The 60,948-nt window shown below is 44.0% G+C and overlaps 2 protein-coding genes across 2 annotated transcripts; one reads left to right on the top strand and one right to left on the bottom strand.

The window, feature by feature from the left end:
• Positions 1-4,374: 4,374 nt before the first annotated feature.
• CLRN2 (clarin 2) lies at positions 4,375-14,511 on the bottom strand. Its single transcript, XM_045550429.1, has 3 exons — positions 14,157-14,511; positions 7,109-7,288; positions 4,375-4,659 (listed from the first exon to the last, which is right to left on the bottom strand). Exons 1-3 carry the CDS (start codon positions 14,407-14,409, stop codon positions 4,394-4,396), a joined length of 699 nt encoding a protein of 232 aa, XP_045406385.1. The 5' UTR covers positions 14,410-14,511; the 3' UTR covers positions 4,375-4,393.
• Positions 14,512-18,279: 3,768 nt separating this feature from the next.
• On the top strand, positions 18,280-39,059 carry QDPR (quinoid dihydropteridine reductase). Its single transcript, XM_045550428.1, has 7 exons — positions 18,280-18,540; positions 19,414-19,506; positions 23,512-23,608; positions 25,307-25,447; positions 34,207-34,315; positions 35,750-35,833; positions 38,375-39,059. The coding sequence occupies exons 1-7, from the start codon at positions 18,439-18,441 to the stop codon at positions 38,478-38,480; spliced, it is 732 nt and encodes a 243-aa protein (XP_045406384.1). The 5' UTR covers positions 18,280-18,438; the 3' UTR covers positions 38,481-39,059.
• The last annotated feature ends 21,889 nt before the right edge of the window (positions 39,060-60,948 follow it).

The following is a 60,948-nucleotide window of genomic DNA, read 5'->3' as shown; positions in this document are numbered from 1 at the left end:
TAAGTACATGAGTATGTACTACTTGGGATGGGGGATGCTATAATGACATACAAAAGTTAAAATGTTGGGATATCATGCTACAATGTGGATAAACCTTGAAAACATTACGCTAAGTGAAAGAAATCAGTCATAAAAGACTACATATTGTATAATTCCATTTGTATGAAATGTCTAGCATAGGCAAATCCATAGAGACAGAAAGTAGAATAGTGGTTGCCTAGGGCTGGGTGGAGAGGAGAATGACTAATAATGGACATAGGATTTCTTTTTGGGGTAATGAAAATGTTCTAAAAATGTGATGATGTTGTGCAATTCTATAAATATGCGCAATGATTTTTAGCATATTGAGTTGTACATTTTAAATGGCTGAAGTTTATGGTGTGGAAATTCTATCTGAATAAAACTGTTAAAAATGTTGGAGCATTAGGATGAGAGGATTCTTTATTTAAAAATTGTCTTAATTCACCATGATATAATTTATTACATCATATTTTCAATAAACAATACAAAACTTATTGTCATAGTAAAAATCTGGGAAGAATACCAATGATAATGAATGTTTATTTTTAAAAGACCCAGATGACATGTTTCTGATAAATCTCAAAACTGAAGACTTTTCAAAATTAGGTGCAATCTGCTAAGTGCTTGACAATTAAACACCTAATATGGAATATGTTTGGTTTCTAGCAGGTACCGCAGCGGCCTGCTGATGCCAACTTCTCTCTTTCCTCTGTTGCTTTGTCAAGCATGAGTTTGGCAAGAGACCTCCTCCTGCTTGTCGTTCCTCCAGGGTGGGTGAACGGTAGTCCCTAATCTCAAATGGTTAGAGTGGTCTCTCCCCAAATCACCACAACAGCCCAGTCATCGTTTCAATGGTATTTCCCTTACAGTTTTGTCTGATAGCAAAACGCTGTGGAGCCCAGGAGTCTGAGGCTGCAATGAACTCCGAGGATGCCACTGTGCTCCAGCCTAGGAGACAGAGTGAGACTTTGTCTCAAAAAACAAAACTGAAAACAAAAACAAAAGATGGCAGCCTCTGAGAGGAAAAAACTCAAACTGTGTCTTTGCTCTGCAATCACACTACACTCAACAATAACAATCAACACAGACAGAAGACTTCTGTGACCCAGTGTAGGGGATTCCTCCGCACTAACAAGCAATCAATCAAATCAGTCACCGGCTCGGTGTCCTCAAATTCAATTCGTACTCTATGGTTTAATTCCTACTTCTACGGTTTCAAACTTTTAAGGTGTTATACTGGTGGTGGCTCACACCTGTAATCCTAGCACTCTGGGAGGCTGAGGCGGGAGGATAGTTTGAGGTCAGAAGTTCGAGACTAGCTTGAGCAGGATCGAGACCCCATCTCTACTAAAGATAGAAAAATTAGCCAGGTGTGGTGGCCGGTGCCTGTAGTCCCAGCCACTCAGGAGGCTGAGGCAGAAGGATTGCTTGAGCCCAGGAGTTTCGGGTTGCTGTGAGCTAGGCTGGCGTCATGGCACCCTAGCCTGGGTGACAGAGCAAGACTCTGACTCAAAACAAACAAACAAACAAAAAAACTTAAAAAAAAACTTTTAAGTGTTATAGATGCTTCTGAAACTCTTTTGAAATCTATGGACTTTTGCACACATGTACAGAAGCCTGCACTTTGATTCTTTAGAACACATCCATCCTATTTAAGGTCAACCCTAATTCTACTCTTAGAAGCAAAACTGAGTTCATTCTGTCCCCTTCTTCACATGACAGTCTGCACATGCCTGAAGCCAGTGGGCAGGTGAAAGGCTAAGGCCCTGCAAACTTTTTGCATGGCTACATCATAAGCTGTCTCAGTATGAATCACTCCCAGCTGCTCAGAGAATGAAATATCTGGAGGGCAGGAATTTTTGTCTGTGTGTTCACTGGTCTACTTCCAGCACCTAGATCAGTATCAATACTCGTTGAATGAATAAATGTACCAAGATCCTCAGATAGTTATCATATAAACTGTTGACAGATTCTTCTGTATTTATGTTGTTTTTTTAAGAACCCGTCACTAGGATGTTGTGTTCAAACTTCATATGATATTGACACTTCCTCTTGTTTTTAAGACACCATGGCAGTCTGTCACTATCTTATGAATCCATCTCCTATCACATTTACTGTCTCTTCTAGCCATGTGCCACCTGCATCTTTAATGAGTAACATCAGTCCACTAAATAGTAATGATACTATGCTTGGGATAGGAATAGGGGCTACAAGGGACAGATGGACCCAGCAAGGAATCATAATCATAAGCATTTATAAGAGAGAGATACAGTGATCACTTCCTGGTCACCAAATCGGGTGTCATTTAGATGGAGTTCATTTGAGGAATTAGATAACTTTTGTTTGGCATAAAGATAAGAGACCTGGGAAAAGATTTATCCCAGCTAGCATCATGAGAAAATGAGTTAATAGGGTTGTGCACCTGTGTTAGTCAGGGTTCTCCAGAGAAAAAGAGCCAATAGGATGTGTGTGTCTGTGTGTGTTTAGTATGTCTGTGTGTATGCATGTGTGTGTGTGCACACACACATGCACACACATACAGAGAGACTGATTTTTTAGGAATTGGCTCACATGATAGTGGAGGCTGGCAAGTCCAAAATCTGCAGGGTAGGCTGGCAGGGTGGAAACCCAGGAAAGAGTTGCAGTTCCAGGCCAAAGGTGGTCTGCTGGCAGAATTTCCTCTTCCTTAGGGGAAGTCAGTCTTTTTCTTTAAGGCCTTCAACTGATTAGATAAGGCCCAACCATATTATGGAAGGTGATCTATTCTACTCGAAATCTGTAAATTTAACTGTTAATCTCACCAAAAAAGTATTCACAAAAACATCTAGAATAGTGTTTGACCAAATGTTTGGGTATCCTGGCCTAGCCAAGTTGACACATAAAATTAACCATTGCAGTGCTTAAGAAAAACCAGCACAAACAGCTGGGTTTCTCCAGCAGGCCGATGAGAGCAGCATTCCCATCTCGCTGGGTGGTCACATGCTTCTAAGCCTCCTTGTAATTTCATGCCCTGTGCCTCCCCTCCTCACTGACTCAATCTCGAATGCCCTTCTCCAACCTTGCTTCCTTTACCACTGGAAAAAGTCTACTCATCTTTCAAAGCTCAGATCAAATGCTAACTCTGTGATACTTTCTTTAATACAACATTCCAATCTGAATATTTAATTCCTTCTTTTATGCCTATACTATTATAAGACTTATCACTTTGCATTGCAATTGCTTGTACATCAAACAACAGATTAGCAAAGTGGTTAAAAGTATAGACTGTGGTTCCAGGCTTTGTAGATTTAATTCCTGATCTCAGCAAGTTACCCAACCACTCTATGCCTTAGGTTTTTTTTTTTTTTTTTTTTGAGACAGAGTCTCACTCTGTTGTTCCCTGGGCTAGAGTGAGTGCCGTGGCGTCAGCCTAGCTCACAGCAACCTCACACTCCTGGGCTCAAACGATCCTACTGCCTCAGCTTCCTGAGTAACTGAGACTACAGGCATGCATCACCATGCCCGGCTAATTTTTCTACATATATTTTTAGCTGTCCATATAATTTCTTTCTATTTTTAGTAGAGACAGGGTCTCGCTCTTGCTCAGGCTGGTCTCGAACTCCTGAGCTCAAACAATCCTCCTGCCTTGGCCTCCCAGAGTGCTAGGATTACAGGCGTGAGCCACTGAGCCTGGCCCTGCCTTAGGTTCTTCATCTGTAAAATGGCACTAAAATAGTACCTAATACCTTAGTTTGTAGGGAGGACCTAATGAGTTAATGTATGCAAAATTATTAGAACAGTATCCAGCAGATAGTAACCACTCAAAAAAATGGTATTCATTCTCATTCTTAGTGTTATTGTTGCTGTTGGATTCTTGTGTCACGTGGAAAGATTAGGTGCTTCTGGATGGCAGAGACATTATTATATACTTCTTTGTACCCTCCTCAATATTGTGTGGAATAGACCAGGGGTCTATAGACATTTATTGGAGTATATAGAACCTTATATTTGTTGAGTGCTCTGCAGTATACAAAAGCTGGCAACATCATCGACTGTTCAAACTTCACAACAGAAGTTTATTATGCCCATTTTACAGATGAGGAAACTGAGAAGTACACATTAGGTGAATTGTCTAATGTCACATGCAGCTGGCAAGTGGCAGAGTCTCCAACTCCAAGTCCAACTCTAACTCCAAGGTCACGAGAGAGAAGTGCAGGGATGCAGGGATTGGGGGAAGTTTTCCTTTTCTGGTCCAGGCACCAGCCTTGGTCCTTCCCCACTCTTCTTACTCCCAAGAACAGGGCTATTATGGAGTGGGAAGGCTGCAAATAAATGAGGCCTCCATTCACACCACAGGACTGATTTAGGGAAGCGTGTGAGCAGGTGAAGGCCATTAATACAAGATATCCTCGGCCGTGACCGTGGCCTCTTCGATTTTGGTCTTGATCTCGGGGAGGGGAATTTGACTGATCGCCACCACAACCAAGTTTGCCGCGTGGGCCGAAGCGCTGGCCACACAGATCCAAAATGACTCTTCGTACTGTTCTTCCACCACAACAAACCGAAAGAGCCTCTCCTGGAAGTTGGCGATTTGTTCGGTCAGGTCATGAAACTTCACCGCGGCCATGAAGCTGGCGATGGCCAACGCCACGACCCCACCTGAAACCCAGAAAAGTCACCCTCATTCACAGCTCCTTTTTCCAGTTGTGACGGCTCCACGTGAGTTGGCATTTCTGAGACATGTGTGACAAACTCATTTTGAGTTTAAAAAATTATGAGGGTGACACAAATTTTAATTTGCTTTTAAAAGCAGCATATAATCCACACAGTGTAAGTGGGAAAGGCAGGGTTGAAGGGAAAAGAGAATAAGTTGTATATCACATTGGCTTTAAATCCCAATCCCCCCATGTTTTTTCCCCTTACCCACTACCATCCTTCCTAGGGGATCCACATTCAGAGAAGTATAATCTTTAAATATCTTGGGATTTCTATGTGGATTATGAGGGCTTTTTGTGGCAAGATGAAAGAAGACTGTATTGTACAGGTTGGGGTTTCACCCTAGGGCTAGACTGTCGCTGTCCTCTTTAATTATCCTCTTTCCATGTTTAAGGATAAAAAGAAGACATAAGAGAAGGAAGGAAGGGAAAGCAGAGAGTGGAAAACTGGAAGAATTCCAAACTATGTTTACTCTCCTATCTGTTGCTTAAAACTTTTAACTTGGTGGTGGTGCGGGGTGCTCAAGTGTGCGTGTGCTCTTTCTCTCTCTCTCCCCTGCTTGGATTTTAATTAATATTTAAAAAGCCACATTTATTATGCTTTGCTTTTTTAGATTATTATATCTTCACTGAAGAAAATTTGGACACCAGAGAAAATCATAGACATGAAAATGCAAATTTACTTTTATCCTAAAAGCCAGGTTTGATCATTTTAGTACATTTCTTCACATTTCTTTGTCTTTAGTAAAATGAGTATTATAGTGCTCTTACTTTGATTTTAAATTTGATTGTTTTTCCCTCACTGGATCATTTTCCATGTTGTCAAATAGTCTGTTATAGTATGACTTCAAACGGGGGCATAATATTTTACTCTGGCACACACTATGATTGACTTAAGTATGGCCTTACTTCTAACTTTTTGATATTATAAAGTGCTACAGTGAATACCATTTTATGTACATCTTGTGCTCTTGTCCAGTTATTTCCTTAGCATAAATCCGTATGTGGAATTGTTCAGTCGAAGGATATTCATATTTTTATGCCTTTTGGCACTCAAGTTTTGTCAAAAAGGATAAAAAAAATGTTTTGCCTGTTTTTAACACACTCATTAGTAGAATTTGAGAGTATTATCTCTCTGAGGAAGGAAATCCACAGAGATAAGCATTTATTTGATAAGCAGGATTGAGCAATTTTTACATGCCGGCCACTGTGAGGTTTCCTGCAGAGATAAACAAGACACCTGTAGTCTAGACAATGGTGAGCCATGTATATAAATAATTTTACAGAGTGGCCACTATCTGCAAACAAAGGCGATTATGTAATAATTGATTTCTTGATATTACATTATAATACATGATAAAATAATATTACCTGTTTTTTTACTTTACGGTCACTTTACGTAAGGTAAATGTTGTGAGGGATTATTTCAAATGGCACCTTGACCGTTTAACCTGGCTTTCTGAGATAGCCCTCATTTCATGGGATTTTGTTATTTTCATTACAGATGATTAGTGCATAATTAAATGCAAATTAATTTCCATGTATCAATATACTCTCAGATCAACATACATTTTTTGGTCTTAGTTTTTGGCTTGGCAAATAGGTCACGATTGGCATAAATGAGACCGTGGATCAATGAAAAGAAAAGGGCTTAGAATTAATTTGATTTGGGTTGGAATGCCACTTCTGCTACTCATTGCTGTGTGCCCTTTTAACTTCTCTGAGCCTCAGGCTCTTTGTCTGTAAACATGGGTCTAATAATACCTCCGTGTAGGGAGATGGTGAGGTTTAAATGAAGTGAGGCATGCAAAATCCCCAGGTCCGTGCCTAGACCTCAGTGGACGCTCCGTCAGTAGCATCTAGTAGAAGTGAAGGTGTTTGGAAAGGTGAGAGGAGGGAGAGCTCCATCAGCCAATGAGCCCTGTCTGCATCCATATGACCGGGGACTCCAAAGACATTGGCCATTAGGTGGCACTCATTTCCCCCCTCAACCTGGAGCCCGGACACAGCAGCCTTTCGCAGACCCTCTCCCGCTCACACCACCCACCCTTCCCTTCTGTCCCTAGTGGAGTTCCTCCCACCCTCAGCTCCATCTCCTCTCCCCACCCCCAGGGTCCCCACGTCTCCCTACCGCCAGCTCTGTCTTCCGCCTTCTCCTCTCACCCCGACCTCTCTTGGCTGCTCTAAGTCCTCAGCCACAAACGTGCCCTAAGAACATGGTTCTTTACTGCAACAGACTCTGCAGCTTCTAGTAAAGAGGACGTTCATGCCAATCGAGAAGACCCAGGGAAGTCAAGGCTGAGGGGGGCTAAAATTTTAGTTCCTTCGTACCTTCTGCTCAACTACTTGGTGAGGGTGTGGACACGAGCTTCTCTCCCGAGGGGACTTCTTACCTGCGAGGACATTCCACAGGCAGATGCCCCCGGGGCCGTTGACTGCCCGGTATGGCACCTGGACCATGTTGAGAACGGCAAAGCCCGTGCTGACCAGAGCCAGGGCCAAGGCCAGGAGCAGGAGCAGCAGGATGGTGACGTGAAGGCCTGCGTTGAGCTCCCTCACCAGGTGTGGGAAGACTGGGGAGAGAGGACACAGCCGTCATCTCCATGTCAGAGCCTGGATCGCTGTCATAGGGCCCGAGCTTGCTTACCACGAAGGCTCTGATAGACAGGGATGAGGACAAGGCAGCACGCTTGGGTTTTCCCACAGCGGGAGGCTTCCTGCGCTGGACTCATGGCCCCCAGAGTTGCCACTTGTCACTTGACCAACACTCCTCTCTTCCTTGGAGGGGACACAAAATCAAAATGTGCCCCAGCTGTCAATTTAAGTTGCATCGACCCTGCAGCTCCGGGATCTGATGTGAACTGATATACACAAGCCCCGGGTGGTGACTCAACAAGGCAGACGTGTCACCCCCACGTGTGAAGGACATGTCCTTCTCATGTTGCACAAGGCTTCATGAAAATATTAATTTGCCATATGAATGTGGCAGAATAAGTTAGGGAAATATTAATTTGTATTTGTTGTCTCTGTCTGTGCACCAGTACTAGCTGTGGAGATGAAATGACACACTAGAGTCCTTCGAATACTGCCTGGGAAAGAGTCAGTTCTCAGAAATGGTGGCTGTGGTTATTGCTGTTAACATTTTGACTCTCTGACTTGGGAAAGTCATGTGACTTCACAAGCCTCAGTTTCTCCATCAGTACAATGGAGAGAGTAATAGCTACATATGAATCGAGGGTAATCGACATTTACTGAGCACAGTCATGGGCTGAGCATCTTATGTATCTATCGCCTTATTCAAGATGCAAGGTAGATTTTATCAGCTCCCTTTACCCACGGGCTTGGAGACATTAAATCCCTTGTGTTTGGCCAAGGCAATCCTAAATTCCATATGGGATTGTAGTCCTGTATACTGTATGGTATAAAGAGTTTCGAGTCACTATTTTTAGTAGTTATAAGTGAAGGATTTAAAATTATGAAAGCTAAAGAACCCCTGAGCATAGCTATTCCTCTGCAGCTGCTCCACGGTTTTTGCTGAATACCTCCTGGGTGAATCTGGGCCCATCTCCTGGGCACCAACCTCCCTTCTGTGTCATCTGGTACCACTGACCAGCCCCTCATATGTCTCCGGGACCCAAAGCTTTCCTGGTTCTCCCCTTCCTCCTCCAACTCTTCTCCGCTCTGCTTCCTTTCCTGGCTCACCTGCCTCTCTCATTTCCCTGCGTCTCTCCACCCTGACAGCTACAGTTTTTGTCCATCGTCTTGTAAGGTGTCCGTCCCACTCACAAGTTTCCAGGCACTCCCTGTTTACGTCCTTAGTTCCCATCTAACTTTCTTTCCAGTTCTGTATTTCCATTTATTTTTTATCTCCCTATGGTTATCTCATCGGCACTGGAAACTTTACCCTGGAAGACGAGCTCCTTTCCAGGGTGTTTGTCTTCCTTCCCTGTGCTTCCTTCCCATCTCAATGTCTTTTAGCTTTTATTTTCTCTTTTCAAATCCACAGCTCCTTTTTATTCCAAACATGGTAGCATATGCCCGATTTTTTAGGGTGTTTCATTATCCCCTTTCTTGACCGAGCAATCTTTAGAACACATGACTAGCATAGTAATGCTCACCAAACCTTTAAAATAGAAAATAGCCACTTATGTGATTGGCAAAGATCAAAGTGTTTGCTAATCACTGTGTTGACGTTAGTGTCGGGGGAGGCACTCTCCAATCTTGTAGGGATATTAATTCATACAACCTTGTTAGAGGGCAATTTGGCAACATCTAGCAAAGCAAATTAACTTCTAGGAATTTATTTTCCAGAAGCACTCCCATGTGTGCTCAAAGCTGGGATCAAATATTGAATGTTCATTACAATAACAAAAGGTTGGAGAAAAACCAACATGTGAATCAATAAGGGATAGACTTAATAAATTAAGGTACCAATAATGCACACAATTCAGCTTTTAAAAAGAAATAATCATACCCACATAATGATATGAACCCATATCCAGATTTGATTTAATAAAAAATTTGAGAAATAACCATGTTCGGATGATGGGCAAGAGGGAATTTTGGACACATGGAGTGATATAGAGAAGGTGGTAAAGAGTGCCCAGTCCTCAGCTTCCATAGTAAGAAGTGAATTAACTGTATTAAAAAAAATCTTTATTGGCAAAGGGTGAATCTCATTCAACCCCCACGTTCATGTGCCATACCCCAGGACTCAGGATCTCCCAGTTGATTGAGATCTTATTAATTTTCATATATGTCATTATTGGAAATTTGAATCTTTCCTTAGGGGCTCTGGGGTCTTGCTCTGTCACCCAGGCTGGAGGGCAGTGGCTTGACCATAGCTCAGTGTGGCCTCAAACTCCTGGGCTCAAGTGATCCTTCTGCCTCACCCTCCCTAGTAGCTGGGACCACAGGTGTGTGCCACTATGACTGGCTAATTTTTTATTTTTTGTAGAGACAGGGTCTTGCTATGTTGCCCAGGTTGGTCTCAAACTCCTGACCTCAAGCAATTCTCCTGCCTCATCCTCCCAAAGCACTGAGATTACAGGTGTGAGCCACTGTGCCCTGACCCATTTACTTTTTGAGAAGTGACTCTGCATTTGGTCCTATCCCACAATGCTGCCCCAGGAAAACTGAGGCCCACTCACCTTTCATATTTGTACCCAATTTCCAAGAGGTTTAGATGTCTCTGACTTAAGAATTAAATTTAAGTTTCCAGCTTAAAATCCACAACCATAAAAGCACATGATCCATGGTGATAAATAACAACAGCTGCCTATATTGGGTGCAGACTCTGTGCCAGGCACTTCTGCGCACTCCTTCTCTTCCTGCTCATGGGCACTCTCTCTCACTCTTACACTGGAGAAAACTGAAGCTCAGAGGAGTGAAATAGCTTGGCCAAGGTCCTACAACCAGAAAGTGTCGGCTTAACTACTCTGTTACACGACCTATAGTAGGAGAATTAGAAAATTTAGATAAGCAGAGGTTTAAAATTCTAATTGTAGTGTCACTTGAATTCTAGAGTTCTTATTTTGATTTTGAATAAATATTCTTATTTTGTATGCATTAGAGCTACTTACTTGAATATCAGAATTGATTAATCATTCTATCAGCATCCAAAAGCATTGGATAATTTGCTTGCTCCTGATCCCAGACAATCCTGGCAGTTCTTTTTGTCCTAACAAGGACAATGAGAAAACAGGACATGTGAAGTCAAAGCCAGGTCCTGGCGATCGGAGGAATACTTGGGGTAGGAACTAGGGAGGGAACCAGAGAACAAAACACTGCAAGGCAACCTACTATGTTAGGTGCTTTTACAGAAATTCTTTCAGGTATTTATATCTCTGATCCCCAATTTCCTCATCAGTAAAATGGGCATAATAACATTTCTCCTCTAACATAGTAAAAACAGAAGGAAATGAACTATGAAAGGTGGCTTCAGATAGTAATGTGTCCTGTGCCTAGTACACGTTTACCCACTTCTTTACCAGATGGTGAGCTTCTCCAGGGCAGGCACTGGTCTGCTTTGTTCATACCTGTTTTCCTAATAATACCCGGCCTGTAAATACTCAGTAGTACAGTTGAATGTGTGGACATCCCTAAATTAATGTTCATCTCTTTCTTTCTCCGGCCACCCAAACAGCTAGGTTGACTTGTTTTTATTTCATAAGGTCTCGGTATAAAAAAGGACCTTAATCATCTGTGATGAATAGTTCTTTGGCTTTCTCCATGACTGGTGTGGGAATTGATTGCCTTCGGTGACTCTATGGAACAGCTCTGGGATGAGAAAACAGGGTGTTTGTAAATGAGACCCAATAAAAACTCCCTATTCCACAGTTTACAAAGTGCTCTCGCATCCCCATCTCTGCTGATCTGCACATTCCCCGCAAGCAGGGATTTTTTTTTTTTTCTACAGACCAACAATAAGTGGCAGAAGTAGGTAAACCACGACCATTTTGTGGGTGGGAGGCTGTGACACACCCTATAGCTGCCTTGAGGTTACACTGTGCTGCAATTAAAGGTGGTAAATCTAAAGGAGACTCGCTTGGAACTAGAGAATCTCAGATGCACGTAGGGTCCCCAAACTGCAGTGTCAAGCCAGCCAAACACGGGAGGAACCTGGCCCCAGGCTCCTAGGAAAAGGTTTCAAAAGGAATCGCATGCAAGGTACTGTGAATGGCTGTTCATATACCCTCCTCTGGGACAGCCCCTGGGCAGTAGGAAACAAAACCTTCTCAAATACTATCCTCCTCAGGTCTAATAATAAAACAGTCTTCATGCATCTCACACAGTTCAGATGCTTCAGAGACCAGACTGCGCTAGGTGAAGCCAGGGGGATGTTCCCATGGCTGTATTTAGAAGGAAGAGGGAGGAGGGCAAGGAATGTGTACTGAGTTCCTCCGGTGGGCACACATTTGCTCATTTGCTTATGGCTTCCAACTAGAGGCAGCTGGGAATGGCAGGGGTCTTATCGTTAGGCTAACCCTGGTAGGTGACTGCTGTTTAATCCTCTCACCCCATTCAAGTTTCACCAACTGTCCTGTTGGGGCTCAGAAACCAAAAGCCCAAAGTATGGCGCTTTGACATGCTGAACTGAGCAAGAGGCCTCACGGTCTCTCTGAGTGTCCCCCCTCTTGTCTCTCAATGCTTTGTCTCTCCCAAAGCACAGGACGAAATTGTTCTCTGAAGTTCCCTTATCTGCCCTAAGTTCGAAGCCCTCAAAGAACAAAACAATGACATCTGGTCCCTTCCCTAAGTTTTCATTAACTGAACTCATATCGTGGGAAGAAAGATTGAAGTCTGTCAACACACCTAGACAGACTTTTGTCACAAACTATTGTCTGCTCTGTGGGCCCAACAGACTTTGTATGTTTTTCAAATCCATTGAATTTCTCTAAAAATCATTTACTACTCCCTTAAAATCATCCACACTTTCCCATTTTCCTTTTCCCTGAGAAGACGAGTATTTAACCATCTGTACCCCATTGGGATATGGAGCCATTATTCTGGGAGGTACCTTGCCCCCCCACCTCCCACCGCTGCGCACACTAGTAAAATTTGTATGCCATTTCTCCCATTAACCTGCCTTTGTCAGTGAACCTTCAGAGGGCAAAGAGGGAGTTTTCCCTTGGCCCCTACAGTCCCAATAGCATCCTTTACAGCAAAGAGATCCAGTTCAGAATCAAGTACTGCATATAGTTGTCATGGTTCCTTTTTAGTATTGCTTTTATTTTTATTGATTTTTTTGTTTATATGTGTGTATTTTCAACTTTTATGCTATTTTTTTTTTTTAAAGACAGAGTCTTGCTCCATTGCCCAGACTAGAGTGCTGTGGTGTCAGCCTAGCTCACAGCAACCTCAAACTTCTGGGCTCAAGTGAGCCTCCTGCCTCAGTCTCCTGAGTAGCTGGGACTATAGGCGTGCACCACCACACCTGGCTAATTTTTTATTTTTTCCATTTTTGGTTGCCTGACTAATTTTTTCTATTTTTAGTAGAGATGGGGTCTCACTCTTTTTTTTTCTGTCTCTCCCTTCTTTTTTTATTTATTTGATTATTTCAGCATATTATGGGCGTACATAAGTTTAGGTTATGTGTAATACCTTTGCCCCCCCCACTCCCCTGAGTCAGAGCTTCAAGCGTGTGGGGTCTCACTCTTGCTCAGGCTGGTCTTGAACTCCTGAGCTCAAGCAATCCTCCCTCCTCGGCCTCTCAGGGTGCTAGGATTACAGGCGTCAGCCACTGGGCCGGTCCCTATGCTATATTTTTAATGAAGCTATTTTTCCAATATTCAAGATACAATTTAAATAAATATGCCCAGGGTTTTTTTTTCTTGAATATACATAACATATATATATATTCTTCATGTATATAAATGATGACAATTTGTATTATATTTATCAATGGTTCCAGCTTTCTGTTTTTACACATTTAGTAAGAGTCTTACCATGGCCAGGTTTCTAAAAGCTACTACAATTCTGAAATACAGAAATCAGGCAATGAATGAAATTCCTTACCCCTTTCACTGGCATGGGGTTTAATTATGGTTTGGTAGGACACTGTTCTCACCAGTGATCTACTTGTTTGAATCTAAAGGGTTGCAGAATATTGTTTTGTTTTGTTTTTTCCTTCCTGAGAGACCCTGCCTAAGCCTGGCTTGGATTCCTGCCTCGCTGGTGTTTGCCCAGACCGCTCTGTTTACATCCTGAGCAGCTCCGCAGCCACACTGACTGTGGGCCAAAGTCCGTGCCTGATCACGTTCATCGAGGACAGTCAGGTGTTGTGCCTGAGGTCTCCAGGCCTGGGAACATCACAGCTGGGCTTCAAACTGGGCAGTCTGATTCCAGTGCCCCTTTGCTTTATCTCAAACTACGAGGCTTTTATATAAATAGACATGGAAGCAGTTTTCATGCTTCTTGAGGTTGTTACCTCTGCAGGCAGTCTCCACCTGCCTTTTGTTGTTGTTGAAAATATCCAAACCACGAGGCCTGGGTCTGGGGTCTGACTCTGCTCTTTCCTGGCTGGGTGGCCTCGGGCAAGTTATGTAACCTCTCCAACCCGCAGTGTACTCCTCTGCAAAATGGGAACATTAATCGTTCCTTCTTTGTAAGTTTGTTGTAAGGCTTAAAAGAGACAAGCAGTATGAAGTACTTCGTGGAATGCCTGACACATGTAAGTACTCAGTATTTTAACAGTCATTATTAATAGAGGTAAACGACAAAAATATACAGATTCCTATTTCTAATGTTTCTATAGACCTCTACAGAAAAACGGAGAAAGAAAGGAAGAATGGTCCCTTTTCGGTGCCGAACAAGAACCCTTGGCTTTGACATGCCTGATTTTGAGGCAGCAGTCAAATTCCACATTTGGGCATAAGCACCCTTTACAAATTAAAAAAAAAAAAAGATCTAAACCAGCTTTTATGTCCCCAAGATACTCACTTGTGAATTGGGACTGGCGGCCCCCGAGCCCGCACTGCCGAACCTTACACCCTCGGAAGAGCCCGTAGTAAATGTCCCCAATGAATTTGACCAGCTCCAGGTCCGTGGCATTGACCAGATCTACTCCAGTCTGACAGAGGATTTTCCCACTCAGCCAGTGGGGCACCGCCAGGGCAATGATGATCAGGATGAAGGAGGAGAAGCTAAGCACAGACGCCAGCCCATACCACGCCTTTTTGAACCATCCAGGCATGCTAGTGTGCGCAGGTCATCCTCAAGGTCTCCGAACAACAGTGGGGGGTGTTGACATCTTCCAGACACCCGGCAACGCCCTTCTCCAAGGTCAGCTCTCCCAAATGCACCATTTCAAGATTTCAAGTCCATCTCCTGGTCCTCCCTCTGCTGCCTCCACAGCCCATGTTTACTACAACCACATCCGGAAGCCTCTGCAGAGACAATCTTCACCTGACTGTGTAGCGGACTGTGTTACTGAGGAAGTAACCCTATATCTTCCACTAGACTAATGTTTCAGTGGAGGGTTTAATTGTTCCTCGTTTCAAGCATTTAAATAACCCTGGTGTGGTCCTCATAATGATGAGAAAGTTATTAACAGGAAAAAACCAGGTAGATCCAATGATAAAGAGACGCTAACCAATCTCAAAGAAGGCAAATGGTTGAAGGAAAACAAAAATGGAATTGTTAGCACTTAAAAGTTGCCAACAACGCCCAGTATCAAATGTTGATCTCTTTGCTGTGTGCCCTGGCATTTCTTTCTCTAAAATGTCACTGCTGTCAGAATCCCCAGAACTGTTATTAATACCATGAAATGACCCCTGTTCTTAAGGCTTTAATTGAAATGTGTAAACAGGGCTTTGTGGATTTATCACTGGCTAAATCTGCCCAGGGTAGAACTGACCAGAGTCATCAATTTGTGGCTGCTAGGGCAGCCTGGACCCCAACACTTAACATTCCTCTCCCCTGCATCCCCTTCCATGTCACCTGAAATGGGACAGAAAAATGTTTTCCTCATGTGTTAGTAAATCGTAGCCCCACTGCTGGGGTACTGATCTCTTCTAATAGTGAAAATCTGTCTTTTCCTTTTAATCTGTAGACACTAGGAATGCAATATTCTCTACTTTCCGTCTTACACTGTGGCTTTTTACATTTTGACTTTTATTGTACTGCTGAATGTCAACTTAATGTCATGTGAGATTGGTAAGAGCCACTCTGTCCATACCTTTGGGGAGCAAAACTGAGCAGAATTGGCAGGGTAACATTTTTTTATTTGGTCGCAGGAATCTTTAGGGAGGGTCTAAGAAGTTGCATTGTTAACTGATAGGGGTCCAGGAATCCCACTTGGAGGAGAGGGACATGCTAATGGGAATGCCAATTTCCTTCCTTATAATGGGGGGACACTTCTGTGGCCTCTCTCCAGGAAAATAAAAAAGAGTATCTCCAAGCTTGTCTGGTGCTCTACCAAGTACAAAAGACTTTTACTATATGCACGATCACCCCTGATGCTCCAGCAACCCTTTGTGGTAAGCAAGGGATGTACTACTATTCTAACCATTTTTCCCCACTAGGAAAACTGGATATCAGCGCTGGAGTTAGAATTCAGGTCTTTGAAATACAACGGCTCATCTTCAACACAATGACCTTGAAGTAGCAAATATTTTTCTGGTAATAAATGACATAATACATATAGAAAGCTTAGAAGACTGCTTGGCACATTAATAAATGATCAATAATGTTAGTTAACATTCTTATTTTAACATTAAGCATGATTTGAGAAAGCAGGACATGTGTAATATCACTGAGTCATATTTCTGCCCTAATAATGGATCATGTCAACTTTTGGTGTTTTGGAGGATGAAGCAATTATTTTTAGAAAAACTCTGTGGGGGCCGGGCGCGGTGGCTCACACCTGTAATCCTAGCACTCTGGGAGGCTGAGGCGGGAGGATCGTTTGAGCTCAGTTCGAGACCAGCCTGAGCAAAGCGAGACCCCCGTTTCTACTAAAAATAGAAAGAAATTATATGGACAGCTAAAAATATATATAGAAAAAATTATCCGGGCATGGTGGCACATGCCTGTAGTCCCAGCTACTCAGGAGGCTGAGGCAGGAGGATTGCTTGAGCTCAGGAATTTGAGGTTGCTTGAGCTAGGCTGACGCCACGGCACTCTAGCCCAGGCAACAGAGTGAGACTCTGTCTCAGAAAAAAAAAAAAAAAGAAAAACTCTGTGGGAAACACCTGATTGTCAACAAAGCCTTGTCATGCTGATTGGAGGTGCTGTTAAGCAGAACTCTAGCTATTGAAGATCTGGGTTCAAATTCTTATTCTTCTGGGCTAAGTTCGAGGCTCTCATGCCTCAGTTTACTAATCTGTCATAGAATTACTGCGTGAAGTAAAGTGAAATAGCACATGCAGATCACTCAGTGTGGTGCCTGGGATACAGAGGGCACTAAATAAATGGTGCTCTCTCTCCATCCAGTCTTCTAGCAATTCTATTTCTGATAATGAAGCTTCTGACAATAAAACGTGCTGCTGGATGCATCCTCTTCACCAATGACGTATTTCTGTGTGCCTTATCTGGAACAAGTTTATTACCAACATCTGTGTCTACTGTGTACAAAGCACTATGTGTATTGTGTGTGGGTGGGAGGTGGTATAAAGATGTATAATAACAGATCTTGTTATCAAGAAGGTTACATTTATGTTAGGGCACTAGCTCTCAATCAATGATGATTTTTCCCTGGGGGACATTTGGCAATATCTGGAGATATATTTTTGATTGTTATGACTGAGGGGCCAGCACTTGCTACTGGCATGTAGTGGGTAGAGGCCAGGGATGCTGTAAATACCCTACAATGTACAGACAGCCCCTGTCACAGAGAATTATCTGGTCTAAAATGTCAATAGTGCTGTAGTTCACAAACTCTTGTGTTACAGGTATAGGCCATGGGCAGAACTAATATGTCAGGGAGAATATGCGAGAACTGTGACTGGGGATGGGTGGGGTGTGATAAAAGGCCCGTGTGGATTAATGGGTATAAATATACAATTAGGTAGAAGAAATAAGACTTAGTGTTCTATCGAACAGTGGGGTGACTACAGCTAACAATAATCTATTGTGTATTTCAAAATAGCTGGAAGAGAATAATTCCAATGTTCCTAGCATAAAGAAAAGATAATGTTTAAGGCGATGGACATCCCAATTACTCTGATTCGATTTTTAAATATATGAATGTATCAAAATATCACATGCACCCTCAAAACGTACATCTATTACGTATCAATAAAAAATAAATTAAAAAATTATTCTGAAAAAAAGGCTTATTTGGTTGGGCTCAAAAATAGATCTTTGATATTCTTGTTAAATGAAGCTTACATACAATTATAGAGGTCTAAGGACAGGACTAACGGTTTACAGTGTTAAACTTGTGTCCCTACCAGACCAAACGCCTACTGTGCTGTGTGAACTAATATTTTTTAGGAATCTTGTAATCATTTTCATGGTATTTTTTGTTTTAAGAGCATTGCTTTGTGAAGTGTAAACATCCAAAATATAGTATACTACAATTTTTGTGTTACTCTTTTGGCAACTTCTTACTTTTAAATATGCTCCAAAACAGAGATTTAAATATACCCCACCCGCCAAAATGGAAGTGGCCCGGAACTCACAATCTCTAAGAGGCTCAGTGAATTGCAACAGAAGTAGTGGTCAAAACAATAAGCATTTACTGTACTTAGCCACGCACTGTTCTAAATACCCTACTGTCACCTTTTAAAATCCTTCCCCAAACCGTATCAGGACAGACCATTATTACTCCCATTTTACTGGCGAGTAAACTGAGGCACGGAGCAGTTAAGGATGTTGCTAAGGCCACGCAGCTATTACACAGTAGGACGAGGCAGTTGGGCTTCAGAGCCTTCTTATTTAGAGCAAAAATATATTTTAGGTGGCTTGCCTACATTCGCGCACACCCGCCCTCCACCCTAGCTCGCCCACCGCCCAGCCGTGCAAGCCCGGGAGCCCAGCTCCTACCCGCGGGCAGGCGGGCGGCGGCGGGGCTTCCCCGTGTCACCGCCCCCGGGGCGGGGCGGCGGGCTCCGGGCCCCCGGGTGGCGGTGCTCCGACGCGTGGGTGCGCGCTAGGCGGCAGCAGCGGGCGCGGAGCGGGGCGCGGCGGCTGCGCGGTCCCTCTTGGCGGGGTCGGCGGCCGGGGCGGGGCGCTCCGGCCGGGGCACTCGGAGCTGCGGGATCGGCGCGGGAGGAGCGGGATGGCGGCGGCGGCTGCGGGCGAGGCGCGCCGGGTGCTGGTGTACGGCGGCAGGGGCGCGCTGGGCTCGCGATGCGTGCAGGCGTTCCGGGCCCGCAACTGGGTAATGCGGGGCGCTGCCGGGTCTCCGCCGGGACGGCGGGCAGGGTGGTGTTTGGGGACCACGGGGTTTTCAGGTGCAGCTGGGAGGCAGCCTGGTCAGGCAGCTGCGGACCCCTGTGCACCCCTGACTGCGCCTGCACGTGCAACCACGGGTTTGCGCGTCGATTCCTGTCCCCGAATGCGTGCGCACGCCGGGCCCCCTAGGTGCGGGGCCTTTGCTCCGCAAGACGAGTGGTGGTGCGCGGTGCTTCCTCGGCCTCCGGCAGGCCCAGAGTCCAGTAGGACTCTGGAGAAAATTCCAAAGCGGGAGGTAGTGGAGCTGGGGTGAGGGAGCAGGGAGCGAGAATGCAGAAGGAAGAATCTGGAATGGGACTGCCTGGCCCGGGTTACTAGTCCTGTGACCGCATATCAATTACTTAACATCCTCAAACCTCAGTTTCCCCATCGGTAAAATGGGAATAATCGTGAAAATGGCCATGGCCATTTGTTTTCCCATTTATAGCTATGATTTGAGTAATTGCAACAGACCATATGGCCAGCAAAGCCTAAAATAATTAGTATCTGGTCCATACAGATCCTTTGCTGACCACTGGGGTCTCTAGCATTGCAGAGTTTGGCTTTTAAAGGTGAGCGAGGAGGAGGAAGCGGAGTGTTTGGAGGCAGAATGGGCTGGGATGGGACACAGTTATGGGGTAGGCTGGCCAAAGCCAGATGTCCCTGTAAGGAGTGCGAGAGGTCACTTGCTAGTTACTTTCTCTAGTGGGATTTCATGTAAGTGTCTTAATCTGTCTGCGCTCCCTCCATTTTTGGGTGTGGATCTTTAAAGGAATGACAAACTGTCTCTTGACCAAAGCAATTGTCTCCTTCGCTCCAGTGGGTTGCCAGCATCGATGTGGTGGAAAATGAAGAGGCCAGTGCTAGTGTCGTTGTTAAAATGACAGACTCATTTACCGAGCAGGCTGACCAGGTAATTCCAGAAAGGCCCTCCAAACACTGTGGTAGGGGAGCCCTTGGAAGGGGTGTCCACTGGTTATGTGTTCTTCCTTTTTTTTTCAATGATTGTTTCTCTAATTCTGAAAGCCATTTGTGCTCACTGAGAAAAATTTGGAAAAGTGAAAAAAATACAAATATAAATTATATGATCATTTTGAGTTGACTCACAGTTAACATTTTGGCCTACTTTCTTGTCTTTCCTGTGCACAGTATATGTTATTACTTTTACAGGTTGAGGTAATTTTGTATTAATATTTTATATTTTATGATCAGCTTTTTTTAAAACTTAAATGGTTCTCCAGATTACATAAAAAACCTCTTTGCAAATGCATAATTTTTCATTTTATGAATTGGCCACAATTTACTTAGTTTCTATTTATTGTACCTTTAAGTTTGTGTGTGTTTTACTATTATCAAGAATGCTGTGATGGACATCTTTGTCTACATATCTAATTATTTAGGATACATTCTAAAAAGTGGAGTTACCTAGTTCAAAGCATGAACACCAACAAAATAGGTTGTTTTTAATTATAAAATTATATGCGTATTATAAAATAAGAAGTTCAATAAAACTATAGAAATATACAGGTAAACTATGAAATACAGCTTTTTCTCCCTAACCCAACATAGTGTTACTCCCCAGAAGGAAGCACTGTTAACAATTTGATGGATGTGTTGGTACAAATATCTTTTTTTTTTCTCTTTGTTTTTAATTTCAGCTCATTATGGGGGTACAAAAGTTTAGGTTATATATATTGCCCATGGCCCCCCCATGCCCCTGAGTCTGAGCTTCAAGCGTGTCCATTCCCCAGACAGTGCACATCGCACTCATCACATAGGTATGCACCCATCCCCTCCCCCTCTCCCCCCCAGTCATGTCCATTCCCCAGACAGTGCGCATCGCACTCATCAAGTAGGTATGCACCCATCCCTTCCCCCCAGCCCCCACCTCTGTCCGACACCCAATTGGTGTTATTCCCAAATGTGCACTTAGGTGATGATCAGGGAAACCAGTTTGCTGGTAAGTACATGTGGTGCTTATTTTTCCATTTTTGGGATACTTCACTTAATAGAATGGGTTCCATCTCTCTCCAGGAGAACCAAAGAGATGCCATATCACCGTTATTTCTTATAGCTGAGTAATATTCCATGGTATACATATACCACATTTTGCTAATCCATTCATGAATTGATGGGCATTTGGGTTGTTTCCACATCTTTGCAATTGTGAATTGTGCTGCTATAAACATTCGGGTGCAGGTGTCTTTTTTATAGAATGACTTTTGTTCTTCTGGGTAGATGCCCAATAATGGGATTGCTGGATACCATGCTAGGTCTACTTGAATCTGTTTAAGGTATCTCCATATTGTTTCTTGAGGAGTCCTTGCAAAGAGCTGCCTAGAGGACTCTGTTTTTTTTTTTTTTAAAGAGATGGGTCTTGCTATGTTGCCCTGGCTGGACCTGAGCATCTGGGACCAAACTATCCTCCTGCCTCAGCCTCCTAGGTAGCTGGGACTACAGGTGCAAGGGACCACACCTCACTGTTTAATGGGTTTTATGCCAATGCTCCAGCCCACATTCCCAAGGAAAACTCCATGTCATTCTTTGTGTGAGGTACCATATTTTCCCAGCCACTCAATGAGGCAGGCAGGCAGGCAGGTCATTATAGCTGCGAAGACAGGGTTGCAGAGACTAAGTGACGTGGCCAACAAGCTGGCTAGTGGTGGAGTTCGGAGCATGAGTCTCCTCCTAACACAAACTTTAATAAGTTCAGGTGCCACTTGGTCTGTAAGTGGGTCTACTTTTCATTTAGTTATGCTTTCTGTAGTGATCTTAATTAACAGTTCTGGGTGTGTTATGGTGCTTGGCTGTTTTTATGACAAATTTTCAAAATTTAAAGAATGACACATGTATGCTTTAGAAAATACAGATAAGCAAAAAGAAGTGGGAAATCATTTATAGTTCCACCATATAGCTAACCTTTTTTATATTTCTTTCCACTCCATCTCTCTAAAACATACATGTGTAAATCTAAAAATGTTAAAAATGAAACTGAGCATAACTATGCTACTCATTTGCTCTTTCTGAAGCATCAGTTTGACATAAGTTAGAATATAAAAGCCAGATAATTTACTCCAAAACGTATATTTTTGTTGTTCTTTCTCTTCTTAATATGGTCCTAGTGTTTCCTATATTTAAATGATACAGATTGGCCTTACGGAGTTTAACAGTAAAAGCTGATGTGGCATCGTTAGTTGCCAGGCACCATTCTAAGTGCTTTATTTACATCAATGCTTGTAGTCTTTTAACACCCTGAAAACAGAGTTTCAAATTTTATCCCCCTTTTAAAAATGGGGATGCTGTGGCAAAGAAAGGCCCTGGCATTTGTCCAGGGTCAAGCAGGTGGTAGGTGGCATAGCCAGGTTTGATGGCTGTGCTCTTAACCACTGTGCCAAGCTGCCTTCAAGCAGAATAGCTTCATGTGAATAAAGGAATAAAAGCCAAAACTAAGTGGAAGGGTAGTGTGGAGCGCAGCAGCCCTGCCAGGTGTGGTCTCTGTAATCAATGTCTCTTCAGTGTCTCTTCTGCTCTGGTTAATTGCAGGTTTCCAGTATCCATGTGAGTTTTTGAATGTGGAGGTTGTTCCCACCAGAGACTTGATGATAGAGTGCTTCTCTAAGACAAAGAATGAGAAATGCCTAAGTTTTTATAAGCTGAGCTTTTAAAATTCCTATTTCTTTTCACTCTTCCCCCCCCATTCAGAATTTCTGGACAAACATGACATTCATTTTTGTTGTAAAATTGCGGGGAGAAGTGATAGACTAATATAATGTTGCTGCTGAGAGAGATAGAGTCTTGATTTAAGTCTTAAGAAGGTTGATCTTAATGAAGCCATTGGGAGGCGTCACCACAGCCATTCCAGAGAAATATGGAAGAGTCGTGGCCGATGGCCAGAATCACCTGTCTTGCCAGACTATTCTTTTAACAAATTATAACAAGAGGGCATGTATATATTTTCAATGCTTTAAAATTTCAAACAAACATAGAAGTAGAGAAATCTTTAAAATGAACCCCCATGTATTCAATATTTCCCAACATATTGCCATTGACTGTATTTTTTCTTGCTGTTGAGTTTTCCTATAATTTTTCTTTGGCATTTTCTTTGGAGTTGCAGTTAAAGAGATTTTTGAATTGGGAGGAGCATAGAATTGATCATCTTAGATTATGATTATGTGATTTGTGAAGAAGCCTGGAAAGGAATACCAGAATGTTAGCTGTGGGCAGTGAAGCTCTAGGTGATTTTCTTTCTTCGTTTTTTTTTTTTTTTTTTTTTTTTGAGACAGAGTCTCGCTGTGTTGCCCGGGCTAGAGTGAGTGCCATGGTATCAGCCTAGCTCACAGCAACCTCAAACTCCTGGACTGAAGGGATCCTACTGCCTCAGCCTCCCGAGTAGCTGGGACTACAGGCATGCGCCACCATGCCCGGCTAATTTTTTGTATATATATTTTTAGTTGGCCAGAAAATTTCTTTCTATTTCTAGTAGAGACGGGGTCTCACTCTTGCTCAGGCTGGTCTCGAACTCCTGACCTCGAGCGATTCCCCTGCCTCAGCCTCCCAGAGTGCTAGGATTACAGGCATGAGCCACCGTGCCCGGCCCTCTAGGTGATTTTTTTAAAAACTTTTTCCTGTTTTTCTTTATTAATTGTTTTGTTTCAAGGGGTGCTTATGCCCCCACATTTTAGAATGTTTATAAGGAGAGTCTAGATTGCTTTATAAAAATCACACTGAAATGTAGTTTGGCTTCACTGTCCAAAATGCTCATCAGAGATTTGTCCTCCATCTGATTTTCAAAGTGTTAATTGCTAGGTACTATAAATTGACTTAAAAAGAAGAGAAGAAGAAACCGAGGTATCTGTAAAGAGGTAGCCTGTGTTGGTTTACCTTACAGTTTATGCATCTTTTTGTTCCTGTGTTCAAGGTGACTGCTGAGGTTGGAAAGCTCTTGGGCAATGAGAAGGTGGATGCGATTCTTTGCGTGGCTGGAGGATGGGCTGGAGGCAGTGCCAAATCCAAGTGTGAGTCCCCTCCGGAGTTAATCATTCATGCCGCCCTGCTCTTTGTCCAGCCAACAGGGATCGGGTATAGACTAGGTGTCAGGCCAACTGTTTTTCTGTGAATCTCCCAGAAACTTTACAATAGGTCTGTGAGCTAGCGATTAACTCCCCCATTTTACAGATGAAGCAGAAATTTCCCGTGGAGGCGGTGTGCAGAGGGGGACATTGAGTTTGAAGTTTTAAGTGGACGCAGAATGAAATCAGTGTGGTCTCTGCCCAAGCCTCAAAGGCTTATTCAGGCATTGGGGGATGTGTAGGAATTGGAGAGATCATTCCGAAGATCAGAAGAACTCAAAATTGCGCTTTTACTAAAGCTGATTACGTTTTTCAACTTTTTATTATGAGCATTTTTAAACATACCAGAAAAGTTGAAAGAACAGTTCAATGAACACCCTTACACCCCTTCATCTAGGTTCAGTAATTGTTAACGTTTGCCACACTTGAGCTCTCTTGCTTTCTTGTGTGTGTGCACTTTTTGTATTGTTTGGTTAACCTTCTGAAAGTAAGTGGATGCCTCACCGCATTTCAGCATGCATCTCCCAAGAATAAGCCCATTCTACATTATCATGAAACTGTTATACCTAAGAAAATTAGCAGTAATCCTGTAAGGTTAATGATACTCAGTCCATATTCCTCGTCTGTTTATAGTTGTCTTTTTCCCTAAACATATTCCACTCAAGGTTTATACACTGCATATTATGTTGTAGTTTTTAGTCTCTCTCCTTTTTTTTTGAGACAGAGTCTCACTCTGTTGCCCGGGCTAGAGTGCCATGGCGTCAGCCTAGCTCACAGCAACCTCAAACTCCTGGACTCAAGCAATCCTCCTGCCTCAGCCTCCCGAGTAGCTGAGACTACAGGACTATGAGCATGAGTGACCATGCCCAGCTGATCTTTTCTATTTTCAGTAGAGACAGAGTCTTCCTCTTGCTCAGGCTGTTCTCGAAACTCCTGACCTCAAGTGATCCTCCCTCCTTGGCTTCCCAGAGTGCTAGGATTACAGGCGTGAGCCACCGCGCCTGGCTGGCCATCCTCTCTGTATCACGGGGTTCCACGTGCCCTGTGAGTTGCCCTGTTGATGGAGTGATGTATGTTATTGTTCTTCCTTATGTTTCTGGCAAGACCAGGGAGTTAAAACAAGTGTGAAATGGTTATTTCAGCTCTCTTTTTAAAGAGTCTTTAAAGCTGGCGTTAAACTTTCAACCATAAAAAATGTAGCTCTGTAAAAGCCCTCTTTGTGGCCATATAATAGTCCCTTGGATATTTATCACGGGGAAAACCTGATGTATTAGATAGACATATAGGTTCTTATTACAAATCTGATCCTTCATAAAGTAAAACAATCTTTGAATTAAAGCCAGTCCAGCAAATCAGTTAACTCCAGATTTATTTGCTAAAAGTTATTGGCTAAAATTTTACCAGTTTGCATGTAAGGAAGCTGAGACTCAGGATCATATGGCCTGGATTTGTACCCGTGTCTATCTGACCACCGAGCCCCGTGCTGTTTGTATCAGACCTTGCTGTAGACAGGGACCTGGGGACCTGGGGACCAGGAGGGGCTGGGAAGGCTTCTTGAGTGTAGAGCTGTGTGTGTTGAGCTCGCCTTTTGGGCCTTTTGGTTTCTTTCCTGGGAATGCTTAGCCCACATGTTTTCTCACTCAGCTCTCTTTAAAAACTGTGACATGATGTGGAAGCAGAGTGTGTGGACGTCGACCATCTCCAGCCACCTTGCTACCAAGCACCTCAAGGAAGGAGGCCTCCTGACCTTGGCTGGTGCGAAGGCCGCCCTGGATGGGACTCCTGGTAAGCCTTTATTTCCCCATCTGTGAAATGGGAAAGCTTCACCTTGCTTACATGGGCTCCTGGGCTCTTCTGTGGGATGAGGACTACTAAAGCCCTTTGCCCCCTACGGTGCTTTACGGATGGATGGATTTTGCTTCCTTTAAAGCCTGAATCTTTTTAGAGAGAGGAATTCTGATTCCTTCTTTTGCATCTGTCCTCATGTTCATGGTGGTTAAGGAACTGTGCAATCTGGCACCTCCCCCATCTGGTTAATTTATCCATGATCCTCACAGGAGTGAATGGTGTAATATTAATAGATATTAATTAGTTAATAAACACATATTATTACTATTATCACATTGTATCCAAGTGTTCTAGGGAAGCAGCTGGAAATAGCATAAGCTTTAGAATAGGAGAGGCTGGGGGTGGATTCTTCTAGATCTGTGGCCTTGAACCAATTCTTTGATCTCTCTGACCAAATTTCTGCTATAGTTAATTGTGAAGTAATGACAGTAATATCTAACTTGAAGAGTAGCTGTAAAGCCGCAGAGGTGTTGATGTGTAGAAAGTGCCCACCACATGGCAGGCACCAATAAATGGTAGGTCTTATTGTATTCACTGTTCAGATTTCACATACATTTTCATTTAATACTGAGGTCAGCATTATTATTATCTTTTTCAATTTATAGTTTAGGAAACTAAAACTTAGAGAGTTAAGGAACATGTCTGGGTTTATACAGTAAGTTGCAAACTTACTTTGAGTCAAAACCCTGATCATGTCCAGATTGTATGCTTTTCCCGTTACATTGTGAAGACCCAAGTTTCCTTTGCATTTTTTACTCCCTGCATTAGTTTGCTAGGCCTGCCAACGGGTGGCTTAAGCAACAGAAATTCATTTTCTTGCAATTCTGAAGGCTAAAAGTCTGAGATCAAGATGTTGGTTCCTTCATTTGGTACCTTTTTCGTTGGCTTGTAGATGGCTGCCTTCTCCCGTCTTCACATGGTCTTCCCTCTGTGCATGTCTGTGCCCTCATTTCCTCCTCTTATATGGACACAGGTCATTTTGGATTAGGGCCCCCCCCATGAGCTCATTATAACTGAATTACATCTTTAAAGACCACGTCTTCAAATACAGTCACATTCTGGGATACTGGGGGTTAGGCCTTCAACCTATGAATTTTGGGGGGATACATTTCAGCTCATGCCCCTCCCTTTGGGATAGGGCTAAAGGTATTTTAGTGAGAGGTTGAGGGGACAGCAGAGAGAAGCAGAAAGTGTCTACCTCCCCTACCTAATTTAAACTCTTCTTTAAACAAATAGGAGCTCTTTTTGGATCTCTTTAGTAGGTGGTAGAGACTCTGGGCACCTTCTCAATTTTTTTTTTTTTTTTTTTTGTTTTGAGACAGGGTCTCACTATGTTGCCCAGGCTGGTCTGGGATTCCTGGGTTCTGGCGATCCTCCCACCTGAGCCTCCCTAGTAGCTAGGACTACAGGCGTGTGCCATTGCACCTGGCTCTACCTTCTCGATTTTACTGTAACTCACTGAACTGTGAAGCTCTAATTAACAATTTCTTGCCACTCATTTTCTTCTTCCATCTTAGAGCATGTGATTTTATAAGTCCATGACATTGGAATAATTAAAGCTTTGTACATGTTAGGTGTCTGTCCAGTTGAGATCTGATTTTTGTCAAAGGTGACACAGAGCAGAGACTTCAGAAAGTAAATAGAGAAATGAGTCATAGCTTGACATTTAAAAAACAAAACCCTAGGACTGAAAGACTAATTTTCCTAAAGGACAGAACGGTCTCCTACTTTCCTTTGGTTTGTAAGTATATCCTTCTTGGTTTACATTTTTGGATAGTGATTAAGGGTTGCAGGCTCCAGAACCATACAGGGTGGTCTTCTGTTGGGGCTTTGCCACTCACTGTGACATATTTGGCAAATTAACCTCTCTGAGCCTCCGTTTTGTCGTCTGTAAAATGAGGATAAGTAATAATGTCTCCTTTATGTGGTGGCTGTGCCTCGTAAATTTCTTAGTGATGTAAGTGGCCTAGAAATGTATTACAGAGTCAACAGTAAACGTGAACTATTGTTATTGTTTACTCCATGCTGATTTTACCAGCTCCTGCCTTAGACGTTAATAAGTTTGTTCATTTTTAAAATCCTAGGTTAGATGTTGTTGAACTAATTTGAGTCATGAGACCTTTTAACTTTGCTATAGACCCCAGAAAAATCTGGGAAATTGATCTGTAATTTGAAAGCAAACAGTAAATCAGGCTGAATAGTCCCTCAAACTCAAGTCGATCTGTTCAAAAATGAAAAGTTTTTCATTCAGGAAGGTACTGAGAAAATCCTCACCCTCTTATTTCCAAGGTTGTATTTGTGGACTGTCTTCCATGGGGTAAATTGTATTAAAATGATGGTGATTACTTTTGGTTACCATGAAAGCATCTGTGTTCCGTGACTGGAAAATCAGTTTTTAGGGACCACACTGATCATTTTATAATTGGGAAGTGTTTACCTTCTCAGTAAAATAAAATTTTTTTTATATCTTGTGAATGATCCTCCTCCCATGTGTTGCCCGAGGAAGATGTCGTTCTGTAGGATTAAGCCATTAGGGTTGCCGGTTGCTTGTCTATTTTCCTTCCTCAGATTTCCTGCTCTTGTGCTGTTCAGTTGAAATGAAGAGAGAGCCCTGGGACTTTGCTGAGGACTAGGGCCGGATTAATGAGCATTTATGCCCTGGTTTATTTAATCACTGAAGAGTTTGTTATCTTTTTAGACTATTACTGGCTTCCTGCCCTTGGATTAAACAGAGAAGCCAGCGATGGTGAAATATTCTTGTGCTTCTAAATAACTTTTTGAGGCCTGGGCTCTCTTTTGCAATTTGAGGTTGTTGATGCAGTTTTGTGATTGGTTCCTCGGCTGGGCTGTATTCCCTGCATCCCCCCCTGGACTTCTGATGCCTCCACAGCTATTGTTCTTTCAACAGCTGTGGTTTGAAGGAGGCTGCTAGCCTCTAGAAGGAATAGTGGTTCAAAAGGAGGAGAGGTTTACAGTGATTATCCATTCCTTTCTTTTTTTTCTTTTTTGGAGACAGAGTCTCACTCTGTTGCCCGGGCTAGAGTGCCATGGCATCAGCCTTGCTCACAGCAACCTCAAACTCCTGGGCTCAAGTGATCCTTCTGCCTCAGCCTCCCAAGTAGCTGGGACTACAGGCATGTGCCACCATGCCCAGCTAATTTTTTCTACATATTTTTAGTTGTCCCTGTAATTTCTTTCTATTTTTTTAGTAGAGACGGGGTCTCGCTCTTGCTCAGGCTGGTCTCGAACTCCTGACCTCGAGTGATCCTCCTGCCTCGGCCTCCCAGAGTGCTAGGATTACAGGTGTGAGCCACCGTGCCCGGCCTCCATTTCTTTCTTATTGCTGTGATAGCAGCGTTTAGTGAGCAGCTGCAGTGGCGTGTCCCGCGGGGGAACATACAGAGGAGAGAGACCCCATCCTGCCATATGCCTCTGGTGCCTGAGGGGTAGATGGAAACATACCCTACTAAGAAGCATCCCTGGCTTCAGTCAGTAAATATTCATTGAATAGTGGGAGGAAAGGAAGACTAATAGGTAGCATGTATATGTGTGTCAAAGTTTGCTCAAATGGTACACCTTAAACATGTTCAAGTTTATTGTATTTCAATGGTACCTCTGTAAATTTATTAAAAAGATAGAAATATTTTTATGGATTTACCTCCTAGGTGCTAGGCTTGTTGGGCCAAATTCTGTATATGCTTATTTTGTCACCAGAGGTACTTGTAAAGTAGGTGCTATCATTGTCCCTTGATTACAGAGATGAAAACCAGAGTCCAGTGATTTTAGGTGACTTGTCTGAGACCACCGGGCTAGTTAGTAGCAGATTGGTCTGAATGATAAATGGATTGATTGACTCAGTAATCGTGTTAAGTGCCTGCTCTGGCAGCAGAGGTGCAGAAGACTGTGCTGAATTAGGGTCTGAGCAAAACGCGCTGTGGGAGCAGAAGGGAGAGGTGATTTCACGTCTGGGAAGGTTTTGTGAAGGGACTGATTCGAGCAGGGTCTCGGAAAAGGATAGGTAGGACTTTAATAAGTAGAGCTTAAGGGAAAAGGTAAGAGGCAATGAATTATTTTTTACTTGAATAATTTTATTAATTGGTTTTTGAATTGTAAAACTAACCAGTGCATGTAGTAAAAGTTCACATGGTGCTAAAAGAAATACCAAGACTCCCTCCTACTGGAAACCCTGATCCGAGCAGCACTGCCTCCCGGGCCCAGCCACAGTTAAGGCTTCTCACGTGTCCTTCTGGAAGTATTGTGTGCATGTTCTGCTGTGCACACACGTCACACTTACTTGTATATTCACATGTTTTAAGAAAACAACCACCACAATTTAATGGATCTGTAGAGACTTTTCTGTGCCTTGCTCTTTTCATTTCATCGTAGGTTATTATTTAAAAGTTAGTTTGTCTGGAATATTGAAAAACTAATGAGTTACTGGGAAGCATTTACATACTTTTAATGATACAGTGCTCCCAGTTTGTCCTTTAATTCCCACAGTTTTTGTGGGCCCACCACTGGATTAAGCTCTGTTACCCGCTCTGGAGGAACTCACCTGTTGCTCTCTCCTAATATCAAGGAATAAAATATTTATGGAATGTCACATTTGGGATTGGGGATATACTGGTAAACAAAGCAATGAAAATCCCTGCTTCTGTAGAACTTCTGTTCTTCTGGGAATGAAAGAGCCTGTTAGCATTTGTGCCATGTTTCTGTTGCCTTCAGGGAACCCTGAGACTAGGCTGTTGGTCCCCCATTTAGCAGAGATGAAGCAGAGGGTGAAAGAGCTGCTTGCCCAGGTCACAGTGGTGCGGAATCCTGGGTGTGAAGGCCTGACCTTGAATTCCAGATCCTGGGTTCTTTCTGGTGTGCCGTGCCCCTCCTCCAGGCAGCTGCCTTGCATTTCTTTATATTTCTAACACTGAGTCAAGGATTCCCAAATAGAAGAGGCTGACATAGGATGGGGTTAGTGGGGTTTTTTTGGTCTTTTTTTTTTTTTGGCATCTTGCTCTGCTGCCTGGGCATGAGTGCAGTGGTGCAATCATAGCTCACTGCAGTCGCCAACTCCTGGGCTCAAGCGATCCTCCTGCCTCAGCCTCCCGAGTATTTGGGACTACAGGCATGCGCCACCATGCCCGGCTAATTTTTTTATTTTTGTGGAGGTGAGGTCTCTTATTGCCCAGGTTTTCAAACTCCTGGCCTCAAACAGTCCTCCTGCCTCAGCCTCCCGGAAGTGCTAGGATTACAGGCGTGAGGCACCACGCCTGGTCTTAAGTGGTGTTTTGATGCCTGGGAGCAGGTAGACCCTGTTGGCCCCCTTCCAGGTGCGGGCTTTGTAGGTAGCAGAGGGTCAGCAGGGGGGCATGATAGTGCTAAGGCCGGTATTGTCACCATCCCAGTCATGACAGAGTAAACAGGCTTTCCTCCCATCCCTGATAAGGAAAGAGATGCCCTAACAGGCAGCAGATGCCTGCTTGATAAGGAGAGGGATCAGGCATTATAATGTGAATGACAACAAGCTGGGTAGGAGAGTGTGGGAAAAACATCCTTCTTGGCCCAGTCACTGGGAGAACATCTCCCAGGAGAGGCGCTTAGCAACGCCCCTCATGCACCAGGCTGGGCTCCCCTGTCAGGGTCAGATCCTATGTGCACCTTCCATGGTTTCCAAGGCCCTTTCCTGGATACGGTCTCCTTTGATCCTCAGCACAGCCTTGAGAATAAATGGAGATCTGAGCTACTGATGCAAGGGGTGCCCCAGTGAAGGGAGGAAGGCTCCCTGAACTCGCAAAGTGGGTTTTGGCTCTGTGCTGGAAAGAATTGTAGAGCGAGGCAACTAGCGACAGAAAGTTTATTGAGATAGAGACAGACAACAGATCCTACTCCATTGGCAGAGTAGGGGTCCTTTCCCAAACAGGAGGGGGACCCCTTACGGGGCAATGGTAACATTTTTAAATGTTCAAAAACCCCATTAGGAGACAGCTGTACATGACCAGCATTTTCTGTGGTCAGGCCATAAAGGTTAATCATAAACTGCTGTCACAGAAAGGCAAGCACACACTGTTTGTAGGGCATCCAGCTTAGTAATTCATTCATCCTCGGGTGGTCCCAACCCGCCACTTGCTGGCGACTTCCTCGTGCAGAGTGGTCAGGGTCTGGTGTGGGCCGAGACGGCCGCACTCAGCCTCGCTCCTTCCTTTCCTGCCTTATCCCTGTGTTACTGCCACTGCCATTTACAGATAGAAGAACGGGCCCGGGGAATCTTTGATTTTTCTGGTGGTTGGTAAAGCAGGAGTTAGAGCCCCCACTTTCTGAATTTCGTGTTCAGGACACTTTTCTCTATTCCTTAGTGCCATCTGAGGAAAAAGAATTGCCAGTGACTCCACCAAAGTTGTGAATGACAGTAATGACCAGGATTAACCGCTCAGCGTTCAGTGCTCAGCACTGTGCTAAGGGCCTTTACGGTATTTTATTTGATCCTTATATTACCCTTAGGATTTGGGGTTGTCATTCCCATTTTATGGAATGGAAAACCAAGGATCCTAAGGTTAAATAGCCTTGCCTGGAGTCAGTCAGCTCTCAAGCAACAGAACCTGGACATGTAGCCAAGTAGTTGGATTTTAAGGCATGTTACTGTCAACGGTAAAGAAGCCAAACTGTAAAATAACTTAAAGAGGTTTATTCTGAGCCAAATTTGAGGATCATGACCTGGAGCCACACCCAAGAAGCCTTGAGCAAGTGGACTCGGTGTGGCTGGGTTACAGTTTGGTTTTATACATTTCAGGGAGACAGGAATTAGAAGTAAAGACATAAATCAACACACAGAAGGCATACATTGGTTTGGCCAGAAGAGGTGGGACATCTCAAAGCGAAGGCTTTCAAGTCATAGGTGGATTTAGGGATACTTTAGTTGACAATTGGCTGAAAGTGTTAGGCCTTGTCCAAAAGAACAGGAATCAGCAGAAAGGAATGCTTGAGTTAAGACAGGGTCTTCTGTCTTTTATGTGGTGCTATACTGGCTTCAGGGTGGGAAGTAAACCACATCATAAAAGCCTGTTTACTGAGATTTTATCACTTGTAGGCATGACTCACCAGGCCCCCTTAGAAAGGAATTTTTTGGGCAAAGAATATCAGAGTTCAGTCCTCATTACTTCTATTAATTTGATGGGAAACATTCACTGAGAACCTATCCTGTGCCAAGGATATACCCAGAATTCAATACTTTATCCTCCAGTGCTAGAATAAGGAATGTATTTGGTCCTTTTCTCTGGTTCCTAGTTCAGAGCTCCTAAATTCTTTGGAATTTCCTGAGTGAGGGGGGGCTCTTTTGTTATGCACAATGAGCCCCTTTGGGTCACCTGTGATTTATGCTACTGAGGTGACTTAGGGTAGGGCCCCTAGATAGCCTAGGATGGGGCTGCTCCCTGGGAGGACCAGATGGTAAGAGGGTTGGAACTGGAAGAGAAGCGGGGCTGGAGATTAAGCCCAGTAAAAGCTCTCGATGAGCTTCTGGGTTGGTGAACACTTGGCGGTGCTGGGGGAGTGTTGTCGGGGAGAGCTGTCTGCTTGCAGAGGGCATGGAAGCTCCCTGGCCACCCCCTTTCTTAATTTGTCTGTGCATCTTTCCACCTGGCTGTTCCAGAGTTGTTTCCTCCATGATAAACCAGTAAATGTAAGTAAAGTGTTTGCCTGAGTTCTTTGAGCCATTCGAGCTCATTATCGAACCTAAAGAGGGTTCAGTAATTGACCATTGAACCTGAAGAGGGTGAGAACCCCTGATTTAGAGCTGGTTGGTCAGAGTACAGGTATCCAGGGACTTGTGCCTGGGGTCTGAAGTAGGGGCACCCTTGCGGGACTGGGCCCTGAAATCTGTGGAATGTGACACTAACTACCTGGAGTTGGAGGTGAATTGTTGGATGCCCAGTTGGTGTCTAGAGAATTAGGTTGTTAGTGTTGGAAGACAGCCCAAGCCCATTTTACAGATGAGCAACTGAGGATTAGAGAGATGTAGGGAACTTGCCTAGGATTTCTTTAGCAGTAAGTTGAGGAGCTGGGATTTGAATGTGTGTAGCTTGACTCCAAAGCCTGCATTCCAAGTGGCTGCTCCATGTTGCTGTCCCATCGAGCACCTCTGTGTGCAGGGTGCACATAAGCGGTTAGCGATAGAAGGGTTCTGAACCCAGTTCTTGCCTGGGCTTTAACCTCTTGATTGGCTTGGGTACAAGTCTGTGTGTGAGCCTGGGCACATTACTCAACCTGTCTGAGCCTTGCTTTCCTAAGAATAAAAATAAGATCAATCTCATGGCTTTTGTGATAAATATTAAGTGGTAGGTGAGTGGTCGGTGCACCTGAAATGTCATGTTCCTTCCGCTTTCTCTCCATAAATGTCCATCCTTCTTTTCTTCCTGGCTTCCTTGAGACCCTGAAATGCTGGATACACTGCTGGCCTCTGTGAAGCCTGTGCTCATGGAAACTGGCCAGAGGCCCCTACCTTCTGCCCACCTGTCCCCACTCTCTCTTTCTCTTTGCTCACTGTCATTTTTCAGTTGGGGCTGGTGAGGGTGTCCTGCCTGAAGGAGGAAGCCAGGCGCGGCTGTTTACAAGTTTTTGGGGAACAGAGATACTCAGAAGAAGGTTACATGTCCTTGCATCTCTCTGGCAGCCAGTGGTCACCGAGCTGTCTTCTCCCCGTTTCCCAGGGATGATCGGGTATGGCATGGCCAAGAGCGCCGTCCACCAGCTCTGCCAGAGTCTCGCCGGGAAGAACAGCGGCCTGCCACCAGGGTCTGCCGCAGTCGCGGTGCTTCCGTAAGTACTTGGGGGTCTCCCGGCAGCTGCTCACCTCTGCCCCACTGCCAAGGGTTAATGTCTGTCTGAAAGTCACTTTCCATTAGGAGCTTGTGTGTGCCATCACCTTGGGCTCTGAAATTCACCAAAGGCCCTTAGGATACTTGTCTTAGACTGTTTGTGCTGCTCTACAGAATACCTTAGACTGGGTAATTTACGAACAGCAGAAATTTATTGCTCACAGTTCTGGAGGCTGGGAAGTCCAACATCAAGGCACCAGCAGATTGGGTGTCTGGTGAGGGCCCCTTCCTCTACAGAAGGTGCCTTCTGTGTGTCCTCACATGACAGAAGGGGCAAAAGGCTCCCTCCAGCCTCTTTTGCAAGGGCACTAGTCCCATTCGTGAGGGCAGAGCCTCATGACCTATAGCCTTTTAAAGGCCCTACCTCTCAACACTATCACATTACAGACTGTGTTCTGCATATGGATTTGGGGAGGACATACTCAGGCCGTAGCGATACTCATTCAGGGTTTGGGTTATCCTGGGCTGTCCAGAGTGGTTGGTTGGCTGGTGGGATGAGTCTGTCTTTTTTGCCTGTTTCTTTCTTTTCTCACCCCCCCCACCCTTGTTACTCCCTTTATAAGTAGTCTACACATTTTATTTTATTTTATTGTATGTAGTTCTGTCTTTCAAGTCATCGTAAGGTCTGTGTGTGTGCGTGTTGTGGGGTATGATGGCACTTTGGGGGAAGGTGTGTGGGAGGACATGGGAAGCTGTGGGGGGCGTTTCTATCTGTGATCAGGAAGACAGTCCCCCGTCGGCTGTCCCAGGTGGAGGCAGCTGCTTTGGAGGGGCAGCATTCCTTCTCGCTGGAAGGATTCCAGCACCCGCGGGCTTATGTCTTGCCTGTGGTCCTATGAAGGGACATTGGGACCGCCCTTGGGAAATTCGTATCTGAATTCATACATATCTGAATTCTGTATTCTCTTGCTGAAAATCTTAAGGTTTCATTGAAAATAGCCACATATTTAAAAATTTAGTATTCCAATATTCCCATATTTAGAGGAATATTATTACACTCAGATCCTTAGAAATGAGTCTGCTGTATGCTAGGGAGTGAATGAGGACTTAACAACAAACCAATTTACTTCGATAAAGACTATTTTAAAAAAAGGCAAAATGTGTCTCCTTGCATTTTGTTCTTGTCTTGCCTGAAGGGTGAGTCACAAAGTGTTTTATTAAATTATGCTCAGATGTGGTCTTTGTCAATGTGGACAGCTTCCTGGTCTCCCTCTGCTTATCCTCCTGTCTGATCTTTCCACGGAAATGTCACCCTCGGTGCCAGAGGCTCACAGTGGTCACGCTGCATGTTTACATTTTCCTGGCCAAGGAGGACGGGGCCCCTGTTATTATACAGGTGCTGCACAAATGACAGGCTTATCTGTGTGCATTGCAGGGTTACCCTGGACACGCCGATGAACAGGAAAGCAATGCCGGAGGGGGACTTCAGCTCCTGGACACCCTTAGAATTCCTAGTCGAGTGAGTATTACAGTCATGTCAGTGACTAGGCAGCTTCCAGCCCCTGTTCTCTGCCCACTGTGGGCTGGAGGATGAGCCCGGCTCTTGGATTATCAAGTTGGGTGGTCTGGAGAGGTTTCTGGGCCTCTGAGGATGTATGGCATGTCAGTTGGAGTCTGGGGGTAGCTGAACTTGGAGACGGGCAACAGAGTGGAGGGGTCCATAGTGCCAACATGAATCTGGCTCTATCAGTCACCAGCCAGCCACACTGAGCTTTAGGCCTCAGTTTCCCTGTCTGTATAAGGAAGTCTGTAACAGTTGTTGGGAGGATTAAATGTGGTAGTGTGTGCTAAGCCCTTGGCACAATGTTTGACCCATAGCCAGTGCTCAGTGAACCTCAGCTCCTGTTTGTGTCTTTATCATGGTAAGGAGGAGTGGCTGTGGGGGAGTAGGACACGGGGTGGAAGGTCTGGGGACCACGTGTCTGGGTCAGTGCAAAGCCACAGACCTGCAGACAGTGGGCTTTGTTTTCAAAACCCTATTTGCCCATTTGTGAATATGGGTGGCACTTGAAAGCTCACCGGAGAAAGAACTGATTTACTGTTTTGTGTTTGCCTAGATGCCAGTTCCTCACCCCTCTATTTAGTAAGCGTGTATTCATCGAGCTCCCACTACAGGCCAGGTGCTGTGCTCGGGCCTGGGGACAGAGTGATGAATAAAACTCGGTCTCTGCTCCCACGGAGCAGGTGTGCCAAGAGAATTGAGGGGATGACTTCACCCCGCAGTATCAGCTGCTTTGATCACTGTATGAAATGTTTGCAAAGTTTGTGATGTGCTTCTAGCCTGATGTTACAATCTCATTTAAATTAAACTGGGAGAAATTTGTGGCTTGTACTTTATGTTTGAAACAAGTACTCACATAGAACTTTGCTATGTGCCAGGCACCATTCTAAACTTCATAACTATTATTTAATGCTCACAGCAAACTCTTTGAGAGAGGTGCTGTTTTCCTTGTTGAAGGTTTGGGGACTTAGGGGCGTGGCAGGGGGCTAAGTCACTTGCTTGAGGTCACCCAGCAGAGCTAGCGTCTGACCCAGGTAGTGCGGCTGCAGAGCCTGTGGTCCTAACCAGCGTGACGACAGTTATTTCTGCCCGTGCCAGGAATTGCGCTTACTGCTTGATTTGCAGAAAAAAATCTGAAGTTGTGGAAGAAACGAAGCTTAGAATTAAGCTTGCATTTGAATTTCATTTTAAAGGCCAGTGCTCCCAGCAACACTGGAGACATTCATCTAAGACCGAGACTCAAGAGAGAATATCTGGGGTTCTGTGTCTGAATTGTGCGGAGTCACAGACCCAGAGAGGGTGGGCTGTCACAGGCATCCTTTGTTCTAGAAATCGCATTCACCCATTTGTGGCATTTGAAAACTCACCAGACAAGTTGGCATAAAGTTTGCTTTGAAATGTCTGTGAGCGCATCACCTTGTTTACCGTCTGTGGTTAGAATGGTTAGTGGGTGTGCTCTCTCACCCACTCCACGCTGCTGAGGTGGGTGAAGGAGAAGTAAGACAATTTAAAACATGGGTAACTAACCCACCCCCCCCATCCCTACGGGACTGGTCTCTTTCAGACCCTTCCCTAGCTGATCTCCGCCCTGCCCCTGGAGATGGGGCCATGACGTATGACAGGACTTCGGGAGTTTTAGCAACGCTTTGTTTTTTGAGCCCCTGTACTTCCCTTGGCTTGTCCAGCCCCCAGCATGGGAACGTGAATGACGGGACAGTTAAACATCAGCTCTAGCCTAGAAGGTTAGAGATTGGTACTGAAGAATATCCCAAGAACTCCTGAGTGCTTTCCAATTAAAGGAGGTCCCACGTCCCAGCTGGTGAATTGTCAAAGTGGATGGTGTACTCAATCATAAATGTTTTGTTTTTAAAAATTACCAGTTGCTTGTTGTCATTTCTTGGGAATTTGTTGTGCCCTTTTTAATTGCTGTCTTCTTAGAAGGGGTCTTCCCAACTGCCCCAAGCAGGGTTAGTTGCTCCTTTGCTCACAGAATCGTGAAATGCCCCCATTACTGTATTTATCATATTTTATTGTAATAGTCTGGTTTTTGTATCTGTTTAATCTATTGCTTGGCACAGCTGTGGGTGGTTTATAAATGTTTGCTAAAAAAAAAGAATTTCTTCTCTTTCTTTTAAATTTCTGAGAAGGTAATGTAGCAAAGTATAAAGTATTGTGCATATGTCTGTCTCTTACAATTAACTAATTAAAAGCTTTTTTAATCACTTAAAATCATAGCACTATGTTATAAAGAATTCCAGCAATGCAGAAACATACGAATATGAAAGTAAAGGTGTGCCAAGTCCTGCCACTCAGAAGTTAGAATGAGTTTCGCTACTGAGCTCACTGGGGACCCGGGTGTGTGTCCACTGTGCCTAGTGGCTTTTTCACAGCTGCAGCCGTGCCTCCCCGTCACCACCCCCGCCCAAAGCCATTGATGTGAATGTAAGCATGTACCAGATTTTTGCTTTGACAGTGTGAAACTTCTCTTCTTTGTTCTAGAACCTTCCATGACTGGATCACAGGGAAAAACCGGCCAAGCTCAGGAAGCCTAATCCAGGTGGTAACCACGGAAGGAAAGACGGAGCTAACCCCGGCATATTTTTAAGACTCGTCTCAGTGCCTGTAAGGGGCCTGCTAGAAAAGTCACTAACCTATCTCAGTGTGGCCTCATCCGGGCCTGCGTTTTCTGTAATTCTGTTGTTCGTGGTACGAGATAGAGAGTCCTCTTTTTCTCTCACCTAATGTGCATTTGCTCTCCTAGGGTAGGGTAATATGTTTATGTGAAATCAAAACGTGTGAATGGAGGCCTACAGAGAGCATGCGCCAATCTGTGTTAACTAGTAGGGAGGCCTCCGAACAGCCCCAGCTATCCTGGTGTCATGTCGGATTGCTTCTGAGACTGTCTGTCCTGGACAGTGGCTGTCATCCCCACTGGTTCAGTGATTGTTTGGTACTGGGGATGTTTTAAGGGCCGAGTTAATGCTTATGTCATAGATGTAGTTTTTGCAGCCTTGAATTAAATTGCCTTAAAACTCCTTTTGTGGCATAAGCAAGATCCCATGGACTCTGTCCTGATATCCTTTTCCTGTACAGTTGCCAAGTGTCCCCTGGCCTACAGTTAAATTGCAAAAGAACTACTTGTGAGCATTTGGAGTGTTTTTTCCTAATAAATGCATTTCATTTATTGTGTTGTCTTCTTTAATCAAATCATATCTTACAGTGGTCATACGTGAGTACACTAGATTCATGGGCTGCTGGAGATCTTTTAATCTGCTGTTCTAGAAAGGGGGGGATTTAAATCCTGAAATAAGTTGTTTCAACACAGCAACACGGGCCCAAACCTGTCTCGGACGATACTGGAATCAGGGTGGTGGGATGGCCCTGTGCATTTAGAAGCAAGCAGCTTTCCACGTGATCAATACAGGCTGTCCTGGCTGAGAACTAGTGACCTAATCTAACCTGATCTCTTTACAGATGAGGAAACTGAGGCCCAGAGAGACACTTACCTTGTCATTGCCAGTAATTGGTAGAACCAAGCCTAGAACCGGTCAGTTACCAGATGCCTGCTGTCTATAAAGGCCTTGTATTTTCTTTCTTCTTCTTCTTTTTTTTTTTTTTTTAGTGAGGTGAAATTCACATAACATAAAATTAGCCATTATAAGGTGAGCAGTTGAGTGGCATTTAGCACATTTACAATAGTGTACAACCAGCACCTCTGTCTAGTTCCAAAACATTTTCATCACCCCAAAAGAAAATCCAGTGCCCTTCAAGCAGTTTCTCCCCATTCTCCCTTCCTTAGCCCCTGGCAACCACCCATCTGCATTTGGTTCTATGAGTTAGACAGTTCATATAAATGGAATCACAATATTGTGTCTGGCTCCTTTCCTTTCGCATAATGATTTCGATGCTCTTCCACTACTGTAGTGGGTATCAGTACTATATTCCTTTTTGTGGCTGGATACTCTTCCATTATATGTGTAGACTGCAATTTTTTTGATCTGTTGATACATATTTGGGCTAATTCTGCCTTTTGGCTGTGGTGAATAGTGCTGCTGTGAACATTCATGTACAAGCATTTGTGTACCTGTTTCCAGTCCTTTTGGAAATACGCGTAGGAATGGGATTGCTCCATCATAGGGTAATTTCTAGGTTTATCTTTTTGAGGAGTCTCTTGATTCCTGTCACTATGCTTCAAGGCGATTTTATCCGAATATTACAGGAAAGAATGTGGGAGCTCAGAAAGGTAGGATTGATTTCTCAAAAGTCACCCAGCTAGAGAACTGCACAGCTGGGACTGCAGCACAAGTCCAGCTGTTGAAAGCACCCTGCAGAAGTCACCCAGCACTCTACTTAACGTGTCCCTCCATCTGGTCCTCCTGTGAATACCTAGGATCGATGGTTTCCAGTTTTCAGAGAAGAAACTGTCCCATATGCTAAATGGCTTGCTCAGGTAGGTAGTTTCAGGAGAGCTGGTAGTCTTCATTCTGTTTAGTAACCACATCTGATACTTGACTGTTGAGGTATGTTTCTTTTCCTTTCCTCAGGCCTGCGTAGCCTGGTGATGTGCAAAGAGAGTAGAAGGGGAAAGGGGGCTAGAAAGAGGGGATTTTTTTCCTCTTTTCTTCAGCCAGTCATTCAACAAGTAATTTTTGAGTATCCGCTGTGTACCAGGCACTAAACTAGCTGCCTGGGGCTTCTCATGAACTAAGTAGACAAAGACCCCTGCCTTTAATGAATGAGTTTCATTCTCATGGCGGGGGGGACAGGGTGGCAGACAATAAACAATAAGGGTAATATGAATACATTTTAGAGTATGTGAAAAAGGTGAACTGTGGCAGAAAAACAACAAGGTAAGGGGGTTAAGGAATGCTGGGGAGGGTGGGGTTGCAGTTTCAGATAGGGTAGTGTTTTGAACTGAATGTGTGTATACCCAAAATTCATATGTTCAAGCCCTAACCTCCAATGTGGCTGTATTTAGAGATGGGGCCTCTAAGGAAGTACTAAATAATTTTAAGATTAAATGAGGTCATCGGGTGGGGCCCTGATCCAACAGGATTAGTGTGTTTATGAGAAACATCAAAGAGCTCTCCATGTTTCTTTCCATGTGTATGTGCTCAGGAAAGGCCACGTGAGGACATAGTCGGAAGGTTGCTGTCTGCAAGCCAGGAAGAGAGCCCTCACTAGAAACTGAATTAGCTGTAACCTCAATCTTGGACTTCAGCCTCCAGGACTGTTAAGAAAATAAGTCTGTGTTGTTAAGCCACCCAATTCTGGCATTTTGTATGACAGCCCCAACTATAATAATACACACAGTGAGAGAAGACCTCATGTGAGGAGCTGCTATTTGAGAAAATCTTAAAGAAAGTACAGATATTAACTGCTTGAATATCTGATGTGTTTTAAACAAAGGAACCAGGCTTGCAAAGGCCCCAAGGCAGGAGAGTACAGGTATGGTTGAGGAGCACAAGGAGGCTGTTGTGACTAGTGGAGCAAATAAAAGGAGCAATTTTAGGAGATGAGATCAGAGAGACAATTGTGTAGGGCACAGGTGTTCCCAAACTTTCCAGGCATGGTGGCCTTAGTGTGTCAGTAATTTTTATGATGCTCCTATGTCAAAGAAAATACCTAACGGTTTGGTTTTATAAGTTAGGTCCTAACAATTTGATAGCAGTGATCTGACTCATATTGCTATGCTAACCTAGAAAATGAAATATGCCCTATAGTATCCTATGAATTCATTGTGCTCCCCTGGGGTGCCTTGGCACACAGTTTGGGGATGACAAACGTAAGGTGGTGTTGGACATTTTAAAGACTTGGTTTTGAATTTTGGGAGCCATGGCAAGGATTTGGAACAAAAAAGTAATTTGATGTATTTTAAAAGATTGCTGTGGCCATGGTGTTGAGAATAGTACTGAGGCTATTGCAATAGTTCAGGCAAGAAATGACAGTGCTTAGAGTGGAAGTGGTGGACATGGTGAGAGGAAAGTTAAATAATGGTGTATGTTTTAAAGGTAGAGTCAGGAGGATTTTTTGGTCGGTTTAATGTAAGGATGAGGGAGAGAGGAGTCAATGATGACTCCCAAAGTTTTGAAATGAACAAAAGGAAAGGACTGAGTCAGCAAGTGTGTTAGAAAAGGCTGTGGGTCGGGCACAGTAGCTCACACCTGTAATTCTAGCACTCGAGGAGGCCAAGGCAGGAGGATCACTTGAGCTCAGGAGTTCAAGACCAGTCTGATTAGCCAGGCATGGTGGTGTGTGCCTGTAGTCCCAGCTACTCAGGAGTCTTGAGGCAGCAGGATCATTTGAGCCCAGGAGTTGGAGGTTGCAGTGAGCTATGATGATGCCACTGCACTCTACCCGGGGTGACAGAGCAAAACGTTTTGGACATATAGGTTTGCTCTATTAATATCCCAGTGGAGATGTCAAATAGGCAGTTGTATTGAGTCTGGAGTTCAATAAAGAGAGATCTGGGGTGGAGGTAAACACTTAGGGGCCCTGAGCATGTCAAGCTATGAGACTAGATGACATGATACAGAGATGTGTCAGGGTCCAGGAGACAGAACCACATGGTAATGTGAATGGGGCAAGTGTGATATAAAGAATTATTGAGTAGCAAGGATGAACTATAAAAGGCTAATGAAAACTCTGAAGCATACCCTTGGGCTGAGGGAGAGCACTCAAGGAAGGACAAGGTTGGGATCTGGACCTCACTGGAGGCAGTTTGGTTGTGGCTCCCTGGATGGCAGAGTTTGCTGGGTTGGCTGGGCCAGGACTGGTCTACAGACACTGAGGAAGCAGGAAGTGCCCAGCCAGGGTGCAGGTGGACTAAGGGTGGGAAGGAGCCCCACTGGGGCACCTTTGAGACTCACTGGGAATCCTGTGCACAGAGTTGCTGCTGAAACTCAATGGGAAGCCACCCATGAGGATGCTACTGGATGTTCCTCATGTGCATGATAGCCACTTGGCAGGAGCAATATGGAAGCACACCAGAACCTGGCAGGGGGGAACCCCTTTCTCCTGCAGTGTCCCTCCAGCACTCTCTGTTGGTAAAACTGAACATCGTGTCGGATATGCAGGAAAATGGTGCACAGGGTCCAGCTCCCTTATTGTGGAATAGGCAATGAAGGGTGGCTTTGGAGCAGAGAGGCAATGGACTGGTTAATTGGCAATACACTAAATATGTGCAGAGAAGAGAAGATCAAGGACTGAGCTGGCTAAGAGATTAGGAGGAAGAGAAAAAAAAATCAACAAAGGGTACTGAGAAGGAACAACCAATAAAGTAGGAGAAAAACTAAGAATGTGGTATCCTAGGAGGAAAGTGAAAGTGTATCAAGAAGGGGGGAACGAATAGCAATGTTGAATGCTGTTGAGAAGTCAAATGAGAAGAAGGCTAAAAACTGACCATTGGACTTAGCCATGGGGAGGTGATCCTAACAAGCAGTTTTGGTAGAGTATGGGGGTAAAAGAAGATTTGAGGCTGGGTGCAGTGGCTCATGCCTGTAATCCTAGCACTCTTGGAGGCTGAGGTGGGAGGACCCCCACTCAGGAGTTCGAGACCAGCCTGAGCAAGAGTGAGATCCCATCTCAATTTTTTTAAAATAAAGAAAAAAAAAAAAGATTTGAGTGGACTTACAAGAACACAGAACGAGAGAAGTTGGTGTGCAGACAACTTTAACTCAGTTTAGGAACTTTGTTGGAATTTTCTAAACTTCATCCTTGAACAGAATCAGGAAAATTGTACCAGGCTTTTGGATCTTTGTTTTCACAGAAATGATTTATTACTGAAATCATTTCTTGGGGAGTTGATCTGATACATGAAATTTGAAGCCTAGCTTATTGAATTTTAGGTTCCCTCAACCTAAGCTCGCCTGAAGAGTGCCTGCCCCTAGGTGCTCATTTCCTGTCATGTTCCAGATTGTGACTTCTGCCCATCCTCCAAATGGGCTCTCACCAGCTTGGAGATCAGCGTGCACATTCTTAGAAGCCGAGAGCACATACAGCTTCTAGGAATAGTCAGGGAGCGGGTCGGGGGCTGTGGAGTGCTGGGAAGAGCCCATTGTGGTCTATTCCATCAGACAGTTGGGATTTTTTCTTTGAAACTTTCAGCTTAAATCCAACCTACACTCAGGAGCTTTCTAGAGTAATAGAGAGACCCCGAGTCAGACTGCCTGCGTTTGAAGGTGGTTCTTCCACTCACTGTAGAATTTTGAGCGTATTCCTTAATCTCTCCATGCCTCAGTCACATGAGAAATAGGCACAATAATGGCAATGATCTCTAAGGATTAAACAAATGAATGCATGCAGATAGCAGTGCTCAGAAAGTATTGGTTGTTATTCTTATTACCCATCTCTAGTTTTATATCAAAATATGATGGGAAAATAATAAGATTCATCTATGTTGTAGCACATATCAATACTTCATGTTTTTATTGCCAAATAATATTTCATTGTCTGGATATATTACATTTTATTTATCCCTTCATAGACACTTGAGTTGTTTCCACTTTTGGGCCATTATGAATTATGCTGCTGTGAACATTCCATGTGTAAACTTTTGTGTGGACATATGCTTTCATTCCTCTTGGTTGTATGCCTCTGGGTAGAATTGCTGAATATCAGATGGTAACTCTATGTTCAACCATTTTAGCAGTTGCCAGACTGTTTCCAAAGCAGCTGTACCATTTTACATTTCCACCAATATTTTATGATGGTTTCAGTTTTTCTACATCCCAGACCTACGTGTGTTATAATCTGTCTTTCTGATTATAGCCGTCCTAGTGGGTGTGAAGTGGTATCTCACTGTGGATTTGATTTGCGTTTCCCTCAGAGCTGCCTATGGTAACACCTTTTCATTTGCTTATTGGCTGTTTGTGTGTCTCCTTTGGTGAAATGTCTGTTCAGATCCTTTGCCCAATTTGTAATGGTATTGTCTTTTTCTTATTGAATTCTAATATTCTTTATATGCTCTAGATACAAGTCCCTTATCAGATAATGTGATTTGCAATTTTTCTCTTCCATTCTGTGGGTTGTCTTTGCACTTTACTGATGGTGCCCTTTAAGCACAAAGTTTTTATCTTTGATGACTTCTAGTTAGCACATAAACTTTTGTTTCTGACTATTTTCTAGGGAACCTGGACTAAGATCCTGAATGAGGTGGATATTAGTTCCATTCTACTGGTGAGGAAACTAAGGGTCATGAGAGATTAAGCAATTTCTCCTAACCCCCTAGCTATGTAGAAGGAAGTTAGAATTTGCACTGAAGTCTATGAGATCCCTTGGCTCTGCTCTTAACCGTTATGGACAAGGTGGGGACACACTAAATGTGGGTTGAGATTGCACATTGGCACTTGGTCCCTGAGGGTGCTAATGTCAACATCGCATGCGTGGACCATCTGCTTCGTGCATGGGGCTTTACATGCATTCTTGTCGGCTCCTCTTCCTCATATACCCTTAGGGGATTCACATCTTCAACCTCCAGGTGGTTGGAGAGTTGGGGGAATAGACCGACTGGGCCATATGGACCAGGGACAGGTCCACTGCATGGACTTTGGGCTGTGTGAGTCTTCCTCTCCTTCCCTTTTCTTGCCCTCAAAGAACGGATTTATCACCCCCCTGCCTTTTTGCCTGTTCCTGATAGGTTAGGAACTTAGAGGAGAGGAGGAATGAAGATTAGATTCTCTTAGCCCCGGAAGTATTATTTTTCATTTTGCATCTTCACATGCTCAATTCGGGAAGATATGAGTGAATGAAGAGACAGCCTTAGAGAAATTACCTCTCCTGCACGTTCCTACCAAGTGGTGCAAGTAAGCGACAGAGCCAGGGGTCCACACCTCCCCACCCCTGGTGGTTTATACCAGACTCTGGTTAGGAAGACACAATGGTAATAGCCCCTCTTGCAGCCACAGCTCTTACACTGTCTTATTTCTGCCACCTTCCACTTTGTCCACCTTTAATCTCCTTGGTTGCCTCTTCCATGCTGTAGGTTGGTGGATTCAGGTGCCCTGTGTTTCAATGCCTGGCCCTGCCACATAATGGTTGTGGGACCATGAGCAATGGGCTGGTCATTGGCCTCTCAAGCCTTCTCAGGTCACAGCTGTTTAAAATACCAGCAAATAGAGAGGGTTCAAGTGAAGGGAATGGGGAAACTGAGGCTTCACACTGCCATTTGAAGTGCAGCCAACAGCCTCTCCTCGAAGCTGGGAGAAAGAATTGGGAGAATCTGGTCCCGGGTCTCTGTCCATGGAAGAAAATTGGCACTGAGTCCAATTTTTTCTTCCCCCACAGGCCTATTTCCACTGTAACACTCTATCACTTAGATGTAAAATAAATATGATTTGGGACATTTTAGAGAGAAAGGGAGAAACAAAGCTCTGTGGAGACTAAAGGAGGCCCGTTAGACTATCCTCCTCTGCCAGGGGCCTCTGTTGTCCTGGGACTCTGGACCAGCCTGTGTACAGAGGATTGCGGTACAAACTTCATGTTTTTCTGGAATGTTCTTAGCATGAAGAGAGCCCCCGTATTTCCTGGGGATACTCCTGGGTTAATCAAGTCCCTTTCTGGCTTCTGCCTCAGTTTTCTGTTTCTTGGATGTATCGCTCTATTTTCAGGGAGAATTTCCTACTAAAATTTTTGAAAATTATTTTTTACTTCTGGATAAAGTAATGTGGACTAAAAAATCTGAATAAGAGAAAAATTAAAATGTCCCATCTCATTGGTTATCTAAGAACTGCAAATTGAAACAGTGAGATAGCAGTGGTACTAGTTACCAAACTAGCAATGGTTTTGTGTGCATGGAGTAATGTGTCTTTTCAAACCCTGCTGCTGAGCGGGCCAAGTAGCAGAACTGTTTTAGAAAGTAATTTGATGGTCTCTATTAATGCTCTTAAAACTTTATGGCATTTTTTCTAGTAATTCCATATCTTAAATGGTATGTAATAATCAGAAACAAGGAAAAAGATTTATAACAAATGCAATTCCTAATATAATTACTGAAATCTTGGAAACAACCCAAAAGATTAATAACAGAGTTTCGTTAAATAATCACTATAGTTAACATTTATTGAACACTTAACTATGCAGTAGGCCTTGTTTTACAAGCGTTAACCAATCCTTACAGCTTGAATGAGGGAACTTCTATTATTATGTCCATTTTGCAGTTGAGAAGAGTGAGGCATAGAGAGAAGTTACTTGCCCAAGGTCACACAGGAAGTAGCCAAAGCCAGGATTTGAACAGTCATTCAGACTACAGAGTCTGCCCTCTTAGACACTGAATAAGCCATATGATTAATTAGCACAACCTAGTTGTGCTCATAATAAATATAATCCCACTATTAAAAATCACATTTACAAATAATTTTTAGTGATATGAGAAAATCCTCATGGTATAATGTCTAGTGAAAGGCAGCTTACATGATATATGTTATATCATATGCCTGCAATTATATTAAAACAAATTTACTGTATTTTGTCAATGCAAAGACACACCTTTGCATATTTCACTATCACTAAAACCTGAGCTGCCTTACAACTGATAGTGTATCATAGTTCAATTGACAGTGTTCTTAGTGGAACATAAAGTAGTGGTGTATCTTAAAACCCAACTATGTCATGGATTCAATGAAATACTGTATATGCAAAGGTGGGACAAACTAGAAGGAAGTTACACCAAAATATCGACACTGAGGGGTCTCTGGGCTGTGTGAGGGGTAATCGTATACAAATGAGGTGCATCTTCAACACTGGCCCCCGCCTTCCATCAGGGAAGTTTGGTTCATTTCCTCTTGTCTTCGTTTAGTTGATTATTTGTCCTAATATGTTTATTGTCCATCTTGCTTGTTGGATGTTAACTAGTAGGCAGACCCTGTTTATCTTGTAAAACACCATGTCCTGCTGTTAAGTTAGTTGTGGATCTAGCCAAGTGGTTGACACACACCAGGGACGTAAATGCTGGTTCACTGACTGACTCCTGGATCTGTGGGGATGGTGGTAATATATGGTGTCTACTGTGTGCCAGGCACCATTTTATTTCCTCACATCATTTATTTCCTCCTCACAACAATCTTAGGGGACAGGCACTATTAGTTCCCCACTTTACAGATGAGAAAACAGGCCCAGAGAGAGAGAGACTATTGCATGCCCAGCACACAGGTTTGGGCAGCAGACCCAGGATTTCCTCTTGGGTGGATGACTCCAGGCTCTGAGCTCACCCCCAGCCTTTCAGGAGTTTGCCCTCAGAGGTGTGATTTGGACTGGAAATATTCATCTAGTTTAACTCAATCTAGGAAGTTAAATAACCAGCCTAAAACACACTACTGTTTGCCGATCCAGGTGGGTGAGGAAGCTCGTCCAAAGCTTAGGTGGATGGGGCATGACATGCTCCCTTCTGCCCTTGGTGTTTGATCAGCTTTCTCTCCCCTCCCCTCCTTTTCTTCTCCCCATTTTCCCCATCTCGATGGTCCTCACTTCCTGAAAAATTGTAAGATCTTTAGAGCATTAGTTGCCTGTTAGAAAGCTATAGAATTAAATCCTATATTTGAAAGGTCAGCCTCTTAAGTGCTTTGCTGAATTTGGAAACGTGGCTTAGGAGGCTGCCCATTCTGGCTCCTACCATCCTCCCTCCAGAAGGGTCTTTGCATGCCCACTTCCCTCTGCCCCATTGCCCCATTACTGTCTCCTTGTGTCACAGCTCAAGCATCACTGCCTGGGGAAAGCCTTTCCTGGCCCCTAAGTCAGATCCTAAGTCAGAAAGCTGATAAACAAGCTTTCATAGTACTTCCCAGAGTTGTAATTTCGTACCCGTTTCTGTGGTTGCGATTAACGTCTGTCTCCCCATCAGCGTCTGTTCCATGAGACAGGAACAGTGTTGTTTGCTTGTCTGTTTTTTAAACTCACCCTCGCATCTCCAGCACGTGGCACAGTGCCTGGCACATGGTAGGGGCCATAGAAGAACTGTTGAAGGGAAGGAGTGCCCTGGAGAGGGAAGGAGGTCATGGTCCTCCCTGGGGGTGTGGGCTGCTGTGAACCCATGTGGGGGTCTGTCTGATCTTGAACCTCATGAGCTGTAGTAGCTTTCCTGGAGGCTTCAGTGCCGGGCCCAGCTCCTCTTGCCATCTCTCTTCCTCAGTGTTGTGTCAGAGTGACGCAAGGGACTGGACCCAGTGTGGCACAGGAACACAGGTGCTTGGGCCAAGCGAGGATGACCTTGCTGTTGACGGAGTGGATTGCAGTTCACCCCTCTGTAGTGGCCTTGACCATTTCATGTGAAGCAACACTCAGGGGTGGGCCTGGTGCCTTTGTTTGCTTTTAGGGAAACAGCAGGGACATCAGGATCAGTAAGCTTGATGCTGATGTCTTACTCTACCATCCCCCACTCAGGCTCCAGCCAGCACGTTGTCACCTCACTCTTTCCATGGTCCAACAGCTCTATTCTGCCTCCGAGAGGCTGCAACAAGCTTTGCTGGGGTATGTGGGCCGTCCAGGAGGGCTAAGAATTTGGTGCTTCTTAGAACAAATATTAAAGATATCTATTGTGGAGAAATCAATTTTTGGTTAATAAAAATTTCATGGAGAATGGTTTTCTTTTTTTTTTGAACTGATTTATTTCCATGGATAGAAGCAGACCTAACATTTTGAAAATACTTTTGTACCATCACTTTTTTTCTCGTGTTTGTCCTGTACTTAGTTTTGCTATCTGATCATCTAAATCAGACTTCTTGGGAGGCGCATGAAGGGCTTGCAATTTAGGTAGTCAACAGCTGGTAAGCAGCAGAGAGGCAAACATTATCTGAATCAGCAGTTCAGCTGATGGTGGGCTTTTAGCTGCGGGTGACCCAAGTGTATAAGGAAAAAAGCTCAGGTGAGAGGAGTTTTTAAAATGTCCACTGGGTGGAGCTGTCAGTTTAGGTGGAAGTATGATTGGTTTACTTAGCTACGAGTTACTTCAGCATGGTTTCAGTAACTCTTAAAATTGATACCTAGGCCCTGCACGGTGGCTCACGCCTGTAATCCTAGCACTCTGGGAGGCCAAGGTGGGTGGATCCTTTGAGCTCAGGAGTTCGAGACCAGCCTGAGCAAGAGCGAGACCTCCGTCTCTACTAAACATAGAAAGAAATTATCTGGACAACTGAAAATATATACAGAAAAAATCAGCCGGGCATGGTGACGCATGCCTGTAGTCCCAGCTACTCGGGAGGCTGAGGCAGAAGGATCGCTTGAGCCCAGGAGTTTGAGGTTGCTGTGAGCTAGGCTGACGCCACGGCACTCACTCTAGCCCAGGCGACAAAGTGAGACTCTGTCTCAAAAAAAAAAAAAAAAAAAAATTGATACCCAGACCACTTCCTCTAGCTTCTTCAAACCCAGATCATAATTACAATGAAACAGCCTTGGTGTGACTCTTGTCTGCTCCACCCACAGGACTGTAAGCTTCATGGAAGCACTGAATGCCAGGATTCCCAGAGATGCTGCTTGGTCTTCCGCTAACTTCAGTCAGTCCTCAAAGGAGTCCCAGGGAGCTTATTAAAAATGGATTATTGAGGCGCTCCTCAATCCTGATTCAGTAGTTGTGGGGTGGGTTGAACGTGGCGCATCAGAGCTCAGTGTCCATCCCAGGAGACAAATCCCCCTCTTTCCTTTTCTGTCTTGGGTGGAGGCACTTGGATCAGAAACCACGTGTTACCCTTGACTGCTCTTCCTCCCTCCGATCCAGGAACTCTCCAAGCCCTGCCACTTTTACCCCCAATCATCCCTTGAACACGCCCATCCCCGCCCTGCTCTTCCCGCATTGCCCCAGTCCTGCCCTTTCTCGGCTCTTCCCCACCCTGATTTGGCTAACTCCTCCTAGACTTGGTGCAGTCCTCCACGCCAGGAGCCCTTATCTGATAACATCCCATCCCTTTGCCCACAGGTTGGGCTGGGCTGGGCTAGGTGCACCCCCTCCACTCCCACAGTCTCTTGTGCCATCAGTGGACACCTCTTGTGCGTTGCCTCGCCTCCTCTCTGTCCACATTTATTCCATCCATCCTTTGCTGCAGCTTTGAGTAGATGAGAGCTGACCGTGCTTCCCCGCTTTCTGCCCCAGGGCTTGCCTGACCTTGAGACATGGATGCCTGCAGAAAATGTGCGGGGCCAGCACAGCACAAACCTGGGAGAGCAAAGGGTTAACGCCCTAAGAAGCAGCTCCTGAGCACTGGGGGCTGGTGGATGCATGTTGCCCTCTTCTGTCCTTCTGGCCGTCAATATAAGGATGTCCCTCCTTCATCCTCAGAGAGCCCCCAGGGGCATCAGTCTCCAGTTGTCCAGGTGGTGATACATTGTGATAAAGCTCTGGGTACTGGCTTTCCCTCCCACCCAGGGTCACTCTTCCCAGGCTCCCAGGCCCCCAGCTACTTCCTAGTGTTACAGTCTGAGTTTTGCGCCGAAAATCATTAATCTGCCATTCTGCTTCTGTAAAACCTGCTTGCTCCTGTTTGCTGCCCCCAACACAGAAATTCCTAAGTGACTACAACACCCATGTTCTGCGTAAGATGATTACAGCCCCCACGTTTTGCATGAAGCTATTACAACATTCATGTTTTGTGTGAACATATGGCCCAGAGCCCAAACTGCCCAGCTCCTGTTACACCAAAGATAAGAAAATGATGTAATGCTTACTCAAGGCCTTTTGTACACGTGCTTGCTCTGTCTTAGTAATTGTCCACCCACAAACTTACAATATAAAAACTTTCTGTTTCAAGGGCTCACGGCTGCTTTCTGTGCCGCCTTTGGGCAGTGCAGAGAGTAGTCGCTGGCCAGCTAATGTGCAGAGAGTAGTCGCTGGCCAGCTAATAAAGACTCCTGATTTGGCTCAATTCGGTCTTTAGGTGGTCATTTCTCACATCTCAGACCATAACACTAGGACCACTTCCCCAAATACATTAGTATCTACGATTTCTTATCTTAGGTTTTGCTTTTTGTGGGGGAGGAATTCAAGCTATCTTTAACTGGACCACTGCCAGTTATTAAAAGTATACTAATTATTTGTCTATATTTCTGTCTCTTCACCCAGCTGCAAGGTCTTTAAAGCAGAGATGGTGCCTTATTCATCATCCACGTAGTTTATAATAAGCGCTTGTTAAAGGAATGGCTCAGAGGTGGAGAGAGCTCGATGTGTTTACACATAGCAGCTAAAGCGCACTGGGGCGTATTACCTTTGTAAGGTACTTTTCCTGCTTTATGTCATTTAACTCTACAAGGACCCTAGGAAGTAGCGCTATTATTATCTCCATTTTTCAGATGAGTGACAAGCTGCGAGAAATTAGATAACTTACACAGAGTCACAGAGGTAGGGGGAAAAGCATCAGAATTTTGAACTCTGGTCTGATTCCCAGGTTGGCCTCATATCAACTTGATTACTGGGGGGCTTTGGAGGCTTATTGGTGGGGTACAAAGTGCTGGCGGGGGAGGAGGTGTCTTGGTAGGCAGGGGCTACATCATGAGGGATATTTTCCAGTGATTTTTATCTTGCAGGCAATGGGGCGTCTTCGGAAGCTGAAAACATTTTCTCATCATGAGCCTTTTGAAGGTTTTCTTGCATAAAAAAAAAAAAAAAAATGCAAGCAGTTTGAAGAACTTCCACAAGGGGGCAAGCATCGGCAGCAGATGAGAAAACTGGCTTTGGAAAACCGGCGTGGGAAACTTGGTTCAATTTTCTTTTCCTAGTGGGGCCTCTGCTCAGCTCTCTGAGTGGAATTAAGATCAATAAGTCACCTCAAGCATTGGAGACCTGCTGTTCATTCTGCCTTTTCCTCCCACTCTGCCTTCCTGTCTCCCTCTCCCTCACTTTATCCTCCTTGTTCCTCTGGTTTACTTTCTTTACTCAAGTGGAAGCAGGTTCAAAACCATAGTATATAGGTGCTTCTTACGCATCACCAAGCTTGCAACATCTTAAAAGCCCAATTCACCTACAAAGAACAACAACATCAACCACAGCAACAGTTTAGACCACAGTGTCCAGCAGGCGCTAGGAAAAGGTGTTCTGTGTGGTCCTGTATCAGGAAACCCTATAGAGGTTTTATCTGCATACTTAGGAAATGGTTTTTGGTTCCAACGGAGGCTCAACTAACATTTACTGAATATCTACCTCGCATCAGGCTTGGTCCTGTGAGATCGAGCCTGTGTTATTTCACAGAATCTTCCCACTAATAGTTTGAGCTAAGTAGGGTCTTCCCTATTTACAAAGAAGGCAACTGAGTCTCAGAGAGGGCAAGAGCATACCATTGGCAGGTCCTGGGGCCATATTTAAATCAGATTTTTGGACCCCTACTGGAGTCTTCCTGCTGTTAAGCCACACTGGATGGGTCCATTTATCATCATCTCTCCGTGTGACCAATGAGGAGTGGGGGAGATGTTAAGCAGCTTTTTTCTTTGATATCAACTAGGCTCAGTGCATAGATGTCCAGAGGGAAAGAAGAGGAGTGGAGAGAGGGGGTTGTCATTGCTCCAAACTTCAGCTTTCTGAATCCACATACAGGCTGGAGACCTCAGGTCAGAGGAACAGACTTAATGGACCAGGGAGTGGAAACGCTGGGCTGACCCAGTGCAATGGACTGTCCTGCATACTCCTGGTGGCCAGAAGAGGGCTAGAGTCCAATAAATATTTATTCTATTAAACCCCTCGTACAGAGAATACTAGGGACCAGGACTGTCAAAGTGACCAGTCCAAGGTCAGTGCATGGAAGAGCCAAGTGTGGAAGGCTTTCCAGTGTCCCTTTGCATCATAGTTTTCCAAAGTGGTATCCAGGCCGTGCCATTGGCGTGGGCATACAGGAGGTATGGGTGGGACATAGGTGCACACCTTTTATTTAATAATCATGTGTTTATTTTGGTGAGTATTAGAAAAATACATACAACCACTTCAAAACCATGACTCCATGGATTTTTTTCTTTTCTTTTCTTTTTTATTGTGACAGAGTCTTGCTCTGTTGCCCAAGCTAGAGTGCCATGGCATCAGCCTTGCTCACAGCAACTCAAACTCCTATGGCTGAAGTGATCCTCCTGCCTTAGCCTCCAGCCTAGCTCACAGCAAGTTCAAAGTCCTGGACTCGAGCGATCCTTCTGCCTTAGCTTCCCGAGTAGCTGTGATTATAGGTGCACGCCCCCATACCCAGTTAATTTTTTCTATTTCTAGTAGAGATGGGGTCTTGCTCTTGCTCAAGCTTATCTTCAACTCCTGACCTCAAGCGATCCTCCCACCTTGGCCTCCCAGAGTGCTAGAATTACAGGCATGAGCCATTGCACCCTGCCAATTCCATGAATTTTATTGTTAGGAGGAGGCTAAAGTAGACAGTAAATAAAAGGTGGATAGATTTAAACAATACATAAAGAACACATTACATAATATAACATGCATAAAGTATTAGTTTCCTATTGCTGCTGTAACAAATGACCACAAACTTAGTGGCTTAAAACAATATAAATTTATCTTACAGTTATGGAGCCCAGAAGTCCTAAAACCAAGATGTGACAGGGCTACATTCCTTCTGGAGGCTCTAGGGGAGAATTTGAATCCTTGCCTTTTCTGGTTTCTGGAAGCTGCCACCATCCTTAGCTTGTGGCCCCTTCCTCATATCACACCTAGTTTTCTCTGACTTGAACCCTCCTGCCTACCTCTTTTTTTTTTCTTTTATTCTTATTTCAGCATATTGTGGGGGGTACAAAAGTTTAGGTTACGTATATTGCCCCCGCCCCCCTGAGTCAGAGCTTCAAATATGTCCATCCCCGAGACAGTGAGCATCGCACTCATTATGTATGTATACCCATACATAATGTATACCCATCCCCTCTCCTACCCACATCTGCCTGGCACGTGATCAATGTTATTCCTAAATGTGCTCTTAGGTGATGATCAGTGAAACCAATTTGATGGTGAGTACATGTGGTGCTTATTTTTCCATTCTTGGGATACTTCACGTAGTAGAATGGGTTCCAACTCTTTCCAGGAAAATACAAGAGGTGCCATATCATCATTGTTTCTTATAGCTGAGTATACATATACCACATTTTATTAATCCACTCATGTATTGATGGGCACTTGGGTTGTTTCCACATCTTTGCAATTGTGAATTGTGCTGCTATAAACATTCGGGTACAGATGTCTTTGTTATAGAATGTCTTTTGTTCTTTTGGGTAGATGCCCAATAATGGGATTGCTGGGTCAAATGGTAGGGCTACTTGTATCTGTTTAAGGCATCTCCATATTGCTTTCCACAGAGGTTGCACTAGCTTGCAGTCCCATCAGCAGTGTATGAGTGTTCCTGTCTCTCTGCATCCACACCAACATTTGTTGTTATGGGACTTTTTGATAAAGGCCATTCTCACTGGAGTTTAGTGATATCTCATTGTGGTTTTGATTTGCATTTCCCTGATGATTAGAGATGTTGAGCATTTTTTCATATGTTTGTTGGCCATTCTTCTGTCTTCTTTTGAAAAATTTCTATTCATGTCCTTTGCCCACTTTTTGATAGGGTTGTTTGATTTTTTCTTGCTGATTTTCTTGAGTTCTAAATAGATTCTAGTTATCAGTCCTTTATCGGATGTGTAGCATGCAAAGATTTTTTCCCATTCTGTAGGTTGTCTATTTACTCTCGTGACAGTTTCTTTGGCTGTGCAGAAGCTTTTAAATTTAATCAGGTCCCATTTATTTTTGTTATTGCTGTGATTGCCTTTGGGGTCTTCTTCATAAATTCTTTGCCTCAGCCAATGTCTGTAAGAGTCTTTCCCACATTTTCTTCTAGAATTCGAATAGTTTCACTCCTAAGGTTTAAGTCTGTTATCCACTGTGATTTGATTTTTGTGAGAGGTGAAAGCTGTGGGTCTTGTTTCAGTCTTCTACATGTGGCTATCCAGTTTTCCTAGCACCATTTATTTAATAAGGATTCTTTTCCCCAGAGTATGTTTTTGTCTATTTTGTCAAAGATTAGATGGCTATATGAGGATGGTTTTATATCTGGATTCTTGATTCTGTTCCACTGGTCTATGTCCCTGTTCTTGTGCCAATACCAAGCTGTTTTAATAACCACAGCCTTGTAGTATAGTTTTAAGTCTGGTAAATTAATACCTCCCATTTTGTTCTTATTGCTTAGAATTGCTTATGCTAAATGGTTGCCTACCTCTTATAAGAAGTCTTGTAATTCCACTGGGCCCAGCTACATAGTCCAGGATAATTTCCCCACTTCAAGATCCTAATTTCATCACATCTGTGAAGTCCCTTTTGCCACCTAAGGCATCATATTCACAGATTCTGGGGATTGGCACATAAACATCTTTTGGAGGGTATTAATCTGTCATAATGTGGAGATGGTGTGAATATCTGAGAAAAACCATGCAGGTCTTGTTTGAACGAGTGGAGATTGGGAAATCCTGCCTCCCACTCCAGCCCAGTTTGGGACTTGACACCTGCTTTCTTAGGGTCTCTGTAGTTGTAGGATTAGGCAGAGGAAAACTTCGCTATTTGAGAGCCTACTTGCCTGTTCATGAGGGCAGATGGTGTCATGTGAAAGCCCTTCTGAGAGCAGGTAGACCTGGAGTTAAATTTGGGAGTTGGGGCTGCAACTTACTCCACACAAAAGTAAGGGAAGAATTAGAGCAAAGGCCAAGCCACAGCTTTGCTGAGCTGATGTGAGACTGAGGCACACTTAAAGAACAGGATGCTTGATATTTAATCTGAAGTTGTGTGATTGGAGAGACCAAAATAGATGCTCCTTTATCAACTAAGATGGACCCTTCGGTTAAGGAAACAAAAATTACCTCTGGGTCAAGGATTCAGGGCTCGGCTGGCATGGCAATCTAAATTCCTACACCTACCAGAAAAACCACACTCTTGCTAAACTCTCTAATAATAGGAGCTATCAGGCAAATTGTCAGACCCTTCCTAACTGTGATTTACAGCCCAGACCACTACCACTCTGACTGGATGGAGGACCAGCCTTACACACATTCCTTCCTGATAAGCAACTGCACACCTCTAGCTGATTTCAACCAGCTCACAGAGACTGTACACAGCTGTCTTTGTGGCCTACTGTTCACCTTTTGATTCAAAGAGCCAAATTCCACCTCATTTTAGTGCTAAAACCCTGCCCCAAAATGAACATGGGATGTATGTTACATGTATGTTTACCCATTGTGTATGTGCTTGACTTCTCTCATAAATATATAGAGTTTTTCCCCAAACCTGCTGATGTGTAGGACTCTATTGTGTAATACAGACCCTATGAGGCATAAAAACCAACCTGCCCTTTCCCTCTTTGAAGAAAGAACACCTTTGGTATGTGCCAGCAACTGTCATCCAAAACAGTGCCAGGATGGCTAAAGAATAGAGAGGAGAGTTTTATTGGTGATGTCAGTTTGCAAACTGGGAAGAGAGAGTCTCTTAAAGGACAATAGTAGTTTTCATGCTTGCCATGTAATGTCTTTGTTTCTTCTCATGCTTGGAAAAATCTATAAAAATACTGTATGTGTGTGGGCTTAAAAAGTTACTCGGCCAGGCATGGTGGCTCAGGCCTGTAATCCTAGCACTCTGGGAGGCCAAGGCGGAAGGATCGTTCGAGGTTAGGAGTTTGAGACCAGCATGAGCAAAAGCGAGACCCCTGTCTCTACTAAAAATAGAAAGAAATTAGCCAGACAACTAACAATATACAGAAAAAATGGTGGTGCATGCCTGTAGTCCCAGCTACTCGGGAGGCTGAGGCAGGAGGATTGCTTGAGTCTAGGAGTTTGAGGTTGCTGTGAGCTAGGCTGATGCCACTGCACTCTAGCCCGGGCAACAGAGTGAGACTCTGTCTCAGAAAAAAAAAGAAAAGAAAAAAGACTGGCTTCTACTGGCCAAAATTTTTATCCCTGCCTCCTTGCTCCCCGCAATTAAGAGAAAGGGTGATTGCCACATCTGTGTCTTGAGGGACAGATTGTGACACACAGGTTGAATAGGTAGGCACAGGCACAGGCAATAGTGAGAGTAAAGCAGTTGCAGATATCTCAGGGGAAGCTTTGGCCTTCTTTGTGCATTATCTCAGTTAATCCTCACTAGGACCTCTGAGATCCAGAGAGGTTATGCAATGAACTTAAGTGGACCAGCTGGGATTTTAGTCATGTCTGTGTGAGTCGAAGGCCAGTTATGAAAATTTTTGTTGTGGACAAACATGCCTGGTTACTGCTTTCTGGGGACTCGGCAGCCTCAAATCTCACATGGACCTCATTGTTGCATCAGTTAGATTCTTCTGTATCAAATTTGATAAGTGAGGGCTTATTATGGATGGAGAACTATGCTCGCAGGTGGAGTGCCAAAGATAAACAAAGCTGGATACTAGTTAATGGTAAGGACAGATTTTAATCAGTAATGTAGTGGTCCTCTCTTATTCAAGGGGACATATTCCTTAGACACCATTACCTTAAGACCATAATGGGTGTCCATGAAAAAAAGGGTTCCCTAAGTAAGGAAAAATATTGAAAATCAGTCAATCATCGATTTGTTATCTATGGTCCACCTATCATCCGTCTATAGCTATCTATCATCTGTCATCTATCTAGTCCTTACAAAACTTCTCAGATCCTCTAATATGTGCATTGGGAATCTCTAAGGGAGATTTCCTTGGGGATCACCACCCAGACACGATGTGTGCCTGGCACAGAGCACGTACTGTGTGACTGTGTGTGGCATGAATGAATGAACGAGTGAATGAATGTTGCAGATGATGAGCTGCAGGAGTCTGAGAGGGGAAAGAGAACTTCCCCCACCAATGAGCAGCAGCTCAGGGTTACGGTAATACATCGAAAAGTATAAACATTTGCTATGCTACTAGCTACCATTTGTGAAGTACCTACTATGTGCTGGGCAGGATGCTAGATGCTTTCTTCTATTACCTTTTTAGTTAAAACAAGATTAAGAAATATAATTAGCCATTTGGGAGGGCTTTTGTAGGCTTGGTCTATAGAAGTCAACATTACAAAGCGATTGTGATAGTTGGCCAAAGACTGAACCTAACCCCACGATCACAATGGAAAGGACCAAAGACCAACTGACTCCTCAAGCCGCTTGAAATCCCAGTAATTAATGGCTGAGTGTTATGCATAATTAGACACCACTCGTGTGTAGCTCTTTTTAAAATGCAGCATTTACACTGGATGTCAATCTTTCCTTTTTTCAGGGAACTGCCAGTGTACCGTACTTTGTAACTGAAAGCAAGCAGCCAGGTTAAATTCTAATTAAACACTACCTTTGTTATTTGTAAAATAACAGCTTAGTGTTGGTGTCAAATTGACTTTTATCCGCGAATGGAATTAGAACATTTTGTCATTTTAGGCTGTCTAATACATGTGAATAATACTTCCTGATAAGCCTTCTTTGACTTCAGTTAAGTTGAAACAAAGAGAATTAATATGGTGAGGATGTAAATGAGAATGTCATGTAGCAAAAGGAAAGGATTATGTTGTATCTGTTTTTCTTTGTGGCTCAACCAATGCTTTGTAAGCAGCCTGGTATTTTCCTGGGCTGTGTATTCCAAATGTAACTGATGTTCCTGGATAATAGATTACCAGGCAAGCGATTCTCTTTTACTGTGTGCAACTTTCTTAAACTGTCTGAGCAGGAAAATGGGTAGCCTTTCCCACGAGGCAGAAGGTAAAATATGAAAGAAAACTTTGAGTTTTAAGAGAACACGTACTGAGGATGAACTTACCAAGAAGCTCATTAGGATAGAACGTAAACATGAGGCAGAGTGCCACATATGTACAGCTGGTAGGGAGGCGGCATGATGGTGGGCATTGGAAACCAGAGAGTTATTGACCGATTATTGATTGAGTTCTCCTGTGTCCCTGACCCTGGTAGTATAAGACAGTTACTGCCTTCAAGGCTCTTAGATTCTGGAACTGTGGGGAAGACCTACAATTGCAAGGGGATGGCAGAGTGGACAGCAGAGTCCGAATCTCCAATCTTTGTGATCTTGGACAACACAATCAAGGGATTTTTGTTTCTTCTCCCTGGGGCTGACTTTAAGCACATCTGGTTAGACATCATTCCATGTTTGGGAATGATCTTCTCAGGAAAGTGGTGTTCTCCTCTTTTACTATCAATTTTAACTCACAAACAAATGTTGACATCATATATTCTTTTATTCTACAGACATCTATTGGCTGCATGGGCAGTATGGGCAAGGTGTAGGTGGTCCTGACAGAGCAGTGGGAAGCTCCAGGTCTCAGGAGTAGGATTACATGGCTACATGCTTCAGAGAGTTGTCTAACCTTTCTCAGCCTCAGTTTCCACATCTGTAATATATGGAGATTAATTCCTACCTCATAGGAGTGTCATAATGATTAAATGAGAGAACATATTATTGTAATTAATGGTTAATTAAAAGAGATAATATACTAAAATATAATTCATCTATATATAATACATATACATATATAATATATAAAGGGATTGGTACCCAAATCAATATATAATATTATATCTGTCTTAGTCCATTCACGCTATTACAAAATAACTGAGACTGGGTGATTTGTAAACAACAGAAATTTATTCCTTACAGTTCTGGAGGCTGGAAAGCCCAAGATCAAGGCGCCAGCAGATTCCGTGTCTGGTGAGGGCTGTTCTCAGCTTCCAAGATGGCATCTTGTTGCTGTGTCTACACGTGGCAGAAGGCAGATGTGCAGAAAGGGCCCGGCTAGTTCCTTCCAGCCCTTCCAGTGTGCTAATCCTGTTCATGAGGGTGGAGCCCTCATGCCCTTATCACTTCCTAAATGCCCCACCTTTTAATACTGTTTCATAATTTTCAACATGAATTTTGGAGGGGATACAAACATTCCAATCATAGCAATATCTTAAAGACTTTAAACCTCTTATGCACAAGGCTGTGTCTTATTTGGAAAGCAATATGGTATCATGGTTAAGTAGCTCTACTACTTACCAGCTGGTGTTCTTGAGCAAAGTATGTATCTTTGCAACTCAAGTCCCTAAACTTGAAAGTTAGGGTAATAATACCACTTCACAGGGTTTTGTGAGAATTCAGTAGTGTATAATAACCTTCTGTTTAAGGATGAGGGAA

The sequence above is a fragment of the Lemur catta genome, chromosome 4 (genome assembly GCF_020740605.2).
Source record: "Lemur catta isolate mLemCat1 chromosome 4, mLemCat1.pri, whole genome shotgun sequence".
Lineage (NCBI taxonomy): Eukaryota > Metazoa > Chordata > Mammalia > Primates > Lemuridae > Lemur > Lemur catta.
The sequence above is the reverse complement of the archived record's forward strand: the minus strand, read 5'-3'. Positions and strand labels throughout refer to the sequence as shown.

What these genes read in the sequence shown, in the direction of transcription:
- CLRN2 (XM_045550429.1), bottom strand. Translation starts at nt 14,409, where the DNA reads ATGCCTGGATGGTTCAAAAAGGCGTGGTATGGGCTGGCGTCTGTGCTT. An exon ending in CCGCCAGTCCCAATTCACAA is followed by an intron (nt 7,289 to 14,156) that starts GTGAGTATCTTG and finishes CTCTCTCCCCAG; the next exon opens with TCTTCCCACACCTGGTGAGG. An exon ending in CCTGTGGAATGTCCTCGCAG is followed by an intron (nt 4,660 to 7,108) that starts GTAAGAAGTCCC and finishes TCTGGGTTTCAG; the next exon opens with GTGGGGTCGTGGCGTTGGCC.
- QDPR (XM_045550428.1), top strand. Translation starts at nt 18,439, where the DNA reads ATGGCGGCGGCGGCTGCGGGCGAGGCGCGCCGGGTGCTGGTGTACGGC. An exon ending in GCCGCAGTCGCGGTGCTTCC is followed by an intron (nt 34,316 to 35,749) that starts GTAAGTACTTGG and finishes TGTGCATTGCAG; the next exon opens with GGTTACCCTGGACACGCCGA. An exon ending in CCCTTAGAATTCCTAGTCGA is followed by an intron (nt 35,834 to 38,374) that starts GTGAGTATTACA and finishes TCTTTGTTCTAG; the next exon opens with AACCTTCCATGACTGGATCA.